The 60,948-nt window shown below is 47.5% G+C and overlaps 4 protein-coding genes across 6 annotated transcripts; 2 read left to right on the top strand and 2 right to left on the bottom strand.

Annotated features, from left to right (window-relative positions):
* Nucleotides 1–394: 394 nt before the first annotated feature.
* Nucleotides 395–1,729, bottom strand: LOC115253080 (cartilage intermediate layer protein 1-like). The gene is made up of 7 exons (XM_029850015.1): nucleotides 1,718–1,729; nucleotides 1,605–1,638; nucleotides 1,491–1,529; nucleotides 1,348–1,371; nucleotides 1,098–1,284; nucleotides 911–1,017; nucleotides 395–803 (listed from the first exon to the last, which is right to left on the bottom strand). Exons 1-7 carry the CDS (start codon nucleotides 1,727–1,729, stop codon nucleotides 625–627), a joined length of 582 nt encoding a protein of 193 aa, XP_029705875.1. The 3' UTR covers nucleotides 395–624.
* A 21,574-nt stretch (nucleotides 1,730–23,303) lies between these two features.
* Nucleotides 23,304–33,117, top strand: LOC101077956 (single-minded homolog 1-like). 3 transcript variants are annotated; one of them, XM_003971826.3, is made up of 12 exons: nucleotides 23,304–23,442; nucleotides 24,074–24,485; nucleotides 25,816–25,898; nucleotides 25,980–26,069; nucleotides 26,177–26,285; nucleotides 26,611–26,696; nucleotides 26,950–27,149; nucleotides 27,226–27,332; nucleotides 27,472–27,619; nucleotides 29,553–29,709; nucleotides 29,807–30,191; nucleotides 30,643–33,117. In XM_003971826.3, exons 2-12 carry the CDS (start codon nucleotides 24,311–24,313, stop codon nucleotides 31,383–31,385), a joined length of 2,283 nt encoding a protein of 760 aa, XP_003971875.1. In that variant the 5' UTR covers nucleotides 23,304–23,442; nucleotides 24,074–24,310; the 3' UTR covers nucleotides 31,386–33,117. The 3 variants fall into 3 exon arrangements, with proteins under 3 accessions (XP_003971875.1, XP_029705804.1, XP_029705805.1); XM_029849944.1 differs by having other exon boundaries at nucleotides 25,816–26,069; XM_029849945.1 differs by lacking the exon at nucleotides 23,304–23,442 and adding an exon at nucleotides 23,485–23,610 and having other exon boundaries at nucleotides 25,816–26,069.
* Nucleotides 33,118–48,853: 15,736 nt separating this feature from the next.
* ripply2 (ripply transcriptional repressor 2) lies at nucleotides 48,854–50,275 on the bottom strand. Its single transcript, XM_003971867.2, has 3 exons — nucleotides 49,439–50,275; nucleotides 49,284–49,354; nucleotides 48,854–49,204 (listed from the first exon to the last, which is right to left on the bottom strand). The coding sequence occupies exons 1-3, from the start codon at nucleotides 49,559–49,561 to the stop codon at nucleotides 49,042–49,044; spliced, it is 357 nt and encodes a 118-aa protein (XP_003971916.1). The 5' UTR covers nucleotides 49,562–50,275; the 3' UTR covers nucleotides 48,854–49,041.
* On the top strand, nucleotides 49,391–60,841 carry LOC101068178 (melanocortin-2 receptor accessory protein 2B-like). Its single transcript, XM_003971866.2, has 5 exons — nucleotides 49,391–49,530; nucleotides 53,432–53,515; nucleotides 57,389–57,786; nucleotides 58,132–58,231; nucleotides 58,589–60,841. Exons 3-5 carry the CDS (start codon nucleotides 57,669–57,671, stop codon nucleotides 59,055–59,057), a joined length of 687 nt encoding a protein of 228 aa, XP_003971915.1. The 5' UTR covers nucleotides 49,391–49,530; nucleotides 53,432–53,515; nucleotides 57,389–57,668; the 3' UTR covers nucleotides 59,058–60,841.
* Nucleotides 60,842–60,948: the final 107 nt, after the last annotated feature.

Genomic DNA, 60,948 nt, shown 5'->3' with positions numbered 1-60,948 from the left:
GACACCAACTAGAGTCGTTACATATGCGCCATATTTGCCCGTAACTTTACTTTGATGAATGTTATTTAGTCAAGTTGCTGGTTTTGCTCCAGGTCCGGCTCGACGCCGATGCCGCCGTACCCGTACACGCACGGGCATCCAAAGCGAACCTTGTAGTCGCGGCACACCCCGTCGCTCTGCTTGGAGTTGTCACAATGAAATCCCTCGGTGGGGTTGAAGCTGGAAAACAATTCAGAGCGGTTCGTTTACCGGCAGGCGACAGCGCGAGGAGAAGGAAGCGCGGCTCTTCAGGATCATTAACGACGGCTCACGTTCCCGCTCTGCTCACGAGACTATTTTGCGGGGAAATCACTTACTGGAATCTGGGGGGGGGGGGAGGGTCCTGCTGTGTGTTTTCTCAGCCTGAGCCAGGTTTGGAACCTTCAGACGGTGCGCGCCTACACGCGCTCCTCACGGGGCTCGTTAAAAATTTCCTATCATCTGAGGGGAATGTGCACCCACCAAGGTTCCGTCGTCACTGCAGTGGGGCCCCGGCGGGGCGGCGCTCTCCGGGAACGTGGAGTTAATATTTGCAGAACTGGATGATTGGCGACTCCATCGGCTTCCAATCGCAATGCAAGGAACTTACACATCGTAGATCTCCCCCGTGATGGCGGCCGAAGTCAGCGAGTCGACGGTGACGGCTTCGATGTACCGAGGGCTGTCGCAGATCCGGCCTGGGTATGATGACTTCAGCATGCTCAGAAGCTCCCAGTCTCCTGTCCCGGTGGGATCATCGCGGCTGAACCAGCTGGTCCAGCAGGCTGTAGGGGGCAACGACGGACAGGTGGAGTGACGGCTGCAACAAAGCACGCCAAGAGAACAAGACCCCAGTTTGAATCTGGAGGCCGGCATCAGGTGAGGACCTTACTCTCGGTGCAGTAGGGGGCGTAGCAGCTGAAGCGGACGCGGTAGTCGCTGCAGCTTCCGTCCGCCTGGTCTTCGTTCCTGCAGATGAAGCCCACGCTGACGTCGTTTCTGAAACGCAGAGAAAAACGCGTGAAACTCCCGCAGAGATCACCGGCACGGTAGAACCCAGTCAAACGGCGCCTGCTCACCTGTAGATGTTGTCTCCCGCCTCAGAGGGCGTCAGCCCGGACAGGGTCCTGGCCTCGATGTCCACCGGGTCTCTGCAGATTTTCGACGGGTGCCTGGAAATGATGTTGCTGAGGGTCTCATAGTCTCCAGACCTGAATTCATTGTCGACGTCAAACCAGCTGGTCCAGCAGCCTGGAGAGGAGCATCGACACAGTTAGCGTCTCGGAGAGCAACGAGTCGGCTGCGTGTGTGCGGCTAGCATCTGCTTACGAGTGACGTCGTGGTAGGAGCACACTGAGGGGGCGAAAACAGACAGAGACGGTTTAGCTGAAGCTCGGTCAATAATCTGCAGTTCAGAAATGAGCTGCGGCCACAGCAGAGCCCTCAAACTCATGAGAACCTTCCGCTCATACCTTTTGGATCTACGATTCCGTGCTCCTGGCCGTCGTGTGCTGGTAAAAGGAAAGCGAACAGAGGTGAATATCACCGCGGGACGGCGACGCTGGCCGTCGGTGACCTTCGCTTACCTGAAACGAAGCCGGCAAGAACGACGAGACTCAACTGCACGAGGAAAAGAAACGGAGGTTTAGAGAAGACGGCAGAGAGCAAATAAGAGACACAAGTGGCACTCTGGACGTACCAGTTGGATCATGATGGCAGATGAGGAAGAACTCTCAAGCCTGCAGAGGCAATAGTGAGCGTATGAATACAGTCTGGTACAGAAATGGTGAAAATACCTTTAAATGTGTCGGCACCAGCGGCTGATCGGTAGGAGACTCACCCACAGTTCAGAGGTACTGAGCCCTGGATGTGCACTGCATGTGTCTATCTGCCCCTTAAATACAAACCCGACTGCTGCAATTTCAACTAAACGGTGCTAATTGTGCAATCTGAGAGCAGGAAATATGCAAACCATGTGAATTACAAAGGGTGGGATTCAAAAAATAAATAAAAAGAGGCCGACAAAGTACGACTGTACCTGTTGGGAGCCATTAAAACAGGCAACAAAGAGCCACCGAGGTTTCATTTTAAGATGAAGCACTGAGGTGTCATAATGTAGCGCAGCTAGTTGGTCCAATTAGAGTGACAAAGTAAAGGTTTAGGCTAAATTAGCAGCACAGGCTAATGTTCATGATGAAGAAATCACCACATCAGCAACGAAGCAAACAAGAGAAAGACTCATTACCCGGTCCACTATAGCTCCTTTACTAATGTACACATCGCTGTGTGTGTGTGTGTGTGTGTGTGTGTGTGTGTGTGTGGGTGGGTGGGTGTGTGTGGGTGTAATAAAACTGGAGTGCTGTAAGTGACTCACAGAATCACACTAACAGCTGCTGAAAAAGAAATTGATTCTGTACATCGCTCCCCTCTGAATGTTGCGGCGTCTGTTCCATCTCCGGAGAACTCTGTTTTCTCTGCATATTTACGTCTTTTTTTTCTCAGTGTTGCACATCAAATAACAGCGACGCCGCCCTGCCACAATAACCAGGCGACTGCGCCGATTCCGCGTGTCCTTGATCAAAATAAGGAAGCTTGAATTGCTGCTGATGTCCTGCGAGCCGCTCGATGGCAGCTGATGCTCTCTCTCTCTCTCTCTCTCTCTCTCTCTCTCTCGCTCTCTCTCTCTCTCTCTCTCTCTCTCTCTCTCTCTCTCCCTATATGTTTTGGGCCTTGACACTTTCTCCCGTACGCCCGATCAGACAGATGATCGCGCCCATTCTGACGTTAAAACAGGAGCCCTGCCACCTTGTACCCGACGTGGGCCCGCCGCGGTGATGGTGTGCACGTGTATTAAGTGGCCTTTGAGCAGAATAGTTACCTCCCTCTGTTCGATAGCAGCTGGGGACACTTTCTGTCTATTCATACATCAGCATTAAACTTTGTCGTCTGGAGAGGCCGATGTAATATTTTACACTAAATTGTGCTTTGGACTGGATGCCAAAGTACAAATGACAGCAGGGTGTAGACTCATTTATCATCCCACCCAAACAACCCCTCCCCGCCAAACCCGCCGTCCCTTCGCCCTGAAACACTCTCACTCTCTCCTTGGTCTCCATGGAGATGGCTGGCGTCTGCATCCTCCCGCTGTGAAGGAGCTGACTGCAGACTCTCTGTTTACCATCAAGCCCATTTTCACAGATGGAGCCCCAACAGAAAGCACTCCTTTTTGTGTGTGTGTGTGTGTGTGTGTGTGTGTGTGTGTGTGTGTGTGTGTGTGTGTGTGTGTGTGTGTGTCGAGCACGCACATGTTCTTGTTTATCTACATCTAGGAGGACCTCCTGCTTAGTACCCCTGACTCAAGAAGGCACACTTCCTGCTTCTTCCTCGGATTATTTTTCACCTTCCAACTAATCAGAATTAGCTGTTAATGTTCATCGATGAGTCGGAGAAGCGCTCAATAAAAGAAGCAGAGTGATGGTTCCCAAGGGGGGGGGCAATCAATGCGCACGCTGTAAGTGCACAGACTTCATCTTCACGATCGGAAGGCGGGTAAGAAGAACAACAGAAGAGAAATGTAGACTTAGGTGTGTTCCTTGAAGGTTCACACACACCTGCGTGGTGGGTGTGGTGCCCAGCAAGGCGTAGCGGCTTCCACCATTACGAGGGCGTGGGGCAATCTTAGATATTGATCAAAGGCGCGCACGGCGTCGCTCACATGATTGCCGCGAAAGAATGGGGACATAATGACTTCACAATCTAATGTAATAGGCTCATTGGTGTTCAAAGGCTGTGTGACTTCCACGGAACAAAGGCGGAAAACAATCCTGACCTGATCTGGAGCGTTGTGTTCCAGCCCAGCTCACTCATCAGTCTGCTTTCATTGTGTAAGTTAACAAAGTCTTTAAATACGTGCGTTTTTCTTCATTACTCACAGATGGCCTCATCTCATCCGTGACCTGTCACCCCCGATCGGGTCGTAAAAATAAACCCGGCGTTTACGAGCCACTTATGCGATTGGCTAGTGCCGTTCCCACCGTTCGTTTTTAACAGTACAGATCTGAGACCATGGTGGGGCTGGGGGGGGGGGGGGGGGGCTCCCCAGGGTCACCACCGGTTCAATTTAAAAAGTTCATCTGACAGGACTCTTGGATTCGACCCTATGGAAGCTAAATGCCACAGAGCCTGTTATTTCACAGACAGTGCGATGGCTAATTGCCTGGAGGACAAAAGTTTGGTCGCTTTCTTTCGGCGGCGGCGATTAGCGTTAGCGTCAGCGGCCTCCCGCTGCAGCGCCACCCAGTGTGAGAGCAAGTATGACAGGTAAGACAACGGTGAATATAAACCGCTATCTTTATGTCCACCTCTGCCGCACACGCAGTCCCAAACATCTGCCGGGTTGTCCTATTTATACCGCCGCTGACGCATGAATTCATGAAGTAAAGGAAAAACCCTTCTGGATGTTAATTCACGTTGCTCCTACTCAGAAGTAGGTTGACTGCTCCTCGTCTGCTCCGTCTGCCACTTACTGTACAGCCTGTATACATCACCATCTGTCTTGCACCCTGACAGCCATTCAATCAAAAGCTGGCCGCCGGGATTCAAGGAGAGCCCACCACAGGGGCTTCTGTTTCCATGGTTACCGAGGAGGGTTGCAACCCACCAACAAGCCAAAGACTTCACTGTTGTCTGGTTGCTCTTGGTCTAAAACCACCAAGTTGCTGTTAGCCTATCGTCCTCTCGCCGTATGCTAGCACCTCCGCAAGCCGCTGACTGCTAAATCTCCACGTGCGACCTCCTTAATGTCGCTAATTAGCAACAAATACAACTGAGGCTAATGTGATTGTGTTTAGCTTCCCTGGCAAACAACCAGTTGGAGTTCAGCACAAATGGCTTCTTGAATCGATGATGACTTTGTCTCAAGGGCAGCGTGAACGTTAAGGGGGGGGGGAGCAACACAATCAGATGGATAATTATTTTGGGATGAGTCCTAATCTTAGCATCCCTGCATAATCTGCTCATTATTCCCCAAAGGGTCTGATGGATGGCGTGTCCCAGTGCTGTGGTCCAAACCCTCGCGGCCCCACAGCAGAACTCAGCCGGCGCGTCTCACGCGGACGCGCGCCTGCTATTTTCACTTGGCGTCCTCTTTTCTCAGCGAGTAATTAAAGAGAAGGTCCAGGCGCTCGCAAGTGACAGGAGGCCCGTGGAGAGAGCCAGTGGTCTAATTAGAACCCGTATCTCCTATCTCATCTATAAAAACGCTCCTCACCTCCGGGAGCAGCGGCAGACTTCAGCGCCCTGCGGCAGGACGGGCGCGAAGCCGCGTTGCCGCAGGAGTTTTAAGGCAAACAAGCAAACACCGGCACACTCGGGAGGATCCAGGAGGGCCGTTTCCTCCACTCGCGTTGCATCTGCAATGATGATTAATCACCTTGGAAGACGAGACTTATGGAAAACAAGCTGCGCGGCGCACTAATCTCACACAAGCTGAACAAGAAATATGGAGCAGCATATGGCGACCGATCAAATTGGTGCTGCTTCATCACTTTGCGGCGTTCTGCGCGGATGTAATTGATACAACGCCGGGCAGGAAGGATGTTCCTGCGTGTGTTTTCATTTATACCCAGAAGCAATCTGCTGTCAGAGCGCGCCCGACTGTTTCGCTGTGATGGGGGATCATGTTTGCGCAGCTCGCCCGTGTATTATTTCTCATTTCCCAACATCCTCGCGGCGTCTCGGCTCGTTCCTTCTCCGGCCAAGTGCAAATCTGAATCCTTGCGCCGGGGGGGGGGGGGGGGTTGATGGTTGGGGGTGCTCGCCTGCTGACAAATGGCTTCCAGGAGAAGTCCAAGGAGAGGCCTGTCAGAGCGCTGTTGCGTTGCGTTGCTTTGGAGATGGGGTGGGGGTGGGGGTGGGGAGTGCAGAGAACTCCAGGAATATCCAGAACTCCTCATGGTACCTCACACTCCGTCCAGTCGAACGGGTCTCCGCCCGCACGGCAACCTGATTTACAGTTTTAGTGGCTCATTCAGGTCAGAACAGCTGAGTCTGCGTTTTGGTTCACGGGGAGAGACACAAAGAGCTGAGACGCAAATTGCGGGGGGGGCACAGAGAGAATAAGGCTTGTAATAACCCCTTAATGTCAACGGGAATTGCGTTCCTGAATGCCTGATTTCAATCAGGTGAGAATTACCGGGAGTGTAAAAGGGTGCCTCATTTATCGACCTGGAGGTAGAAAAACGTCCGTCGTCCCAGTTTTAACAAACAAAACTCGCCTAAATGGAGTTTTACTTTTAAAGAGAAGAGTCTCCAGGTTCTTGAGAGCAAATGTGGGACGCGCTTGATTGTTCCAGAATCATCAGGCAGAAACCAGAAACCTGCTTCAAGTGTTCTCACTTTATTTCTTTACACTCACGATAAATAACTGCCTCTAATGGAGGTGCTAAATAAAGAACTCCTTTACCCCCCCCCCACCCCCCCATGCTTGACTGCAGCACTAGTGCTAAAACAAACAAGTCTTTTATCCAAGTTTCCCACTGCTGATGTGTCCTTGGGCAAGACGCACAACGCCCACGAGGCAAGGGATGGGGAACGGGAGGGGAGGGGGAGCTGCACAGTCACGCAGTAGCGATAACCCCCCCCCCCCCCCCCCCCCCCCCCCCCCCCCCCCCAACTCCCCCCTCTGTGGACGTGCAGAGAAAATGAGCAGGCTCGTTACGGGAGTGTTCCGGGTGAGCACGCGGCTCGGCGGGGCGGAGCTTCACCTTTAATCCCATAATGTGCTGAGTGAGGGGCCGCTACCTGAACGGGCCGTCGGGGATCACCCACCACCGGCACCGCAGCCTGGGGAGGCGTGTCTGCTGAAAACGCTGCATTTATTCAGCTGGTGGTGGTGGGGAAGGGGGGAACACACACGCACGCACGCACACGCACGCACGCACGCACGCGCCCTCTCGGATTGTGCAGCCGCTCGGTGATACGAGGACGTCTCACTCCGGGGCTCTAGTACAGCTCTGTCAGAGATGTGTGACAGATATTAATGTCATGGAAGAACATGATGGATGGAATTCCTTTCTGATGCTCCTTTCCCTCTCCGGCTCTGTCTCCCTGAGCCTGGCACGCGGCAGACAGGCCTTTAATGAGCGCTGGAAACAGCCGCATCCGCTGACAGCTCTTCCTTAGCGGCCTCTTCGCCTAAAAGCGGTCTGACGGGCACTGGCTCCCGGGGAAAAGGAGGAAGTATGCCAGAGAACACCCAGATGTCTTGTACCCAACAACAGGAAACACTGAATAGATGAAAGCATGTTTTGTTCTTTTAATTATGAATGAGAGCGGGGCTGTGGTAGTTTAGCACGTGCTGTATTTGAAGAACAAGAATGTGACTGGGTCACACACACAATGGCAGCGTTGGTTCTTTCCTTCTCCCTGATCCTTTTTTATGAAGTACATGTTTGCATGCACATGTTGCACGTGTGCGCGTAAATGTACACGCGTGCGTGCACGTGCTGCTTGAGCATCGATCGCTGTCCGCACGTTTGTAATAAGTGTTTTCTGTGAAACGCTGGTTAGGCCTGTTAGAAAGGGGGAAGCAATAAGCTTTTATTTGGTTCTTTGATTTGCGAGTTAATAATGATTCTAGCAGTTGGTCAAATATATGTTTTTTTGTTTTGAATTAACAGGTTTGCCGGGTCTTTTCCTGCGTGTCCGTCTCCAAATCTTTGGACCTTTGGAGGAAAAAGCTGCTGTTCTCATCACGCAATAGTATTAAATTACCGTCTTGTTCAGTACAGGACTGAAACACTTCTAAACCCACACCTGAAGTGAACAGCGAGCAGTAGAAGCTCGGATAGGTGACCGGAGCTTGATGACGATGCCAGAGAGCGTCGCCACACGCGCCGCCGTCCTCGCTCCGCGTCCACTGTCCGTCAAGGCTGAAGCAGTAAATCTGAGCCGAGCTCTTCTCCAGCATCGATGAGCTGACACCTAGTGGCGAAGGGAGCCACTCGCTCTTTCCCAGCACGACCCTGCGGAGAGCTCAGGAGCCCAGCAGGAAGCGTCCTCTCTTTCTGTCTTTCTCAGGGCTCAGGATTCATCGTGAAGCCACCTGCTAGGAAGTAAAAAGAACACCGAAGGACAATTTCTCTGCACCACTGGGACACCTTAGGTTGAAGGGCACATCCCATAAACACACCCCGTCGCCTCTGGAATCCAGCTGAGCCTGTTTTGTTTTTTTCTGATGCAGCAACAGAAGGAACATTACAAACTCTGCTGATAGCTACAGATGCAGGTTACTGACCCACAAGTTCTATTTAAACCAGATAATCAACCTTGTTCATTGCAATCAAAGGTTAAATGCAGCATTCATCTCACAAACACACACAGGTCAGAACAGGTGAGGTGGATTTTTCTACCATTTAACTGAGTTTTAAACAGACTTACTGGGACTATTTATTTTTATCATCGATGAAAATTAACTCTACAAATAAATGCTGAAAATTTCCGAACTGTCATACCCGGAGCAGCAGAGGGCGCTAGAGCCCCACTGGTGACCGCCTCGGTGCGGAACTAAGACAAAGGAGCGCTGCGTCAGAGCCACACGTCTTCCTTCTCCGTGCTCATTGCCTGTTAAACATTAGCTTCTGCTTGTTGTCTGGTCTTCCTGGAGCGTTTAGAATTCCGTGGCCAGGCTCGGCTTTCAACGGAGGTCGCTAAACCGTGCAGCTATTTCCTTTCCCCAATTAACGGCGCGTATCTCTCCATCCCACTCCTCACACCTCGGCCACTTCCTGTGAGCGCCCCCTCGCTCGGCCCTCCAGCTTTATTGTCCATCTCTGATGTGTGACGGCGTGTATCCGAAAACGTCTCTGTCCCAGAGCATGATTGGCAGAGCCCCCCTGCTGTGCCCGTCTCCTCCAGGAAGGAGGCATTTCTGCCCAGTTCCTGTCTCTCTGACCCTGCAGTTAAACATGTGCATATTGCAGGTGGGGGGAGCGACAGAGGGGGACACTATGAATTTGGGAGAGGCTGAGTCCAAGGCCTGCATGGGAAGATGCTGATATCTGCCTATTTGTGTATTTGTGTGTCTGGGAAGCCAAGGAGACAAGTGGAGACTGCAGCCGTGTGGCGGTTTGGTGGATACACATTTGCTTGTGTCCTGCCTGCTGATTACAGCCCTTAAAGATGAAACCGATGCCGAAATAATGACTCAAGCTCGGGGTCCCTCAAGCATCCTAGCTGGTATCAGCCACTATATTCCAGGACCCATAGCAGGTCACTGTCATGCCTGTTGATAAGCTGCATGTTTGATTACAGTTGTGTGTGTGGGGGGGGGGGGCTGGATCAGCTGATCCCTCACATTAGGGTCATTAGAAGTTAATGTTGGCCAACTGCTAATTACGCTAAAGCTACTGTATTTATAGCAGAACAAAACAAATATCATGTTCGATAAAGATCCCTTTAACTCACCTAGCTTCTTAATTTACACATTTGTTCAACTGACTGTAAATTTCATTGGAGAAAGTGGCGTTACCACCAATGTGCGTTCAGCAGAGGCGGCGCCGCTGGCTGGAGCTGACTGTGTGCACGTAAGTCACCCGACACTTATAAATAAAAGCGAGTCCATCCTCTTCTGTGCTCAAGAAGGAGCAGGAAGGCCCCGGAGGAGGGAGGCTAAATATTTGTTTTACGGGCTCCGCATTGAGCTCCGGACCTTTGTGTGGCGCTTAAGAAAACTTTCTCCCGCACGGGAGCAAGCAAAGCAAACAATCGCACGTCGCGCTGTCTGGCGCGCCGCGGACCCTCGTGTGTGTTTGTTTGCTCAAACAGTCGCCATGACAGATGGAGGAGCGGTGAGAAGGGAGAGATTTGGGTAATCGACGCCAATGTTTTCGGCGACGCTGGTGAATAAATAAAACCGCCTTTTTAAAAAAAGTGCCAATGCAAATATTTCTGGATTACTTCGGCAGCATATGTCGAGAATTAATATTCCAGCGAACAGACACAATGCGGCAAATGTGTCGGCATCAATATTCAATATTAGCGGCATCCCTGCGTCCCCCGTGAGAGGAGGAGGAGGTCGGTGATGAAGGACCACATCGCAGATGGTGCACTTGTCCTTCTCCCAACAGCTCTGCAAATTGCACAGCGTAACCGAGGAAAAGAGAGAGAGAGAGAGAGCGAACGGAGACGCCAGTTGGAGTTCCTTCATCACCAACTTTGGGAGAGTTTCAAGTGTTCAAGTCAGTGTGTGCGTCCCCCCCACCCCCCCACCCTACCCCCAAACCCACCCCCTTCGTGCCCTGAATCAAACTTTGACAAATAGAAACATTTGGGCTTTGAATTGTGTGATTGATCTGGACTCTGATGCTTTTCATGTCCATCTGTCTGTTCCTGGGTCTGCTCAGGCCTGTTTTGAATGTGTGTGTGTGTGTGTGTGTGTGTGTGTGTGTGTAAAGGGGCTTTTAAGGAGCAGATCAGAGGAGGGTGTAGCGGCTCAGTGAACATGGGCTGAGATTAGCTCCCTCACAGAGAATCAGCCTGACCTGGGAGGCATGCCATCAGAAGGACAGATGGATAAGAACTATTGACCTGCTGACCTGCATCAGATTCTCACTAACTCGGCTTAATTTGCATGCAAATCGCTACAAATACCCACGCTGGCTTCCCCCTGCTCTCACCGTATTACTTTTTCTCTCTTTTTTTCTAAATTATCTCACACACACGCACCAAAACTACTGCTACACACATACACACACGTATCCCCACCTTCCAAGGACATTCTCCCTTGTGGTGTGCCCTCATGGTGGTCGGCCGCACTTCTAAAGGCTTAATCTGTCGGTCCCACCTCCCTGATTAAGAGAACAAAGGAGCCTCTCCCCTGACACAAAGCAGCTCACACACACACGTCTGATTTCCACCGCAGACGGACCACCCATCCTTGAAGACCACAGCCTCACACAGGGAGACGCAGCCTCGCATCCATAGCAAAAGAAGCTCAACTCACACGTTTCCAGACGCACAAACCGTTCACAAAACGGTCAGTTCACACTCTCTTTGGGGGCTTTTTGTGTTGGTGGAGCCCAGTGTCTGGAATCCCAGGAATACCGGTAAACAACAACCCGGCTTTTCGTTTTCTTTCTGATAAGGAATCGGGCTTAAAGCCCACAGTTAAAGGTCAGGAGATGCTGAGCTGGGAAATGTTAGCAGGCTTAAAATGACACGTTAGCATCAGGCAGCCAGTCACACACAGGTGCGCCCCAGAGCGGTGTGACTGTAGGGCAGGTTGGTATCCAACGGCAACCACGCTTGTTGTGATCAAGGCAGCTGAAATGTCTCATCCATAAGAGAAACAGAGAGAAATTGTGAAATATGAGTATTTTGATATGAACACACTGATGTTAGCATCTCATCCCACCTTTGGCTGCTACTCAAATCTAAAATTCCATGAAGTAAAAAGGAACAATTCTTATTTTAAAAAATGGATTTATAAAGGAGACTTGGTTGAGAAGCATTGTTTTAATGACATTGGTTTAAAAAAATGGAGTTGTAGTTTAGTTAAATAAGCCTGTTCAGTCCTTGAGGACTGATTGGGTCATTTAAGGGACAATGAGTCCATTTACATGAGCATAAAGATCTGATTAGATTATCACAGTAAGCTGATCTGACTGGATCAACCCAGGATTACATGTTTCAGTCCAGTTATTGGATTTCATTTGGAGGTACGTATGTAAATCGTGACGTGAGATGCAAACTTCCAGCATGTGGTCTTGCCATGCTGGACATGGTAGCGCCTGCAGTCTTAGCATTAGCCATCCTGGTGTGGGAGCTAACAGGACAGTTGACACGTCCCAGAGGACAAACAACAGGATGCTCACACAGGATGATGGTGATAAGACATTTTTAGTTTCTATCTTTGCAAAATCTACATTCGTATATCAGAAAATAAAACACTTCTTCAGTTCTTAATCGGCCCGGCTGGCTGGTGTGTGACCATACGCTTCAAAATTGGTTTTTAGCTGTCAGGCTCTAGTCAGACTCCAGTTGCTTCCAGTTATGTGTCTTCATGATTGAACCAGTGTCCCCAGCAGAAGCTCTCCTGAGCCCATACTGGATTCGTCCCTGGGGATGGTGCCAACCCGCGCCGCGAGCCTTCTCCTGCCCGACAGGCCGGCCGAGTGCATTTGTTTGAGCTGAGCTTTCTTCCCATTTACTCACAGCCTCTGCCGAGACGCCAGACAGATCTCCATAATCCACAAACAATTATCATATTTGCCTCAGCGGATGATTCAGGTTTGTGTTTACTGATTCAAAATTAACAATTTACACAGCTGGCACGGAGGCACCTTTCCTGGCGCTGCGTCTGGACCTGGAAGCAGGAGCGTCGCTGTTGTCGGGAATACTGGAGACGATTGCGGATGGGCTTTTAGGACTGAACAAAATATTGTGATTTTTAGTTTGCATTGATGTTTTGGACAGGATTTGGACAAGGCCTGCTGTAATATTCCAACATCTGTAGAATGCAAATGGAAAATATGACCCTTTCACGGAGTGTGTGTGTGTGGGGGGGGGGGGGGGGGAAGGGGGGGAGTTGTCTACCTGTGCATCCTGGTCTAAATAATATGTCCTTACTGCATCAGCTGGTTGAGATGTGTAGGAAAAGGGATGTGAAGAGGCTGCTGCAGGTCCGGTCCTTGAACTCCTTCTGTATAAAGTGTTTGTGACAGGTCATCTCATCTCCACACATCCCATAATCCCGTGTTCCCCAGGTCGTGACCGAATGGTGGGTTTGTTGTTGCCGGCCTCCAAACTCGTCATTATACCTGCGATTAAGACGGCTTCTCTTCATTAAAGTTGATCAGTATTGAAGGTATGGAAGGGGGGGGGGGGGGGGGGGGGGGGGGGGGGGGGCTTTCTCGGTTCCTCTGGACATCAGCAAATGTCCCCATTTCCTGAGAATGGCGCTCATTTTCATTTTTGCACAGGCTGCGATTTGGGATTGAAACGATAAACAATTCTCGAGTTTGCGTTTGTCCTCTCGTCCACATCTCCATTTGCACAGTTGTTGACGGCGTCTTGGTGAACGTGCCCTCTTGTGCACAAGGATTCCAAAACTCCAGATATGAACGAAAACAATTGCGCTCGGCCACAGAGTCAAGAGGAAACTAAACTAGGGACAAACAGAAGTCACGCCGGGAATTGCAAATAAGCAGGACAGAAAGGAACGATAATGGATTTTCCAGGAAATCTGGCTTAAAATGAGTGTAAATGATCAAAACTAATGACCTGTTCGAGTGTAGTGTCGCCTGAACAATCCTCTTCAGTCGGAGTGGGATCAGCTTCCTGAGCACAGCAAATGATTACAACATCATTTAGATGCAAGCCTTCTTCCAGTTGCCTCTTCCTTTCCATCATTACCGTCATCTCACACTTGGTTTATGTCAAAAATGTTGATTTTCAAGAATCAGAGTTTGGAGGCACTTAAAGTCACTTTGGTGTAAAACACTGAGAATAACTCTGTCCCAGGGTGTCAGCTCTGCGGATGGAATCAGACTTGGTGTGCTGACACTTCAGCCCTGTTTAGCTGTAAAAAAAACCCATCGTCCGCTCTGTTTTAGCCATAAAAGTCTTTGTAAAGAGGTCTCGGTTAGTCTCTGGGCCCCTCGGCAGCTGGGACATAGAGAACCTTCCTGTTTCTGCCTCCTTATGGGTGGCCGCCGGGCACTGAGGGACATTTGTGAAACTTGATCCACGGGACAGTGGATAATTTATGAGGCGGAACGAAGCCGTTCCACAGGTCAATCATTTGGACGCACCGATAACGTGGCGAAAAGATAAAAGGGGGTTTCTTTGACCTTCGGTGGCTTAAAAATGGGAAAATCAAATATGTCATTAAACTTTGGTGAGGCTTGTACGTGTCCAAAAGTGTTTCTTGGCTGAAGGAAAACACTTCCCCGCTCACGGAAAACCCGAGTTCACTCCCCGTTTGCGCGGCACAAGTCCGGCTTTGTCAAGTCTTCAAGGTAATTTCTATAAAAATGGATCGAAAGCGGGCCGGAGGTGGGTTTTAACTGGGCTTTTCCTTCAGCGCCCCAAATTATGCCCCAAGCTGAGGCCTGTTGAGCGGCGTGGCTCAGCCAAACATGAACACGCATAAGCAGCTCCCGTATAAATGTGCAACAACGACCGAGCGCTGAATATTCCATTTATACCGGTGCCATCAACGGCCCACTCTCTCAACTCTTTAAGCTGACAGTTAGCCTCTATGGCATAAATAATCGTTCTTTCAGTCAAAGATATGTTGCCACTTTAGCTGCGGCGTGGATTTCGGTTCCGTCGGTTGCTCCTGGAGGCCGGTCGGGCTCGTGTGTGTTCCAGTGATTTATTCGCCTCCCCTGCTGAATGCCATGTAGTCGCCGGGCACCCCGCAGGCTGCAATGACAAGCTCCATAGCAATCTGCCAGACTCACAGCGGGAGAAGACAAGCTCCCAGCTTCTGTTCTGAGTCTGGAATGACGTATCCATCCCGCTGCTACGCTCCCGTCGCCTCTACGTCTCTCCTGCTCGCACACTCTCTGAACTCACTTTTAGCTTCTCGTTGGATGGAGTTTGACTCTCTGAATGCTGATTTATCAAATTATTGACCAGTGAGAGTTTCCATCTGTCCTTATTAGCAAATAACCTAGATGTACGGTGGTTTTATTGGCAGAATCCTCACTGGGTCATTATACATAGATTCAAGGGCGACTCTGCTTTTAATGTGGAAACGTAATCATCAAGATTGGAGGAACTTTGTAGTGGTAGCAGCAGGAAGGAAGCGGGTGACCTTAGCTATGCTGGATAGGGGGTGGGATCACAGAGTTAGCTTGCATGCGCCACCACAGCGCTGAGCTTAACTCGTGCACACAGAGCTGGTACACATGCATTAAATCAAAAATGCTGGCTGAACTATCAGATCTGCATGAAGACATAATTAATCTGTGATTAATAAGTCTCATTTCAGCACAGACGAGCGACAACACTGAGAACAAGGCTAACACGTTGCAGTTCTCCTGTGGAAAATATTACAGCCCAGAGCCTGTGCTCCCCCAATTCACCCCCCCCCCCCCCCCCTCCTCGGTCATCACTCTCTAATGACTGATCAATCACAGGGACCATATGTGGTGATGTCATGTTCCTTGAGAGTGAATGGGAGGGGCCTGCCGCTTCCATCTGTTTGGGTTTGTGGAACATTCCAGTGCTTCGGCATTTGCATGGTTGTCAGACTGACAATAAACCCTCCGCAGAAAAAAGGAGCATGAACCTGGTGCGAAGTCAGGGGCTTTATATTTCTATCTTGTTTTTGCCACCTCCAAAGATGTTAATGATTCTTTAACTTGAGACATTTTAAATGAAAACAGGAAATGAACAAATTCATGTATTAAAATCAGGGTGGTCTGCTGGGTCCAGTGGTTAACGCCGTTGGTTCCAGGGTGTAGTCATCCTCCAACCTTCCTATTTGAAGTGTAAATGTTCTCCTCAAGTTTTCCCGGGTACTCAACCTTCCTCTCATAAAAAGAATGAGTTCCCGAGCCCCTAATCCCAGGCCTAACCATCAAAACTAAAAACCTCACCCTAACCTAAATCCTCTTCTAACCTTCACACCAAGCCTGAACCTTCAAACAGTGCATTAAAAATCGGACCAGCCAAAATGTCCTCACTTTCCAAAAGGTCCTTCTTTCGTAAGTGAAACATGTACTCTGGTCCTCACTATATAGCATGTGCCAGAACACACACACACACACACACACACACCGGTATTCATGCATCCCCTGGGATGCATCATCACACAAGTGGGACAGCCCCTACAAACACATGTCTTACACCTCCTCTCCTGCAACACGCGCCTCACAGCAATTACCACCATTAAACTTCTCGCCACCTGTTAACTGCCATGTAAATATTCATTGGAACAGGGACAGAATTTCAGCCACCAGCCTGCATGGAAATGACTGGTCCAGTAAATCAGCCCAGTGACAAGTCCACGCCGCGGCGCAACAGCAGCGGCAACAACAACAAAAAAAAAAAGGTTAATGGGCTCATGAAATGTAAATGTTGTGTTTCCACAGGAAAACAAAGCATAAATGATGGCGTTACCGCCAGTAATTTATGTGGAAAAAAAAAAGAAAGGGAAAAAAACACACATAATATATGCCGTGAAAGCACAAGCCGCAAAACAAATCATGAATTTAACCTTAAGACCAACTTTGCTCTGGAAGTAAAGGCGCATGTGGAAGCGTTTATCAGTAGGTGAGTTCAAATGGAAATGGGAGCCATATTTTCTGTGGCACCTTGTAGGTTGTGCAGGCTGTGTGATTTGCCTGGTTTTCTCTTTTCTAAATCTAATGCTGCTGGCGGTAACACATAAATCAGCTAAACACACACAAAAAAAATGTTTAAAAAAAAATGTATAGATTGAACAACAACTGAGTCTTCTTGTAAAGTAGGTAGTGTAAAAATATTTCTCTATTTTAGCTCCGAGCTTGGATTTTTATATATTTACTCAAGTATACGGGCTTTCTGGTGCTTCAACAAAACAACCAAAAAATAACTGAATTTATATAAAACAGAAGCAAATCAGGTTTTCTATGAGGAGGAACAAATAATGATTTATAATTTATGCTATATTTTTGCTATATTGAGTTGGATGTAGAGGCTTTAGAAAATATCTCTGTTGCTGATTTATCACATATCACATCAGTATTCTGCTGTTCTGTGTTTTATTTCTTTGACTTGCTCATTGCAACTTAATATCAGCACATTTAAATCCTAGCAGGGCGCCAATAAACACTTCGCAATGCAACATTCTTCGCCCGGTCTGCAATCCTAACATAAAACAATAAAACATCCTGATATGAGAAGTTTTAATTCAACTTTTATCAAGATTGCCTGGATTTCCCGGCTTCAGTCGGGCTTCGACCTTCTGCTGCTACTGTCTAGACAGGACACTCTAAACCTGCAGGCTGGGATCCCGACTCGCCCGGTGCCTCATGCGCGCTGGCTCCAGTTTAGCGCCCAGTGCAATTCGTTAGGGTGTTGAAAGTAATGATCCGTGACTGGGAGGTGTTTTAACATGCCGTTTGTAAATCAATATTACATTAAAAGGAGCTGCTTTTATGTCTCTCTAAACTCTCCAGCTCGTGTTTTATAGGCTTTGTGGTGTTTAAAGCTGTGGCTAACCTCGTAGGTGAAGCCCTAATCTGTGCAGATGAGAAAGATCCTGTGAAGCATTCGCAGATTTGGTTTCGCTTTGTGCAACCAGATATTATCGTCCAGCAACGCCATGGGTTTGGGGGGGCGCCGGTGCCGTTTACAGGTTTTCTTTGGCTCCTTTTAAGTACAACACGGAAGTATGTCATCTTGAGAAATGTGCTGCTCGGGCCTGATCCCGAGGTCTTGTTGGAATAATTTTTTATCCTCGCGGCCTTTGAGGGATGAGACCACATCTGTCTCCGGTCACTATTTACACGCTGCTTCACCATAAAGTACTTCCAGTCACACATGCACACCTGGACAAACGCACACACATCCTACTCCTATCTCATGCCTAATTCAAACCTGCCTTATGAGTCCCCAGACAGAGCCGTGCCGAGCCGGTTCAACACATGCACACGGGCATTCAATCACTAGGAAGCAGCACAGGCCACGTATAAATCCATCTAGTAAAGCATCTTCCAGACCGTTCCCAATGTGAATGAGATGTCCCAAAGTCTTATGGCGCTATCTGGCCTGCGCAAACACAAGAATGTGATCTATGCCACCCTAATTGTTGCAGGGGGAGGTTTTCTAAGCACACCGAGGATGGCCTAAAAGGACAAATAAATCCCACGGCTTGTAGTTTGCATATAAATCCACACTTTCTCTGGTATTTTCCAGGATAGGGTGTCCCAGCTAGGAAAAAAAGAGATTAAATTATTCTTCACAGTGGCTTTATTTAGCATGAAATTTGTATGGAGGGACATAAAAATCACCACCAAATAATATTTATGTAGTACTAAAGAAACAATGAGAAGAGCTCTTTAAGTTCTTTGACCTACGTCTGGAAGATCGTTATTCATCTGGCTTGGATTTGTCTCTCTCTCTCTCCTAATGGCAAAAAAAGACAAGATCCTGTCCTACCCTCGAATCCAGCCTGTCAGGATTCATCGCCGTGCCTGCTCGCTACAATATCTGGTTAGCCACGTGTCCATTCTGAGGCTCCCCACTGTCAGGGTGCACGCCAGGCTGGCTAACTGCACCAGGGCGGCTCAGCTCAGGGAGCAGCATGCTGCTCTGCTCTGCCTCTTCTGGTTTCTGGTCCTGTGTCAAGGAAATTTGCCAAAGTAGAGCTTAAAAATGTAACCACGCGTTATCCCAAAAGCGTTCCTAATATTATTTCTTTTATTACTATTTAACTTGGCATTTGGCATCATTTATGTAGCTTGCTGGTTTGGAGAGTTCAATCTCACCATTTAAACAAATCTCTAAATATATTTTATAAACACAGATTTAAATGAGAGCGATTTTAGAATGTGCGTTTCCAATAACTTTAAATTGTGTTATTGTTAACATATGAATATGTCTGATCTTTCCAAGTGTAAAATCTCCTAAACAAGAGACTAAAAGACATCATTTTGACCTATAACAGCCTGAGCCATTAATCCTTCAGAGAGAATTCACAAAGCACCTGGAGTCGGAGTTCCTTCCACCGCCGATGCCGCGTCGGTGATGCCGTCGGCGTGGAAGAATTATCTCCGCCCTTCCCTCCACCACAGGCTGCTGACCCCTGGCTGACCCTCAGCCCATTGGCTGGGGTGTTAATGTTCACCCACAGCGGGGTCGCACCCAGCATGTTTGTTTTATGACACAGGAGAAGGGACCTTAGAGGGGAGTGTGGCCTCGGCACGTTGACCCCCCCCAACCCGTTAGTAAAAAGGGGCTACCGGGTTGTAAAATCCTGTTGTTACGCCTGAATCAGACGCACGCACACATCGGGGACGGCGTGACTGTCATCGACCCCCCCCACCCCACCCCATGTTGGATCAGAACGCCTCACACAGCCGGTGTTTTACATTGTGTTGTGGATATCCTACAGTTCGGATCCTTTAATACATCTCAAAGCAGAGCTTTGAAAAACTCCACCGGCAACAAGCCGACGCCATTTTAGACGCCGCTGGTCTGAATTTGTATGATGATCCTGTTGCAGCAACAACGCGAATTTCACCCAACTGTGATATTTGCTCAAATAGAGGAGCGCTTTTCATTCACACGAGCATCAACATGCCAAAAGAAATGCGTCTGTAGATGCACGCTCGCGCGCGTCTGTGTGTGTGTGTGTGTGTGTGTGTGTGTGTGTGTGTGTGTGCGGTGGAGGGGGGGGCTTGTATCGCTCTAGAGGGAATCCATCAGCCACATTTCCAATTCCGCTCAATTTCAGCAAGAATCTCTGTAATCCCGCTGAAGAGCCGCGGTTCTCCCACAGTGACATCCCATAATGGCGCTAACGCCGGAGTGGTGGGCACCCAGTTACGCCTCCCGGGCTCCATTCGGTTCACATTCCCAATCCCCCAACCTGTCTGTATGCAAACATAGCACCCCCCCGACCTCCCCCCGCTCCACAGTGAACGCTGATCTGGCGGCCCTTCCGCTGAGCCCTGTGTAGACATATTTAATGCCTCAATAACCACTGCTTAAGACTGGGTGAGGAACGCCACCGGGCTTTCAGAACCACAAGACGTTGGCGTGTGTGTGCGTGGGGGAGACGGTATGTACCTAAATAAGTGCCCTAGCTTGTATTCACAATGGGACCATCAAGCTGTTGCCGTGTGCGATGAAGAAATGTGGAGCACCTGCAGCGCACGTGGGTCCTGACTCGGAAGAGCTAAAGCTAATTTGGCCGCTAATCTGCCCTTTATCACATAAATAAGAGCGGCGGTAGAGGCCTGAGACGAAAGCGATTCACGTGGGTTTCTATGAAAAACTCTCAGTGGTTTTTTTTTGTCATCATTGGAATCTGGGAGGGGCGGGGGCAGCTGGAGAACAAGGTAAATATAGTCAAAACTGTGCCAGAGCAACAACAGAGCGGCAAATGTTCACAAATATATGCGAGTAAGGTAGTGAAAGGTTGCTTATTCTCTGGGAAATTCTGCAGACTTTTTAAGACCCAAGTCTCGTGTTCCTTTTTTGCGGTGATGAAGACAAGAACACCCGAGAGGGAGGCCTCTGACTCCCCAAATACTCGTCACAGAGAGAGAAAGCCGGCCCCTGGATCAATTTGCCTGCACGGGAAACTGTGTAATGTTAATCACAACTTTAATTTGGGCCGAATTAGCATTTTGATGAACTTGTGAGGTTGACTCGTGTTCTCTAAGCACCTCCAAACGCGGCACGCACGGAGGAGATGGCGGCGTGGTTAATTAACGCTGGAGCTGTAGCAGATGGGCTTGGTGAAAAGTCTGGCAGGAAGAGAGACGAGGAGCAAGAATTGATGGGAAGGAGTCAGCGTTAATGGATGGGAGAGGGAAATAGAACACAACATTAAATACCCAACTCAACAGCTAAAATGGCCGCCTCCAAACTAACAGCTACAGAAGGTGGGGGAGCACTAAACTAATATTTCTGTCTTTTAGAGAAATAAGACACACAAGGAGTCAGTAATAGCTTACAGGAAACAGGGCGGGCAAAGCTTGGTCAAACATTGCAGCCTGTTTACATATTCCCAACCGTTCCAATCTCAGAGCGCAGAGTGTAACCCGACATGGTGCCGCGGGCTCATTGCCTTTTCACACACGTTTCAGAATCGGCTTTTTCCCCTCCCCATCTCCCCTCTTCTTTCTTTCTAACGCGGCGTTGCTATTAAAAAAAATGTCTCCGCTGATCAGTGTCTATTTACGGCGTAGCTCGCGTCTAACAGAGCTATCTGAGTCTGCAGCAGGGTCCTACAATAGGCCCTGATGAAATTATCTGCAGCGCGTGGACCGAGGAGCGAGCCGAGCAGAAGATCCGTCCCACAGAGGGGGAAGCTCCTCGCCAGGAAGAGACAAATCAAAGAAGAGGAGCTGCCCGCTCGCCAAATATTCAAGTCAAAACCGCCGCGCGCATAAAAACGCACATATGAAAATGGTATTGAAATGTTATTTTGAAATTATTATAACCAAAGGAAGAGGGGTGGGTTGAAATCATCGAAGATATATTGTAAAAATTAAGTTATTTGCTTCTGTCCAAGCAGGCTTACGAGATCCATAAAGAAGATATCTGTGGAGACGTCTATATCCTCCGTTCCGCCCTTTGCTTGACTCCTTTCCCTAAATAACCTTCCACTAACCTGCCCCCCCCATTGCTGTTCTTCCACGCTGGAGAGATTTTCAGGCCTGGTTTCCCACAGAGAGGTGTGATTTGTGAAAAAAAGGGTGGGGGGGGGACAATAAAAATGGAAAGATGGGCAAGACTTCGGAGAAGGAGGGATGGGAGGGCCGGGCGAGCTCCCCCGCGGCGACAGCCCGTGGTTGTAGGCAAGGAAAATCTTCTCGGAGCTCATAACCTCAGAGGTCTTCCCGATTCCTGTCGGCCTGCGGAGGGCGGATCTGATGATTCCAGGCCGCCTCCAGCCTGACCCGAGGCTCCGTCGCAGATCCCTGCTGCATCTGTATGGAGGCATGTTTGCGTTCGCAAACTGGGCCACAGATATGGATTTTTCGGGAGGAAAATCGAGGCTGTGCCACAGATCATTTCCACAGAAAGGGACAATCAGTGGCATCTGACTGATGAGTGGCTCGTTAGGAAGAAGCGATCTGATAATGACGAGTTACCGGCTCACTCCTGCTTTAACTGCCACAATATAAGATTTTAAAAAGGCACCGTCTTATTTTGAGGCCACAGCAGAAGCAATTTAAACACCTCTCCCACAATACCCCCCACCGTCTCTCGCGCACGGCGCCCGCACACCAATAACGGGCAGAAGACGGGAATTGAGACATCCGCTCGCAGACAGCGGGAGAATCTCCAATTATGGCGAGATGCAGCATCAATTTAAGGGCTAATTATGTGCGTAATGAGCTCACCGTTCATGCGTCCGCGCCCCCGCGCCCGCCGTTCCTGCAGCAACCCCCCTCCAAACATACCCCGTCTTCCACCTCCATCACAACACCCGCCACCTAATTAAAAAACTACATGCGCCGCGGCGCTCTCATCTGATTCACAAACCGAAAATTAATCCCCACAAAAACGTGTCCGAGGGACAATCTGGGCTCTGGATAACAGGCTTTAATAATAATAATAATAATAATAATAATAATAATAATAATAATAATAATAATAATGATAATAATAATAATAATAATAAAATGAATAAAGAAATAGAATGATAAAAGAGAATGACCACAAAAGCTAAGAAGTAAAAATATCCAATGCAATATAAAGAGATTATTTATTTCAGAGGAATAGATAAAATATGTAACTGGGCCCACATCATTCATTTTGTGCCAAATCAAATACAAAGGCTTCTTCTCACACCTCGACCTGTACAATAAAGTATAAATAGCATAAATTGTAATTACTAATCAGTAATTTTGGTCACCTGCAGCTCAGTATAATTACAGCTAATTAAAGAGGAGAGCCGAACATAAAATAATAGAGAGACGAGAAGGTTTTGAGGCCTGTTTACAGCAAGCAGCTTCGGTTAATGAGTTCAGCAATAAGATCTTTATTTATTTTACACTGACACGCTTCCATGACTGCATTTATCACCACATGACACCGAAGCACTGTCAGCGAAATAAGAGAAAAGGATGAAAAGGATCATTCGTTCGAATTATTCAAACTTTTCACTTTTCAATTAACAGTACAAAAACCCTTCTCATTTACACAAATCCATCATAAATCACGCCTCAAACATATTTTTGGGACAGAGTTTGTGTTCTGAACGCATTGTTTGTGAGAGGGAATCGTGTCTTCCGCTTTGGATGCCTCTCTCAAAGGCGGGGTGATTGGAGCACTTTATTTAGTCTCACAACCTGGCTCCCCAATGCTGTTTTTATGGGGATTCATTCATTTATTTAAGCTTGATCCGTCATATCCACGCATATCGCCAAGACGCAACGGGCGCATGTCTGCGGGCAGACCTGCCATCAAGGTGACGCCCACCGCAACCCACCAATCACAGAGAGGCATTCGGGCCTCTCCTCCAACCAGAGCGAGGCGGGCACGCGGTGGGAGGTTCCCGAAGGGTTCCGAAGAGGGACATTGAGATTGTTGAGGAAAGGAGGCTTGTTGGGAACGAATGCCACTCGTTGCGCGTCCTTATAATTTGGAGAGGTGTATGCAGCGCACGACCCGTTCGCCTTCCAGGTGGAAATCCAGGAGGAGCCGAGACCAAACTTAACTGGGACGACTGGTGAACCCGTTTTAGGACAGGTGAAATTCCCAGCAGGCTGCCAGTAGGGCCACACGATCGATTGAGTTGCAAGAAAATAGATCGCATCTGGGCGCGGGCGATTTCCAAATGAGGTCTACCGTAACAAAACCCGTCAATTTCCGCAAGGCGTGAAATGATCTTATCATCCTATAAAAATGATCTTAGAGGTGAGATGATGTCAGAGATATTTGCGCCGGAAGCGGACGCGTCTCTGCGGCCGGAATGAGCGCGGCGCCCCCAGACAGAAAATGTTGGCAGAATATTTTGGTAATTTGCGGTGAATATTTCAGGTTGACGTGATTGCAATGTGGAATTTATTTTGATGATCACATGGAAAAAGGGAGGCCACGTCGAAGACCCTGCGCGCGCCCCCCCCCTCCTCCCTATTTACGCGTAATTAACGTGCTATTAAACAGTTACCATTGGTAAAGTTTTGATTTGTTCATTTTGCATATGTTTATAAAAAAAAAATGCTTCGAGTCTTTTTTTTATTCGTTTGTTTTTAGTAGCGTGCACGCCAACACGCCGCTCCAACGCGCGAAAGCAGACGGCATCGCTGTCATTTCACTGCAGGCCAGCCAATGTCAAACTACAACATGGCAGCATCTGTTTTTCCCTCATGTTTTCCAGGTCATGGATGAATCTCCTCAGCAGCACCGGGAACGCCTCGCAAGCTGAAGCCTGACTGCCTGCCACCAGGATATTAACGCTGTTTTGGGAGGATTCCAGCTTTTTCTGTGCAATCTTTCAGCGGCGATTGCGCGTTTACCATGAAAACGAGCCGCAGGAGCGAAGAAGCGACCCCGCTGCTGATGTGACAGCCCCACCGTCTCAGAGAGGAAGGATACAGTGTAAAACAGCGCCGACATGAAGGAGAAATCCAAAACGGCCGCAAGGACTAGACGGGAAAAGGAGAACAGTGAATTTTATGAACTGGCGAAAATGTTGCCTCTACCGTCGGCCATCACCTCCCAGCTGGATAAAGCCTCCATCATACGACTGACCACCAGTTACCTGAAGATGAGGATCGTTTTCCCTCAGGGTGAGCAACTAGTTCCTTTCATGCTTTTAGTGATTTTTTTATTTTTTTTATTTTTTAAGGTCGGATACGGCCCCGATTTTATGTTGGAGCGTGAGGCCAAAGTGTCATAACAGATCATTTAAAAATGCTAAAATGGAACAAAAACACTAAAGCAAAACACGATTTTAATTTTTTTTTTAAATCATTAAAATTGGAAAATTTAGGTGATGAGAGAAATAGCAGAAAACACATTTTTGTAATTTTTTAATTAACGTAATTCACTAATCTAAAAAATGAAATCAGAATTTCGTTTTACCTAATTTACTTACTCCGATTTGTCTTTCAAATGGAGGCTAAAAACCTTTGAAATAGATGATGGAAATATTAAAAAGAATCTAGCAGATTATTACGATTACCTGTTATCTCTCTTTGCCCACGTTAATGACCATCCTTTTAATTACTAAAATGCCTTTTACAGTGTGGAGGTTCACCTATGGAGGGTTCTGTCACCGATAACACGCACACCACTACTACTACTACTACTAATAATAATAATAATAATAATACATTGGAACCAAGGCACTCAGAGTACAGACCTCCACGAAGCAGCTAATTTCCTTAAACATATTGTGTGTTATTAACTTAACTAATACTTCATGACTGTCTGCTTCCGTTTATTGCTCGTGTATTTAGCCTCGGGCAACGGATCGCTGATCGAGGGGGCAAATTATGATTCCGATTAGAGAATCAAGTCACTTGGAGAGAGATCTGAGTTGTCTCACTTTATTGGAGGTTGTTCCACTTAAAAACAAGCCGATCGTTTCCCCACATCTTGTGATTTACACCCGTATATGTTGCATAGTCGTGATGCAACGTTACGTAACAATAGGTTGCTTTACGATCCAAGCGAGCTCTCCCTCGGTCCATTATCAACATTCCTTAAGATTTCAAGAAATCCGTTCATAACTTTGAGTTATTTTGCAGAAAGACAAAGGCCGGCTGTCACGTCACCTCCTCGGCGGAGGGAACAGTCACGGTTTGCTTCAGGTTCTGCTGTGATACGACTGAGATATGACTCTTAAAGTAAAATTCACGGCTTGAAAAATAAATCTACCGCTAATTATAACAATTACCGTCTTGTCCCCCTCATTATGGATATATTAATAACACCAATGATAGTGCAATTTATATCGAACTGTACGCGTGTAATTTGACTATAGTAAGGGCCGCTGATTATGATGAGAATAATAATAATAATAATATCAACAATAATAATAACATCAACAACAATAATAATAATAATAATAATGTGGAAGAAAGAAAGTTTCAGTTGGCTATATCATGATTTCAGGTCTGGGTGAGGCCTGGGGCCACACAAGTCGAACCAGACCTTTGGACAACATTGGGAGAGAGCTGGGGTCTCATTTACTGCAGGTATTCCATCCTCCTCCTCCTCTTCATCGCTCTGATGAAGCATTAATCATCGGAACTGCTGATCACTGTGTTTCTCTGCAGACGCTGGACGGATTCATCTTCGTTGTGGCCCCCGATGGAAAAATCATGTACATTTCAGAGACGGCGTCGGTGCATCTGGGACTGTCTCAGGTCCGCCTGCAGCGCTCGGACTGTTTTTATAATCCAACCAAATTGCAAATATAAAAAGTAGCAGCAGAATCCGTGTGTCTGTTCGTTACCTGAGCTATTCTCAACAGGTAGAGTTGACCGGGAACAGTATTTATGAATACGTCCATCCCGCCGACCATGACGAGATGACAGCTGTGCTCACGCCACACCAGCCCTACCACTCACACTTCGTCCAAGGTTGTTCCTTTTTTAAAGGCCGATATGTGCACTGCGTTTGCAATTAAATAATACGTCCGGGGTGCGCGTGAGCCAGGCCGTCGCAACAGATGCGCCGGTGTAATCAGATATGCGCAGCCTGAATTGTTCTTCTCCAACACAAGATTGCTTTTTTTTCCTCCTATTCATGCATTTGCTTATTTCTTCCTGATTAGCCTCGCAAACGCGTTTAACTGCAGAATGTGAAAGCGTTACCTCTCGTTAATTGCACCGTCTTTATGAAGCGACAGGATAATTTCTCTCTTATTTCGGAACAACCCGGTTACAGTCGTCTTGGTCTCTGCAGAATATGAGATGGAACGCTCCTTCTTTTTACGGATGAAATGCGTGCTGGCGAAAAGAAATGCAGGCCTCACCAGCGGCGGCTATAAGGTAATAAATAAATAAATAAATAAAACATATATTATTATTATTATCTATTAGTCAGAAATAATAGATGATTGCATTCTTTTTATACGTATTTTAAATACTATTAAAAATGAATTTGTATATTTGTGTCATATAAAATTGTGGTAATTTTATGCAGGCATGTGAGCAGCACGCCTATAAAATGCTGTTTCAGTTTGTTTTTAGACGTTAGGGTTTAATCCCCATCAGTCTCATGTCCACACCTGTTGCTTCACAGGTGATCCATTGCAGCGGCTACCTGAAGATCCGTCAGTACAGTCTGGACATGTCGCCCTTCGAGGGCTGCTACCAGAACGTGGGCCTGGTGGCCGTGGGTCACTCCCTGCCGCCGAGCGCCGTGACCGAGATCAAGCTGCACAGCAACATGTTCATGTTCCGAGCCAGCCTGGACATGAAGCTCATCTTCCTGGACTCCAGGTAATTTGTGCTCAGATGAGGAGCAAATCTGCCTTGTTTTCCACGAATGGCTGCACAAGTTTTAATTCCTCTGTAGGGTAGCGGAGCTCACGGGTTACGAGCCCCAGGACCTGATCGAGAAAACCCTGTACCACCACGTCCACGGCTGTGACATCTTCCACCTCCGCTGTGCACACCACCTCTGTGAGTCACACGCCTGCCCTCCATTACGCTTTAACCACAGGCCGGCCGACTTTCTTTTGTCAGACGGCGAAAGCTCGGCTGACCCGCTGCTGTTATGTTGTTAACAGCTTTAATCTCTCCCCCCTTTCATCCCCTCCAGTGCTGGTAAAAGGCCAAGTCACCACTAAGTATTACCGTTTCCTCGCGAAGCAAGGGGGCTGGGTCTGGGTCCAGAGTTACGCCACGATCGTCCACAACAGCCGCTCGTCCAGACCTCACTGCATCGTCAGTGTCAACTACGTCCTCACGTGAGTTCCAGCTAATAGCGACCTAGAAAATAGCAAAAAAAAACAAAAACCCACTCTTGTCAACGAAAAGTGCAGTTTTTATTCACACGGGTTGGTTCTTTTACAATTAGTCGACGCATTTTGACTGAGATTATGAAAGTAGCGGGACGGCTACATTTTAATGCTGTGTGCTGAAGGAATGACGTTGAATATTTGACTAGATTAAGGAAAATCATATCATACACTTTTATGATCCGGGCGTGAAGCTCGCTCTTGGCTACGATGGCTCTGTTGTCTCTCTGAGAAATCCCTCCCTTTATCCCACCGCAGCCTCTCCGCAAAATCCGGCAAATGCCGTGGCTACAGGGCGCTGGCGTTTGTGTGTTATGAGAGCACACCGAGGCCCTTTGAGACAGCAAGACAAACACCAGGGTTCAACCCCATCAAAAAACCCCAAAAACCCTCTACTGTCGCATCGATCCGCAGTCTGAGGAAAGCAAAATCAATCAAACGGTGAACTAGGAATCAATAGCTATCTCATAGCCGGGGCATATGTTGGATTTTCCTTGTTACGTTTGGTTGATCCACACGTCGTGCGTGTGTGTGTGTGTGGGGGGGTGTGTGTGTGTGTGTGTATGTGTGTGTCCTTCTCTTGAGTTTCCATTTGGCTGTGTATGCACATGGCTAAACTCCAGGTATCGATTCCTTCAATGCAGTAAGAAGAACACAAAGTAACTATATTAAAATGGGAGCGAATTTCCAAACGGATACTTAGCTGTTGTAAAATCAGTATCTCTAGCACATGGAGCAATAAAAGCCAACAAGTATTAAGAAAAACAAACAGGAATTCAATCACGTTTTAACCCAACAAGAAAACATTAATAAATCATGCCTGGAGGTTGTCTGGTGGCGTATTTCAGACGCGAGGTGCTCCGACATTGACCCTGAGGTGGAATTCGGATAACGCAGCTGAGTTTGCACAAAGGCCCAACATTATTGGCTCAGACATAAGTCAGCCAGAGCACAGATAGGATGCAGAACCGGCCCGGCGCAACTATACCTGCAAGAACAAACAAGGCTCACACTGTGTACCGACAGTCCAAACACAGCCTCTCCCCCAAGGTGTCGCACATAAAGAATGGGTCATGTTTAGAGTCATACTGGAGAGGCTGGCTGTGTGGGGTCAGGGATGGGCCACAAGGTTTAAAATGCCTGGCAGCTGCTATTACATACTGTTGATGTGATAAGTTAAGAATAGGCTCATATTTGCTGAACACTTGACACGGGAGCCTTTTCATTCCCTCGACAGTAGCGCTGGGTTTGAGTTCAGCGGCGGGACAGCGGGTTAAAATGTCAGAGACGGAGCACAAACTGCAGCAAGAAAAAAGACGGATGCTTGTTGTTATTGTTAGCATAGATCAGGCTTCAACACGGAGGTGTGCAGAGATCTTGCACAGGTGTGTGCGTGAGGTGTGCAGCTATTGCAGGACCCTGGCAACGGCACTACAGCAGAAAACAATCATTAACTTTCCCGTGGTGGCATTTTTCTGGCGAGTGCAGCGGTTAATCTCTTTACCTTAAATGTTTTCACCGCCTGCTGGACTCTCGTCGCAGACATTCAGCAATCTATTACGTGTTTTGGCCAATATGTCTGTGGAAGACCCAGCACTGATTACATGACCTGATGTACTGTCAACGGGCTGTTTATTTAAAAGACGGGTCCAGATTGGTTGAGGAAAACACAAACCTGAAGGTTTGAAGAGCTCTAAAATGAATACTTATATGCTGACTTCATCAGTAGTTCCGCAGTTTTGTTGGAATCTATGATTTTATAACAAACCCTGCAAAATGTTTTCTGGAGAATTTATTGAAGTAAAAAAAATGTCGGCCACACAAGGGAAACCTTGGTACGAGAGAGATGAAACCTGTGTGGATGTTGTGTTTCAATCAAAAGGGATACGGAGTATAAGGGAATGCAGCTCTCCTTGGACCAAATGAGCCCTACCAAGCCAGCTTTTCCATATGCTGACAGTCACGCGGAAGACCGAAAAAGCACCAAATCACGTCTGACCCCGGCCAAGGCTAAAGTCAGAGTGTCGCCCTACCCACAGGTAACAGGCAGCCTGTGTTTATGGAGCTAACTAAAGAAACAAGACTCACTCAAATGTATATGTCGGGCCGTGCTCAGAGCTTTCCGGTTATGTCCAGTTTTCAGCTTTCAATCCGGAGCGCTCAGAGTCGGACCAAGACAGCCAATGGGGAGGGAGTCCACTGACAGAATCTGCGTCTCCTCAGCTCATGGATCCCGTCGAGGCTCCGGAGACGTCTTGTGCCTATCGGGTGTATCCCGACTCGGGTTCTCTGTGCTACAGCCTGGGGCTGTCCGAGGACGAACTCTCCCATACGTCAACACATCCCCACACCACTACCTGTGACCGAGTGAGATGCCAAAGTAGCCGCTACTTCCTGGGAACCCCCCAGTCAGGAAGAGAGGTCTGGTGGGATGCCACACGATCTGTGCTTTCATTGCCAAAATCATCCATGGAGAGCAGTGGGGGCTACGAAATCACGTCCTACCACGGAGCCATTCATGGTGAGGCGTTGGGGTCGAGACCACGACCATCTGTCTCCTAAAATAGCTGTGGTCCAGCCTCTCCTGCTAGTTGTTTTCCAAACGTTATTATGTGACATGCTAAGTTGTTTACGCCATCTCGTGCCAGCGTGCCAATTGCAACCATCTGTTTCAAAATTGCCTGCAATTCAAAGCCAACTTATTTTACATTTCACGTCTTCAAACAAGAAAACAGCCCCCAACTGGGCTTCTGCCAAGCTGGTCAATCTAACAGACCGCAATTGTGTGTTTGTGTACTTTTAAAGCAAAATTCACAACTGACACTCGTGAGACATGTGATGCAAATCATGTTCAGAGTATTTGTCTATATTATAACTGTGATAGTTGACAGGGAAAACCAAATTACTTATTTACAAACTCTTGGCCACTGATTTCACTGTTTTCAAATGAGACCATTGAACTCTTCCCACAGGGCGGGGCCACTGGGATGAAGACAGTGTGGTGAGTTCCCCCGATGGCGGTGGCTCGACTAGCGATTCTGGTGACCGTTACCACGCAGACCACTTCCGGGCAACCCCTCGAGAGCCAAGCAAGATGGAGACCTTGATCCGAGCCACACAGCAGATGATCAAGGAGGAAGAGACCCGCCTGCAGCAGCACAAAGAGCCGGTGGGCATCTCGGGACTCTCTAAAGCACACAGCCCGTGCTTCGGCTCCTCGCTGGCCCACCAATCCCAGCTCATCATGCCGAGCGTGGTCTGCCGTGGCCCTGGCGCTCCGAGCATCGACATCCCCTCCGAACGCCTGCATCATCGGGACGTCATCAAAGTGCTCGGTTCACACGACAACGACGAGAACACAAATAGCCCGGCGTCTCTGTCCCGCCTCAGCAGCCCCAGCTCGGACGGGATTCCCAGGTCAAGCCATTCCCTCACCAAAGACTACATGCAAACGGATCTGTCGCCCCATCCTCCGCAGCCTCAGGGGAGCCCGCTGATCTACCCACCCCAGGAGAGGCAGCACCTGGACAGACAGGCAGCTTACGCTTTGACTGGCTACTCCCTGGAACACCTGTACGACGCAGAGAGCCTGCGGAGTTACTCGGGCCTGGCTTGTGGGGGGGTACAGTACGACGTGGCGTCCCACGTGAGGCTGCAGACAGAGCAGATGCAGGGACACAAGGCCACCTCAGTCATCATAACCAACGGGAGTTGACACTATCTGGTGCAAACTGGTCCTGGTCTCCGGAACGGTGGCGTTTTACACACACGCAAACGCTGACTGTTGCACCCCGACAGGACTGATTGGTCCTTGGGGGCTATTCGGCAGAACAGTGGACCTATTCCTCCGTCACTGACACTAGACGACGCGGACTACCGTTTAAAAACTGATTTCTTTTCTCACTTCGCCCCGAATATGCCGTTGTCCCACTGGCGGGGGCCTGAGTCACTCGTCCATAGAGGCGAAGTAGAAGAGTGTGGTTAAACATCAAGCCGTGCTGTTCCAACGCCCCCACGCATCAGTGGCCACGTGGGTTAATCTGTCTCGGACAGGGTTTCCAAAAGGAGGAAAAAACTTTTTTTCCACTGTCCCTTTACCTAAAAACTAGCACACAAGGTGCAGCTAGGGAAAGAAACATTTCATTATTGTAAGATGTCAGTGTTTCCTGGTATTTATTTGTCAGTGGGCTGTTTTTCTGTAGGTGTCTATTTTTAATATGATGTTTTTGCCGGCCCCCTCCGTTTTTGATCCATATGAAGGGCACACATTTTAACAGACAGAGGGAAAAATGGAGGGGAAGAAATGCCTCTAAGTCACAGTGTAATATATGCAGGTCAGCTGTTTTAACGTGAGCCGAATTCAGGAAACAATCCAGCGCATTTGCATTTTCTTTACACACATTAGCATCGCATGCATCAACCTGCAGCTGCTTAACGATACCTTTTCATATCAAGGCATTGCTTTTTTTGGTTTTTACCTCACTCAACTGACTTATTAGCATATGTAGGCTATGCTCTGAGATCTGTAACTTCTGCTGCACATGCAGCTGTTGCCACATCTGTTTCTGTGTGCGTGTGTGTGTGTGGGTGGGTGTGAGTGTGTGTCCTGGCAGTCTAACGGTTTAAAATAATTGAAACAAATTTTCTATCTTAAAAAAAAAAAATTTGGAGGAAGTCTGTTTTAGTATTTAATTTATGATGTAAATGTAATCGAGCAATGACCTTTTTGAACAGCAAATGATTATTTATCAATTGGTTTTGAAAACAAACAAAAATTACAGCCTTACAGTAAATCTCAATACCATTGCAAACAAGCTGTGTCTCTACTGATTTCATCAACTGGGGAAATCCTTGTCCTCTGCAGCCTGCCGATCGTCCCCCGAGACAGGCCAAAGCGACTGGAAGTTAATGATTTTTTTTTAAACATAATAATAATAAATTTTTGAACTTGTGTCATTCATAAAAAGAAGATCATTTGAGATAAAGCATCAAGTTTTAGTGTTAATTAAAGGCGAATCCATTAAAATGCCTATAGTTGGGTAAATTAGGCCTCCATGTTTAACAGATCATGTTGTAAGTGCGTACATTTAGACCTGAGTAGGACAGCGAATGGCCGCACGTTTCCACCGTTCGGAGCAGTTGAGCCGACACGTTCAGCCTATCTGACCTCTGCTCGGCGGTAATTTCCCTGCCATGTATTTTAATGTATTCGCATGTATCGCTGAGCCGACCTGCCTGTCTCCCTGCCTGCCTGCCTTGTTCTGGTTGTCTGTGCTGGGAGCAACCTGGAAACAGTCCGGGGCCTGGATACAGAGCTCCCCCATCAGTCACGGCTGACACCTCCATGTGATGGCGTGCCAGATATCTGCGCCGCTGTCATTTCGGAAGGCGGAGGAGCTGCGCTGCTGACATCAGCCTGCCTTAAGTAAAGCTGCATGTGTGAAGGAGTGTGTTTACTGTTGGGATACTTTCATAATCACATTTTCTTTTCCACTTCCACACATGGGGGGATTTTGCGTGATGTGCCCAGAAGGCTTTCACATGCAGCGCTGGATACGAATGTGGACAAATACTGGGCCTGCTGCCCAGATTTACACTCACGTCCACCCAGGCCGAGATCCTCTCTGCCCCCCCCCCAGAGCTTATAGAAAATCACATCCATGCATCCATCCATCCGTCTGTCCGTCCATCCATCCATGGGTTGAGAAATAATAGGAATTCTAGAAAGCTTAGAAATAACGTTGGAACGTTTCGGGAAGTTCTTCAGTTATTAAAATCGATGGAACTTAACAAGTGACTCCAATTCAGTGTGAAATCCAACACCAGGTAAATACCTGCATGTTTTTGTTGCCGCTATGGGATTTCTTTTTATTCTGGTTTAAACAAAAGCTCCAACTGTGTGACAATGAAATCGGACTGAGTGATGAAACTCCAACCAGCTCCAGATATCTACCTTTGTGCCAAAAGTGAAAATCCAGCTGCACCCGGATCACGTTTGTCTTTTCTTTTATGGTGCAGTAAATCAGACCTGTCCATTATATGTACAGCTATCCAGTACTGTGTTTATTTAAAGCAGCTATGAATCAAAGGCAGCTTTCAGTAGTTTAAGAAACAAAAAGGTGAAAATATATATCACCAACTTTGCTTTTTAAAAAAACCCACAGATGTCCTGTTGAAGGGCCCCCGGTAACGAAACTCACGGCATAAAATCAACACACTCGCTGCTTTATTCTCCTTGTGAGACATTTGCAGAAGCTCCAGAGGGTCCCTGTCGTGTGGTCGACGCGAGGTGGAGGTACACTCCAGAACTGCGGGGGCCCGATTCCTGTCTTTCGCAGGGAAGGAGAAACAGATCCTAGTGGCGCAAACAACCACAGAATGCGAGAGTGCAGGTGGCGAAGGCTGAGAATAGCCCCTGAACGTCTACTTGATTGATTTCAGGCCCTGGAATGAGGCACAATTGCATATTCATACATCAATTAAAGTGTTCCCCCACTAGTGCCTCCATAATTCAACCTGGCATATAGTAAAGAGTCATCCTTATGGAGCCGCTTCAGAGCGGCGCGGGGGAAAACGTTTCAACATGTTCCCTGTTCCTGCTCGCTTTACGGCCCCTGAGAGAGACCTGGCATCTTATAATCGTTTTAATTCGAGATGAACGGGAAACACCCCCTCCAATGCACAGCAACAGTGTAACAACAGATTCTTCACCGTGCACCGAACGTCTCACGCAGCAATAAAACCGTGCATTTCCACTGGTGAGCTGTCTGCTAATGAGTCAGCCAAGGACAAACAGCGCCGGACCTGGGAAAATCGTTGAACCGGGGCATTTAGTGACACGTCTGCACCAGACCTCATTATTGCACCAGAACACATTTAGATGTTCTGATCGGCTGGACCAGGATATTGAGGTCAGCCGGTCGATCTGATTGGCTGAGCTGGGAGACTGAGGTCATTTTGCAGAGAGGAGAGGAAATAAGGTCTCTCTTTGTGTCGTGGCACTCGGGCGGAGAATGCTGCTTCGAAAACAGGCAGCTAATTGCCGGAAATTTATAAATCGGTATTGCAATTTCTGCTTGGATATAAACTCTTACCGTGTTTTTTTTCCCACTTTCAAAAACTTCAGAAAAAATTCAAGTGGTGTTGTTGAAAAAAAAAGTATTTAGAGCAGCGAGGTAACAGTAAAAATATTGATGATGTCAAGATTTACGTGCTCATCAAAAATGGTTTCTATTTGCATAATTCAATAAAGCATTAAATGAATACAAAAACACAGTAACTACATTTAAAATTTATACAATTTATTTTTTTAATTAAAATTATCTCTGTAGGTTTACACCACAAGACTGTCTCTCGATAAAGCTGGCCTCCTAAACCTGGAAATACATTTGTGATCATTCCTTTGCTGATAACATGTTATTAGGAAGAAAAGTGAAACTAAAGAAGCTCAAACGTGAGGATGAAGGGACACCGCACAAAGAAAAACTTGGCAAACGGCAAAAGACGCAGGGTATCCACGACAACCGACAAGAGAAAATTGTGATCAGCTTTAATCGATGATTAAAGAATAAAGGCGAACTAGAACCCCACAAGCACAAGGCATTATAAATGACACTGGGCTAGAAAATAACTTTTAATCATCCACCTGGACAGCAGGAGCCAGTATGCTAACTTCCAATCTATTAAAGAATAAATTGTATAAAAATTGTATATAAATAAGCCATTTTGAAATATCATTCAATGTAACAGCACTTAAATCAATCCTGAATGGACGTTTAATTAGGTGGATACAATGTGAGATGTACAAACAAAAAGAATAACCTGATGGGGTGGGTGTGACCCTGTTTATTGATTAATGTTTCAGTTTTAAATGGGTGGAAAACAAGTCTGGTCATGTGGAGAATTCATCTGTCTGTTGAAAAATTTAAAAATGCCCATTTTAACTGCAGTACCAGTAAATGAGCCCATCAAGACATTCAAAAACGATTTACCAAAACATAATTAGAGTATAGTTCATGAAGATCCTGAGGACGTCTATTTCTAATTAAATTCAACTCACTGTAAAATTGCCAAATGAAATATTCCAGGAAGAAACTTGCAGCGTGATAAATAAGTGTTTACTGGAAGTGGGTAGAAAGAAAAATCCCTGATGTGAAGAATTTACGAGGCTGAGAATCACAGAAGCTGAAATCAAAAATGAAACACATGAAAATGAAATGGAAAAGGGAATATTATAAACAGTGATTGGAGATTATTAGAAAATATATATTAAAGGTTTGTGAAATGTACTAAAAAAGCATCAGTAAAAATTTGATTTTGACGTTGAATGTGGCTAAAAATCCTGGCCTACAGGGGAAAATTCCACAATATAAATCCAGGTTTTGACAGCATGTTCTTCATTATAGACTTGTTTCGCCACTTCCTCGACTCTCCAAGATTCTGGAAACATTCTCGATGTAAAGACGAGATTCATTCTGAGAAATTCTCTGCGAGCCAGGAGGGATTCAGAACAACCCTCAACCTCTCTGCCAGGGTTAACAGGAGAATTATAGATGTATAGATAAAAGAACTTTAGCCTTTATTGACCCTAAAAATAATCCTTCGATTCAATACCATCACGCACAATTAATTAAGTTAGAAAGTTGTGGTCATTGAAAGACAACTTGTTAATCCTGCTTGGAAATCACCTGTGGAGCACCCCAAAGACCTGTTCTAGGTACTAAAGGTATTCGATTATTATTGGCATTGCAGGTGACAGGAGTGTTTTTGCAATAGGGAGGACCTCAGCATAACATTTGAAAAATATCAAAACTCAAAGTTCCTTTTTTTAGGAAACTATCTTTGAATTTGAACAAAACGGAACTCACGTTTGCTCACAAAAATACAAATGAAGACTAAAGGAAATCAAATTTCTAGGTGTGGTATCGGTACGACTAGAATCCCCATATTAAATATATGAGCAAAGCTAGCGTGTAGCCTTGCTGTTGGACCATGGATCCTTTCAAACTCTGCATTATTCCCTTTGTTTGGTCATATTTGGAGATCTGGGGTAATACTGAAGCAACGTACAGCGGCTATACATACTTCAGGAGAGAGTCATCAGAATAATAAATGTGTTGTAGATTATGACCACATCGACGATTAGAAGTCAGGCGCGTCTGCCGACATGAATGATGAAAGTGGCCGATAGGACTGTTGTTTCGTGGGTGGGGAGGCTTTTATGTTTGTTTGTTGTTGAGATCGTAAGTTTTTATCTAAAGTTGTGAGCGAGGTAAGAGCACATCCTGTAGCGGCGTCGTTAGATTTGGTTTTTATTGTGTCATTCACCTTCTTTCCCGGGTTTTTCAGCCGTTTTAGTTTTTGCTTGTTGGAAATAAAGATTCATTCAACTTCTTCTACTCCTACTAATCCCTCAGTAATAAGGCTTTTATAAAAAGACTTGTACAATATCCTAAGCTGTGTTGTACAAACACACCACACACGTGCGCGCACACCACCAGGGTTCAGACGGTGTGAGTCTAATGCCCTCCAATCCCGTGAATCCCTTTGTTCCTGATTTCACGCTTGATTTGGCCACAGCTTGAGTCTGGCTGGTATCAGCGCTGTCCTGGCTGCTTTCATTCCTGCCAAAAGCACAGAGCCGTGCAGGAACCACGCCGCCTCTCTCTCCTACCTCTTTGTTCCTCCCAAAGTGTCGTCCTCCTCCTCAGGCCCATGCCAAGGACTCGTGTTTGTTTGCAACTCGCTGCTCCTGTGCTGTAAACACGCCAGAGATCTGCCAAGGCCAGACCGGACTCGCGTTTCACACCGTTTATCGTGACGCTTTAATAATTTCATTAAACCCATACGCAAGTCCAACAAGTCAATTGAATGTGTGTCTTTATTAAATGATTTGCTGGAAGTGAAATCCCCGCGTGCACGGGCAAACGCACTATAGGCACGCCTCGCACCGCTCGCAAATCTTCAGGTACCTTCAGCCGCTCTCAGGAGAGGGCTTTCAGGCGTCCTGTTTTGAAATCTTCTACTTCTAAAGTGGCAGATCAGCCCCGCTCTTCCACTCCTACGATCCCCGCAGCACTCGTGGCGAGCAGATATTTGTGACAGCTGTGTGTGTGTGTGTGTGTGTGTGTGTGTGTGTGTGTGTGTGTGTTGGGGGGGGTGAGCGCGGCAGACAAGGAGAGAGAAGGAGAAAGGCGAGAGCGAGGAGCAGGTCCCCTGGGAGAGGGTGCCAGTGCTCCACAGCACAGAGTCGCCTCCTGCATGCCAATGAGAAGATTCCCCTGCAGCAGCGGCGGCGGCGGCGGAGCCGGAGGTGGCGGCGCCGGGCGCAACAGAGGCGGCGCCGCCACTGCACCGCCGTAATTCACCTTATCCTTCCCCAGGAGAGCTCAAGACAGATTCTTTTTAGAATACTGAAATGTTTAAATGTTAATCTAAACAACAATCGTCAGTGTGTGGAGAATTTTAACGCGGTCGTCCTCGGTCTATCGAGGACGCTGCAGCTCAACGTTTCCGGGGGACAAATTTTCATGCAGCTTCCCACCGTGATGCTGCCAGTATCCCGTATGTGCCCAGTACACAACATGCCTGGCCAGCGCACAAGGATCCGCTGGATCCGCACAAGGTTCTCCTTCGCCATCTGAAACTGCGGTCTTCAGCAGCTGTACAAGTGTTAGGCGTGTATAATTACCCCCCCCCCCAAACCCCACGCTCACCCCTCCCTCCTTTCCTCCCTCCTCCAGAAGAATTAATAACTAATTATGTCAGGTCACTCGTCCAGATGGTCCTATCAGATGGGCCCGCTGTCTGAACCTCACCTCCAACAAGCACCCCTGACCTCAGCGGCCACGTCACCCGTGGCAACAATGGGCCCGGAGCCTGTGGCTGCTGGGAGGAGAAAATCAGTGGGTATGCAACGGCAAAGAGGGGCAGTGGAGGGGGGTACGAGCTGGGCGTGTCTGAGCAGCGTTGGATGACTGCCTCTAAAGCTCCATGAATACAAGACTCCCTGCTGGGGCCCTGATCTCCACGGTCATGATTCTGTTATTACGCGGCGTGTTCCTGTGATGGGCAGATGGCTCAGAGCGCTGGCACATGCATTCACACGCATGCCACGCACGCCGGTCCTGCCGCATCAATGGACACAACCCGATACTCCCCTCTCTCCTCTCATTAGAAGGCTATAGAACCGTAAGAACACAATAGGATGGGAATTAAGTGCCCGTGTAGATGTCAGAGCAGGACATGGTGGTAGATTGGGACGATGGCTAATAAGCACATGGAGCGCCGCCTCCGCTTTGTGAGCTGATTAGCGCTTTGGATGGGGCTGATGGGTAAAAACGGGAGCCCCCCCCTGGGACAGAGCAGCTTTTAAACGGACACTTAAACAACCAGAAAAGTGACAGGAGTGAGGAACAGAAGGGTTTAGCGCAGAGATGGGGATGAGGTCACAGTCAGTTATATCAGGATAATACCTGGGATTCTATTTATTACAAAATTAGCTGACAACTAGTCGAGTTTTAGGAAACCTACAACAAAACTAAAGTAGAAAACATGAAAATAGGCCACCGTCGCGCCGTTTCTATTGCCTTTCTACATCCCATGATGGTTCTCTTACAATTTGTCACACAAAAACCTCCTAAACTCTTGAGCAAACACAGTCTTTGCTGCAGGCGCCCCCCCCACCCCCCTTGCGAGACCAGATGATGTCTCTGCCTCGTATTTGAGCAGGGGAGACGGGACAAAGCAGCTAAGAAGAAACCAAACAAAGGCACCTTACAAAGGATTTAAAGCGTTAAATCACGTCTCATTCATTTGACTTTCTCTCCTCTTTAGGGAGGTAAAAAAAATGGCTGCTGAAGTGAGAGAGGGCCGGTTTCAGAGACTTTGAAAGCAGAAAGAAATAGCAAAGGTCAGTGGGGAGATTTCCTGCTATCAGTCATTTAATTACAGTAAATGACTTGACGCGTGTTGCTAAACACACGTAATTAGTTTTGAAAAGGTTCATCGCTGTCATTACATCATTACTTTTCGACATTAACAGGATTAGTCTGCCAGTCACGTTCCCCCTCTGTCACGCAGACAATGGGCAACTTTACACGCTGGCTCCCTTTTTTTTTTTCTTCTTTTCTACATTCCAATTCCTCTCAGACTTTGAAGAATTGACAGATATAAAGGATTTGTCTCTTGCTGACATTATAGCATTTAACTGCTAAAGACAGCACTTTTAATAATGAACCACAATCCAAAAATCAACCCGAGAGTCTTTTGATACCGAAAGTAAACACTCTTGTACAGATAAGAAATTTAAATGCATCTCGAGGTTTATTTAACGCGACAGACGGGCTAAAGGCCGTGAGGGGATCAGCTCCGTCTCCACACGTTGCCATAGTGAACACAGATCAGGGCGCACGGTCACTCCTGATGACAGTGATGATGAGGTTGATGATGATGATGATGATGGCCTCCTCTGAGCGAGCTTGTGCGCGCATCTGGAAGTGCTGTTCCTCAGCACTGAGGAATCAACCCATCAACCTCCACCAAAGCGTCGGTCTGCACTCACGTGTTCGCACGTGAAAACCACCTGCGTGCGCGTCGCTGCGTCTGGGCCACACTTGCCTAAGGCGCCCTCCCCCGTCCTCCAGCAAGAGTGTGATGTCATTACGGCCCTCTAAGGCCTCCTATTAGCCAGTGCTCTGTAATCACTGGAGATATATTAGTACGATGCATTGATTACTCCATAATCCAATCACCCGCCTGTTATTGATCTTTTATAGAGCGCCTAGCGACAATAAAGCTTTAGCCACAGACTGCGGGTCAATAGGCACACAGGGGAAGGAGTCTCCTTGCAGATAATTGGCTTATGAAATAATACAAACATTTTGCTTTCTCCACAGCAGCAGAAATCAATGGCGAGCTCGGCCCCTGCATTCAAATCAATTGTCCTGGACCGCATGCCGCGCTTTGCTTCTGCGGCTGTTGCTAATTCCACGCAGTTTAACCTCTTTCCCTCTTTCCTGCGCTCACATGTTCTCGTCCGCTCCTTCTCTTTCTGCTGGCTACTCCATCTTTGTCCTCGCTGCTCTACCCCCCCCCGCCTCCCTGTCCGGCCCTCCACTGATGTTGGGCTGCCGATATGTTTCTCCTTACAGGGAGACCACATCTGACACCCAGCTGTGAGGGTCATGAGCTGCACAAGCAGCTGCTGGTCATAAATCACCCGGGCTGGAGCAGCTCTGGCACTTCTTCTGTCAGCCGTGAAATAAAGACATAGAGGTAGCGGGAGGTCAGAGGTAGCTAACCTGGGCAGCAACAGGAGACCTGGGCGTCACCGCGGCAATGCCGCGCTCAATGGCATACTCGATTACCGGTGTGGTACTGTAAACCAGAGGGCTACTCGCAGCCCCAGCCGCATATAAGGGAGTGAAGAAGCATGGTGTCACATGGTATGTAAGCAATTATGGGTAAAGAGGCGATGCAGCTTGTGAGTTGTGGGGTCAAAGGGCAGACAACCCCTTGCTGAGGTACTGTAGCTGAATAAATGCAAATCAATTCTCTTTTGAGAAGACAACCTTATTTATACTTTCAAAAAAGGAAGCAATCCCCACCCGAATAAAGGTGGCCGCGTTTTTTTGATCAAGCTTTAAAGTTTCCGTTTCTCTCTCTCTCTCGATGGGACGACATTATTTTTGATGAGTATGGAAATGCGTTGCAGCCATAGTATTGCGCAATATCCTATTTCAGTACCTCCCAAACTGTTGCGTTAGGGTCCAAGTCCAAAGTCTCTCCCTTTGTTCAGAGCAAAAGCACGCACCGTATTGATTTGTAAAACGAATAAAAACTTAGGCGCAGTGACGTTCTACCCTCTTTCCTTTCTTCGAAACAATTACCCTTGCAGCGTCGACCGCTAAATTTCTCCAGTTTTGTGTTTTGCTGCTAGCACATGTGCAATTACCGTGCACAAACATCTGAACGGGTGCGTCCATCCCGCGGTGCTTCCTGAGCGCATTTTCAGACACGCTGAAAATCACACCGCTTTTTTTTTTTTTTTAAACAACAGACAAATCAGGGCGCGCTGGCTCGATAAGGGTCTCAACTCTTCTTAACATGAAAAATAAAAAAGAGAAGGAACGAAATCAACAAAGGAAAATGAAGGAAAGAAAGAAATGACAGCAGATTGTAGAGGCCTATAAGAGGGGGAAAAGATTGACAAGCAACAAGGGGAGGAGAGCACTTGGTCCTTTGGTGCGAAGCGAGGGCCGATCGATAGCGCTGTAATGAGCCTGGTATTAGCTGGGGTGCACAGGGACCGGGGCAGGGCAGAAAGAGGGCAGGGGGGGGGGGGGGGGGAGCTGAGATGTGATTCCCAACAGCAAACAACACCAGTGCGACAGGCTTCAGACCCAACCTGGGTACGCCTTAAAGACGCACAGCACCGTGCACGGCTACCGGAGACCCCAACCAGGAACATTGTTGCCAAAGCCGTCGCAGAGCTGTTCTCTCTCTCTGCCAGGCAAGGACTAAAAAAAAAAGAGAGCAAACAGGAAAAATACAAGCTTAATCCTGATGGAGAAAAGAGCCAGACTCAACATCACTTCTCTTTTTTGCTACAGATTACCAAACAATGGCCCCCGCCACTCTCTCAAATCCACTAGACACAGGCAATTTGATTGGAAATGTGAAGATGGCCTTTGTTTGTTTGAAACACAGGAGGAGGAGAGAGGAAAGGGGGGGTCCGGGGGAGGTGTGGGGGCTGTGGTGGGGTGGGATAACCATCAGGTACACTCAAAGCCAATCTGTTGCCTCGTCAATGGGCTCATTCTGCTGGAGTGCAAAGCAGCGGCTACGCTAACGCTCAGCCGACGGTGGAGGGGGAACCCAGTGGCTGGTTCCCCTTAAAGGAGGGGATCAACGTGGGGATTGAGGAACGGGCCCCTTCTCTTTGTGCTCTTGTGTCTCCTAAAACAAACGCATCCTCCTTTCTGATGGAAGCCTCGTGAAGGTGGTCCACCCTGAGGAACAGATGGTAATGGGGACGACCGCTGGGGGGCTCCTGCATCCAACACACGCGGTTGGTCAGTGACATCGAAGCTGCCAAGCTAGCCCAACTAAAACTGAAGTGCTGGTAAATTCTCTCACCGTTGATTCCATCATGGACAGCAACATTTGAGTTAGAGCTGCGAGCGCCATCAAGCAAACATACATATTCACGATCCACTAATCCCTTCTAAAAATAGCGCCCAACAAATGGACGGCCTCTTGCTGAGCAACATCAGCTAAAAACCGTCTCTTGGCGTGAGACGTCGTCTCTAAACTGGGTAAAACCCACCCGTCACGGGAAAACTACCCCTTTTTGATTTCTTCTTGAGCAGACGCATCACATTTCAGCTGTGTCACAAATTAAAATTGTTCAAATGAACCTTCAACAATACGATATTTTTGTTTAGGGGGAAACAATCAAAACTGTTCATTTTGATTTACTGACATTATTCCCTCACACCGCCAAGAGTCACAGTCTCATTTTCGTGCCAGCAAGAGGAGAGATTTTCATGAGCAGAAGCTTTCAGTCGACAAAACCCTCGCTATGGTAATCGCATGCTAATCACAGTTAACACCAGCGCAGGGTCCTATACTCTAGATTAATGCTGCCGTCGCATATTCACGTTTCCATTAGCATAAATCAGGTTCACCCTGCCTGCGTAATTAATGTTTTCATGTAAAAGATAATAAGATATGGTGATAAGTTCAGGGTACTAGAGCTGAAATTAGTTGTCCACCGAGTTGGCCGGGAATTGTTCGGCACACAACAAATACGATCAATACGGCCGCTTTCAGGATGCGATCAATCGTGTCGAAAGATATCTGGACTTGGACGGTGTGATCATCGCATCTCTCAAAGAGGTCTGAAGATGCTCAAAATAAAGTTCGAATGTTAAATTTCACATTTTGGGTCATCAAAATGACATTTCTCCTCATTTTGTGCTGCTTTTAAGGTCTGGTTTGAGTTTGTGGGTTAAAATATTACTAAATTATTAACAAGTTAAATTTGCATCGGTGTGAAAAATTCTTGTGCTTCTACTTACAAGGCTCCTATTACTTTAACCGGGATAAAATATGCAACGAGAGCAGGTTATAATGAGCGCGCTCTCTTCTGATTGGTGGAAAAGTCAAAACAAATCCATAACAAACATGGGCGCTACTGACACTTGGCGGAAAAAATAAATGAATTCTGTTTCCAGTAACATGCTTTTGCTTTTAAATTATGGATGGAAAATAGTATTTTATTAATATTTCTGACACTTGCAGGTGCAAAATGAACCTGGAACAAACATGTTTACTGGTGAAAGCTGATGAGGGTTAAAATGGCAACGTTCCATTTTCAGCGTCAAAATGGCGAATCCCTTCCCTCCGAGGGACGGCCGCTTTGTGCACGACCACGTTATAATGAAATGCTGCAAACAGGTGTTTTATTTTCAGCCTTTTTCCCACGTGCCCCCCCCCCCCCCGAACCCTCCTGACAGTGACGCCCTGCCGTCACCTGTGCCATCAGCCCCCCCCTCGCCTCTGTTCCCAAACATCCAGGAAACTGGTTCTGCATGTGACCAGTCAACTTTAAGTTAGAGGTGATGGGAAGGAATCGGGAATTTTGCATTATTTATGAGCGTGTCCGTGTGGGTCATGTGATGCAGAACCACTAACAAGGACGCTACACAGGTGTGCTACACACCTGTGTACTTTACTCAAGCAGGATTTACGGGGAGGTGCTGTTCCGTATTTGTGGGTTTGGCCCCCCCTGGGACCCCCGTCCTTCCTCCCTAATGTGGAGCATTCCTCTTAGACTGGTGACCTCGCGTGACGGACGGCGTCCTCATGCTCGTAATCAGCCGACGCGACTGGCCGCGGCCCCCGCGAGGCCCGAGAAGGCGCGTTTGGGGATCAGGAATGTAAAAAATGAGAGGGGGGAGGGAAAAGAACCTCAAGATGGGAACGAAAGACAGAGCAGAAGGATCAAAGGGGTGACGTTAAGAGCGCGTGATATTTAAAACAAAGCCGGAACGATCAAAGGGGAGACAAGTCGGAACTCTTTCCACAAACTCACGCCAGCGTTGCTGAATGTGAACGCTGTTTCCATGGCGATGCGTGAACCTGACCCGTGGTTCCCAACGCCACCTTCCGCAGCCTCCTTCCCCATGGGTGTCGAGGACCCGTGTTGCATCACTTTGGGTCTCTGGACGCGCGGGCCGAGCGAGAGAATCTCAGACAAGGGCAGTAATTTGCAGAGTGTGTTTCAAAGTTATTCCAGCTCCCTGCAGCTCAGCAGTGTCTGACCCCTCTCCCCATCTGTCTGCTAAGAGGGCTACAGGGAGGAATCAGCCCAAATTACCTTTATTGATCCGGAGAGACAGGTGAATACCAAACAGGCCGCTCTGCTCTTAGTTCCTCTTGTTTTTCCGTCCCTCCACCACCCCCCCCCCCCCCCCTCCCCCCTTCGGTACCGCGAGGAGAGAAAACACACAGGTGCATTTATGTGTGTGTGTGTGGGGGGGGGGGGGATCACTTTAACCGCCACCACACGTTACTGTATCAGCTGCTGCAGTGATTTACTGTTCACATTCAGGTTGCTGTGATTAAAGCTGCCTTCTTGTTGCTCATCTCTCAACAGCCACCGGGAGAAAGCGAGCGGCTGTTTTTCTGCCTCCAATCCGCCGTTGTCCTTTCGCCCCAGCATACAAATCACTGTGGCGGCGGGAAAGATACTCCATTAGGTCCAACTCTGAGTTAAATCAATGCGTGACTTATCAAATGAAATAGGGGATTATGAGGTAATCACCTGGCAAACGTTGCTGAAATTGTAATTATCTCCACTGCACATGTCTCGGAGAGAGGAGCCCAAACGAACTACTTAAGTGGAGGTTGTGATCGGGCGGTGGAGAAAAGCACAACAGCTATATCTCTTAGGCAGCAGCGTGAGGGAGAATGTTTATGCGTCAACAACGCCGCGGTGTCTGCAGCCCAACAGTCGCACACGTATGCCGAATTTATGCCGCCTTTTTGCTGCAGGACGGCTGCGTCGTTGCCTCGTGGCATTTTTGTTTGTGTCAAAATGATGCAGAGATCATTTTTCCCCTAAGTGGTTTACAGAGATGATTAGAACAAGATAGTTCAAATGTACATTAAACAGTCAATTTATAAAATAAAAAAAGGGAAAATACATTAAATAACTGTTGTTTTTTAAATATTATTTTAGGGTGTATTTACTTTATCTTTAATACAACACTATGCTTTATAGTGTAAAGAACTAGCAAGATAAAAAGTTTTAAGAGAGATGTGTTATGTGTCATCCCTTATGTCTTCATTTACTTAATCTCTCTACATTTATGCAACTTTTCCTCCATTTGAGATTACAAAAATCTAGTTAACCATCTCATTTTAAGTCTTCACGGTTAACTCGTGTAAACAACCCATTTGTTCATGGGTTTCGGGCTCCGTCATTGGTTTTCCTGCAGTCACTCCGACCTGGGAAAATTGTCCAAGCGCAACACTGCCACCTGCTGGAGACGGTCCCGAACGACCTAATCATTTCCTGCAAAGGCGACTTGGCTGAAAACACCAGTTGGGGCCTGAACCAGCACGACTGCAGTGTTTTGCATCGTCAAGTTAAATAAAATATGGGGCCGTGGTTAAATGACTTGAGGATATGTCTTCTTAAAGCACCGTTGGTTCTGATTGGTCCACAGTTCAAACAGCACCAAAACTCGTGTGTTTTGAACACCATCTACAATAACATCTCCCAATGGGTAATATTATTAAAGTTAAGGAACATAGCAGTATACTTGCTGTGTTTGTGTCCAGAGTCAGGAACCAATAAAAATAATGTGTTGCTTAATGACGCAGACCAGCAACACAGTGCACCCAATTAACTGTATATCTTCCACGTTTTCAGGTGCCTCTTTCTTCTTCTTCGTTTGATTTGATTGGCGGCTTGCAACAGACTTCTGGGTGTACTACCGCCACCTATCCAGGTGCCCCCTCCACAGAACCGTCAACAGAAGCGATCGCACAGTGCCCCCTGCTGGCTCAGATATGAACGACCTTCTCCAGTCCATCAGGTCATCTCCAATCTTAGTCGACCAGTGACAGCTGGAAGTGTGACTGTGGGAAGAGAGCGGAGTTTGCTCTGACGAGTCACACTCCGTCACCTCTGCTGGTGTGTGTGATCACACCACAGCACACACTTGCCCACAACCACAGATAACTGGCAAAAATCACACAAGGCCACAAAATCAGTGGTGTGAAAAGTGCAATGTCAGCAGACTGGCTTAAATCATATTAGGGCAATAGTTTGGGAACCTGACAGCAAACTTGTTATTTTTTTGCACATAGATAAATGTGAGGACACATGAAACCTGTTGAGAAGTGATGTCACCAGTTCCCCGCGGCAGAGGCTGAGGGAGGGCTTTTGAATGGTTTTCACCCCTTTAGGTGTGTCTTCACACTCCCATTCACACCAGCCCCTGGGAAAGTTCAGCACATGTCTGGAAAATGTGCAAAAGTTCATCAAAGTTCAAAATACTCATCAACACTGTTCATGTCAACCACCAGATTAATCAAAATCTCTCATTACCTCTCATTTGTAGTTGCACGTCTCCACTCTGATAGAAGCATTTCTTCACGTGTGACTGTCTTTCTGCTCATTTCTCAGCTTCATCTGCGTCATTTTCTATGGAAGCGAAAAAGAAAACCTTCACATTCGTCTACATACACACTGTTTAATCAACTTCCTCCTCCCAGAAACAGCAAAAAAGATGATTTATTGCTCCAGTTTATGTCATGAAAGTGCTTCAACCGGCTTAAACATTCAGGAAAAGGTCAGAGGTTCATCAGACAAGGCTTCGGGTGCTGGTTTTATATTAACGCCTGGGGTGAACAGATTTCACACCTGAATAAGTGACGCTCCTGAACGCAGCAGCTCTGACACCCGGGCCTGGGAAAGTCTGCAGCAGCACGAAGTTGAAGAGGTTATCGGGCCAACACCGCCGTCGCTGCCTTGCATACGCTTATCCAGCAACATGAAACATTCATTACACCACTCTGTGTGTGTGCATGCGTGCCTGCTCTTGTAATGTCTACATATTGAATAGCAAAATCCTCATTCTATTAAAAGTGAGGGCGTTTTTATGAAATGAGGACATTTTGGCTGGTCCTCACACTGAGAGTTAAGATGTGGCTTTAAGGCTGTGTTCACAATTTGGTTTCTATTATGTGTTATGCCTATAAAGGTCCTCACAAGGATGTAAATAAATGAGTGTGTGTGTGTGTGTGTTCTATTATGTATTATGCCTATAAAAGTCCTTACAAAGATGTAAATAAAGGAGTGTGTGTTTCCTTTGGACTTCTTGATTATTGAAGGTGTCATCGGGGTTTTGGGATTATGGTGATGATTAGCTTCACGCTAAAGCTGTTGTGGAATCTAATCTAATCCAGGTTCTGAAGCGTGTGTTAGAAACAAAATGGACTGACTCCAAGGTGACGAGCCCACCATGCGTCAGGGCAACGTGTGCAAACGTTGCACCCCATAAAACACCCGAAGGCTGCTGCAAAGGTTCCCACGGATGTTTGGTCAAGAATGGCGATGAAGTTCATCAGAACAGGAATGTTTGGACTGAATCCTGTGGATTAAATGAATAAAAACAACAAGGATTCTTCTTTAATACACTGGACTAAAAACCAAAAATGCATCATTGCAGCCAAGATGAGCTGCAGCTAATTAGAGCCTGTCTGCTGGTACTTAAATCGATGTTTGCTTATTTTCCCAGGTGGACAAAATCCGCGTTTTGGTTCAGACAGGGTCAGCTTTTATTTGGGTTTTTATAATTCTTTAATTCTGTCAAACGCCTCTCGTCCCCCCATCCAGCCACGACCTTCTGCAGATCTCGACACCTCTCACGTGTCACGCTGCCCCCGCGCGTCCGCAGGCGCAGAAAATGACGCGCTGGTTTCCGGGACTGTTTCCGTGGGAACAGCAGGCGGATGTGTCTTCAAATACACCCCAGAAATCTCAAGATTGTGTCAATAATATGGATTATTGAGATGCGAAGCACAGAGAACTTTCCAGCTCTGTTTTTAAGTATAAAGGGTCAATGTTTGATTCTCAATTATTAAAACCCCACTAACATCGTTTTCGGTGATTTTATTGAGAATTTCAGCACATTTGATACAGTAAACGCATAAAACGAATAATTTAGAATTAACATTTTTTGTTTCGTTCGCGGGTAAAAAAGTCTATTTACAGATATTTACAGTAAATAAGTTAAGAGGAATATATTATAACGTTACGCCGCAGAGACTTTAAAGGCTCTGGGCAGAAACGGTTAATTCAGTTCTTTTTCCATCTCCTCTTCCTCCTCGTCGCTGTCTTCATCACTGCTGGAGTCTTCATACACACAGATGGTCGCTTGGACCGGATAGTTGCGCAGCAGCGTCTCTGCGTCCCGGTACAGGTAGTCGAAGCACTTGGACTTGGGCCAGAACAACCTTAACGAAGCAGATCAGCATTAACTCAAGATCCCCGATCGCCAACGAGCAGAGCCTGGTTCCAAATGCTGCCGCTTACCTGACGGGATGCACAAAGGGCGGGGTTTTGGGCTGCTTCGCCAAAGGTTGGTCACCGTGAGAAGAAAGAGCCTGAGGGTTAAAAGTCAGAAAGACCTTTTTAGGCTTCTGTGAACCACAAACGGACACCAGGGCGGAAACCTTCCCAAAACTCACTCTGTCCACACCGGGACTGTCCTCTCCCCCCGTCCACGGTCTCCACAAACCACCGGGCTGCCGGGTCCCGCCGCTTCCATTAAACGCTGAAGGTAATCCACTGTTGCCTGTGAATGTCGCCATAGTTCCTTGCAGCCGTCAGCCTCTGAACGTCCTGAGAGAATGCTTGTGCGATGGCAGGAGCCTGGTATTTATCAGGGCCCTGCGCGCCGGTGCCAAATTGCGCCTGTGACGCCCCTCAACGCGGCACAGTGTCGAGGTGCGAGATCACACTTGAGCAAACCCGAGCCACATGTTCGCTCCCCATCTCCGTGAGTCCCCTGGGACCTTCGATTTGTGAGACGGTATATTTTCATCACAACACAACATACATTTCAATCAGCAGCGCCTGTGGGTGCGTCACTAAGTATATTGGGTTTTGAAAGACGATGACGTGCATGAGCAGCCTCTCGTGGCTCCTGTGCAGACACGTGATGCGTTTACGTGCCCAGACATTTGTGTATATTTGTGTATTAACAGATCTGAAACGTGTGCTGAACTCTTCAACCTTTCGGCGTCTCCATGCGGCGCCATTTGTGTGAGAGGTGTGAACAAACACGTGGCCCACTGTCGTGACCCGCGGCGGGGGTCGTCGCAGAAGGCTCGTGTGCGTGTGCGGAGCGGGCTGGCCACGCGTCAGTCATGTGCACGGGTCAACAGCGGGGGCTGCGCCTCAGCAGATGACGGGAAACGTGAACGCATCGTTCACGCGCTCGGGAATGAGGAATTATATCAGCAATTTGCGGCTTTCATACAAGTGGCTGCACGAAGTGTGAATTTAATCAGTCCCGTCCTACCTCCCAGTGCGCGCCAGTAGGGAGCAGTGCTGGTCTGGTCTTTTATAATGGATTTATAATTGTGGAGTTTTTTCTCTCCAGCTCATAGGTTCTGTTTTATTTATTTAATTAGTTAAAGTAGCACTTTAAAATCGGCAGGATCTGAACAGTGTGAGGTGCTAATTTGCGTAGAAAAATAGGGGTTTGTATTAGGACCAATTTCGTGTCTTCATCCTCTGCCTGTTCCTCCATTAGAACGACATCTTTTGTGTCATAAATGGCGCGTTTTGGTTTCGTTTTTTCCCCCCCCATAATAGGTATTTGGAGGGATCTCGGAGGGAATGAAAGAACACAAAAGGACAGAAAAGAGCACATGTCCGCTCTCTGAATGCAGCAGAAATTCAGGTTTCATGTCAGCAGCACGTCCCCATGCAAATGGACAAAACACTGAGGACTCCGGCAGTGAAAAAGTCCCCTAGTGAGAAACTAAAGCCTGAGCAAACGGACGTGTTCTGAGGAAGAGAAGTGAGCTGACGAAGGCATCGTGATCAACCTATTCCCAAGATGTCCGTCCTCTGGAAAGTTCGAATCGGGCCCAGAACCCCTCCGATGAGCACATCATATTTTAAAATACCTCCAATTTTAGATGCCACTCACTCACATTTGCAGCTTAAAAAAACAGAAACGTGGGCAAATCTGCTAATAATTGATGATTCAGCTTATTCCCACAGCCAATAGACCTGGAAATTTTCCTTCCGGTGCTTCTCTTCAGAATTGGGAATAAACACATGAAGGCAGCAGGGAAGCGTCGCCTCAAGCGGAAACGGAGGAAGTTTTGGGCCAAAATGGTGGGTGCGAGGGCGGTTGTGTCATCTGTCGTCACCGGGAAAAGAGCCGAGCCAATCCAGACGTGGCGTCCTTTAAACTAGCTTAAACACCCAAAGCTAAAGAGCCAAGACATGAAACACGTGGAGGTCGTGCCTCTGGCGCTCGTGACACGACTCAGGATATTACATCTATGATGAGCCTGTTGTTGTTGTTGATGATGATGATGATGATGATGATGATGATGATGATGATATAAACATGGTGATTTTCAGCTGCACTTGAAAACTTGTTCTGCTACTGCTGCTACTACTGCGCTGCTGCTACTGTGCTGCTGCTGCTACCGTGCTACTGCTGCTGCTACTGCGCTGCTGCTACTGTGCTGCTGCTGCTACTGTGCTGCTGCTGTGCTACTGCTGCTGCTACTACCGTGCTACTGCTGCTACTACTGTGCTACTGCTGCTACTACTGCTGCTGCTACTACCGTGCTACTGCTGCTACTACTGTGCTGCTGCTGCTGCTGCTACTGCGCTGCTGCTACTGTGCTACTGCTGCTACTGCTGCTGCTACTGTGCTGCTGCTGCTGTGCTACTGCTGCTACTGCTGCTACTGCTGCTGCTACTGTGCTACTGCTGCTACTACTGCTGCTGCTACTACCGTGCTACTGCTGCTACTACTGCGCTGCTGCTGCTGTGCTACTGCTGCTACTGCTGCTGCTACTGTGCTACTGCTGCTACTACTGCTGCTGCTACTACCGTGCTACTGCTGCTACTACTGTGCTGCTGCTGCTGTGCTACTGCTGCTGCTACTGTGCTACTGCTGCTACTACTGTGCTGCTGCTGCTGTGCTACTGCTGCTGCTACTGTGCTGCTACTACTGTGCTACTGCTGCTGCTACTGTGCTACTGCTGCTGCTACTACTGTGCTACTGCTGCTACTACTGTGCTACTGCTGCTACTACTGTGCTGCTGCTGTGCTGCTACTGTTCTGCTGCTACTGAAACCCTCTGGCCGTCCTTTTCTGCAACAGAGACGCACGGCGTTACGGTTTGAAAAAAAGGACGTGGAGCCGCTGACGCAGACAGGCTCCATGGACACACACACATAAACACACACATAGACAAACACACACACACATAAACACACACACACACATACTCCAGCTGTTTTGTCTAAACACAGAGCAGTTTGGGAACCCTGCGGCTTCACTACAGCAACAAATGGACTTGATCTCTCCTCCATTTGCCTAATTTAATCCTTCATTAACAGAACGCGTTGGCTGAACTCACATGGGGGCAGTCTGGGGGGGGCAAAGCTGAATTCCAGATATGGAGGTGCCGACTGCTTGATTTGAAAACGTGAGCCTTCTATTAGTGCCGATTAAAGGTGATTACAGCAGCAAATTTGATCAAAAAGCAGTCTGACAGCAGCCCCCCCAGTCCTCCACTTCATCCTCACCGGGCCGAATCTGCATGTGAGTCGTGAGCTTGAACCCGTCCTGCTGGTCCTCATGTGAGGCCATGATAAACTCATTACTCTGAGCATGTTTACTGTAGCCTCTGTGTACTGAGCTATGTTCTCAGAACGGCTGCAGGAAAGGTCAGACTGATCTTGGATCGGGTTTAATTGAAGTCCTGCGTGTTTCCCTGGTTACGATGATGCATGGCGGTAGTCTTCATGATGAGCAGAAGAGTTCAGAGACTGATATTATTAACAGGGCAACTCTTAAGTTCAATGACAATAAAATACATGAAGCAACACCAACTTCGGTGCAGCAAATGGGGTATATAAATCATTTCCTACTTGTGGAATCGTGTCACGGACCAGACGAGAACCCAGATTTAGGCTGAACGCGGCTTTATTGTCAGACACCGACAACAGACAGAATTTACCGGGGAGCAGGGAGAACAGAATGGTCAGGAACAGGCAAGGTCGGAACCGGGCAGGCAGGCAAACAGGAAAACGCTGGAAAGTCATCGGAACACGATTAACGCTCTGGCCGGGAGCTGGTGTGCCTCCGGGGATTAAGAAAGGGGCACACCTGGGCCACAACAGCCGCGACAGAATCGCGGATTATATTTTTTTCCTGCTGTCAGTGACTGATCCAAATCTGACAGTGTTGTGCAAATATATTTGTGAGTCTCATCCATCCCAGCCGAGAAAAAAAAACCCCAGCAAAAACCCTCCCGCAAGCGTCGCTTTGGATGACAAAGACATGAGAGCTGCTGGGACTGATGTTGCAAGACGTCTGAGATGAAATAAAATCCCACAGACTCTGAAACCACAACCAGACACACAAAGGGAACTTAATCCTCATTTCCTCTCTTCTTTTCTTTTCTTTGTGAGAAAATGTAGATAACAGGCGTTAGCACACCGATGTCCTGAGAGCAACAAGGTGGGAGATCTCCCTCCTGGTGATGCACAGAGCCACCCTGTCAGGTGAGTAGGGTGTCTAACAGCCCTGAATGTTGCAGGAGTCCTTCAGACAGAGAGAGGGAGAGAAGCACGTGGAAAAGAAAAGCTCTGATGAAAACAACATGGGGGGGGGGGGGGGCTACATCACTGAGTTATAAAAAAAATACTATAATTGGCAACAGTATTACCTAAAAATGCAGATATTTTGCTATAGTTGTCCAGCAGAATCCTGTTTTTAAACGAACCGGGGGGATGAATTTGAATGTGGACACTTCTCAAACAGCCTCAAAATATGACATTAAAGTTACTTGGGAATGTTCACATTGTGTGGATTATTCCAGAAATGTGTCTGAAATCAAGACACCTGCTTTTTAAATTCCCTTCCCACCAGATTAAAGGAAAATGTCAGCATTTCCGGCATGTGTGTTTAGAGCAGTACGGAAGAAAGCATCTGATCAATATGAGAGACACTTTGTGGGATGAGATTTATATCATGGTTGATGGCAGAACTAACCACTTACAGGCTCCGCCCCCTCTGTTCTGGGGTAAGGACCATCAGAACATCATTATTTGAACTTGCTGCTTCCTCTAAAGTGGAAAATTCTGCATTTGTTGACAAAAGCAAAGGTGCCTTGAGTGAGGTTCCTTGGGAACCAAGGCAGCATCGGCCCCCCTTGAAAAGGTGCTTTGATGAGTTAAGATGTGGACAAGCAGTCTCCATGGCAACGTGCACTGTTAAATCCTCCTGAGTTTACAAATCCTTGTCTTTATCCTGACTGATTGCTCTTTTTTTGCACTCTTTCAAGATTCAAGATTCAAGATGTACTTTATTCATCCCGTAGGGAAATTGAATTGTAGTAGCAGCCTAACGTGGATTAATATAACTGTAGTCTAGGTTTTGTATTTACAAAGTATAGAAATAGAATAAATAAATACAAATAAGATTAGAACGTTATAAGCATATATACAGCATATATTATAAGAATATATATAATATATACACAATATAATATATACATATTATAAGCATTATAAGCATATATACATAAATATAGAATAAAATAGAAATAAAATTACAACATAAACATTAGACAATTATTGTTATTGAGTGGGTTTGGATGAATTATAGAGTTTAATGGTGGACGGCAGGAAGGACTTCCTGTCCCGTTCCTTAGAGCAGCGAGGCTGCAGGAGTCTGCTGCTGAAGCTGCTTCTCAGTTTGTCCACTGTGTTATGGAGGGGGGGGGGGGATTGTCCATGATTGTCCGCAGTTTCAACACCATCCTGTCCCTCACCACCTCGTCCAAAGTTTGCAAGATTACAGCCAACAACAGACCCTGCCTTTTTGATGAGTTTGTTAAGTCTGTTGGCATCCAACCTCTTAAGACCCAAGCTCTTGTTTGATATGCAATTTTTATTTCTCTTTGCTATTTGGACTTATTGGAACCCGATAAGTATAAAAACTAAGCATCATCTTTTGACATGATGTAGTTTTAGAGAAAAATGATGGCCACATATGTGTACACTCGGTCTGAATTACCATAAAGCACAATAAAATCAATAATAAAGTTTTTGTGTAATAGAATGAAAAACTCTTTATTTGAATCCTGAATACAGGTTAGACTGTAATGACAATAATAACACATTATTAATAACACATACAAACATAGTTTTGAACATGTTTTAAACATCACAGCCCAAAAAACAAAACAAAATAACATGTCATATGTCTGTCACATCTATATATGAAATTCTACGTAACAGTTGCGCTCGGTTTGAACACCTTGCAGGTCACACAACGCACTCGGGTTCTCCCTGTGCAGCCTGCTGCTCTGCATCGTGCTGCATTCTTCATGCTGATCATCTCTGGGAGATGTGCATTAGCCCTCCTGCGGACAGACACATGGGGCACTGCCATCACTGGACGTTTTTTCCCTTGTAAGGAGTCATCTTCTCCCTCTGACAGCTCTGGAAAGTCTGCATCATCTTCTTGACTGTGATGCTGGACCAAGAAGGTCCTGGCCACTTCCATGCGAAACTCCAGGAACTGCATGATGCTCTTCCTTGATGCACCACACGTTGTCAGATCTTTGCGATAGAGTAGCCAGCTGTTGGCTAAAGCCAGATCTGTGAAGTGCATGAGCATCCTCATTGTCCACTTCTTAGTACGGCTGCTCATGCGATAATAACTGATCATTCTGTCGGTCAAGTCAACTCCACCCATCTTGAGGTTGTACTCCCGGACAATGCTTGGTCGGGAGACAGACACATATTTTTTCTGTTTCCTGTCCCAGCGCCGGCAGGTGTCTTCAGGTTGTGTACCATGAACAGCAGATATCATGAGAACTGGTTTGTTGTCAAACCACTTCACGACACACAACTGTCCATCTTCAGTAGAAACTTCTTTTGAAGTACCTCTTCCTGCATTTTGCATGATTTTATCAGCAGGTAACTTCTGCACTGCTGCAGTGACCCGGTTCTTCATTACTGTACCAGTCATGTACAGCTCCTTCTTCAGCATTTGCTCCGCACCTTGGATTCTTGTGAAGAGCCGGTCACAATACACTTTTGTGCCACGATGCAGAGTTTGACACAGACGAGCCATGACTAAACTTCCCAAACCCAGACCCTCTGGTTCTTCGACCTGCTCACGCAATGCAGCTGAACCTTGATACAGATCAAAGTCCAGCACAATGCCATCTGTTGTGGCACAAACAAAGTTCTTTATGCCAACAGGGTTCGGCTTCATTGGCAAATACTGCCTACATGGACAGGCTCCTGTGAAAGGAATCATCTGTTCATCGATCGATACGCATTCAGGCCGAGTCTGAGACCTGCAGCCTTGCAAAATCCTATCCAGAAAAGGTCGCCCCTCCTGTGTTGCTCATCAGGGGGTCGGACACACAGCTCCGCAGTCTCACAAACTGTGGCCGACCTGTCAGGTAGTCCTCGATCCAAGAAACAAGGGGAGCATCCATCTGCATCTTCTCCAACTTAGCCCTCAGCAGTCTTGGCTGGATGGTGTTGAAGGCAGAAGAGAAGTCGAAGAACATGACCCGCACTGTGGTGTTTAGTCTGTCCAAGGAGGAGTAAGCCCTCTGCAGCAGGTATATCACTGCGTCATTAACCCCCACCTTGGGCTGATAGGCAAACTGCAGAGGGTCCTGAAAGGGGCTCACCAGAGGTCTGAGGTGTGTCAGCACCAGCCGCTCCATGACCTTCATAATGTGGGAGGTCAGTGCTATTGGCCTGTAGTCACTCGGTGCCACAGGATGGGTCTTCTTCGGCACCGGGACCAGGCAGGATGTCTTCCAAAGCACTGGGATCCTCTGAAGAACAGGTGCTGCAGTGTTCCACACAGCTGCCTGGAGCAGTTCTTCAGCACTCGTGGGCTGATGCCGTCCGGTCCGGTTCAACAAGTTCTTCACTGGAATAATTAAAGTACACTCCCACGAGTGTGTGTGGGTAACCAGCCAAGTCATTGTGGCCATTTTTAATGTGCTATAAAAGAATTAACCAGCTCTTTATACTTGAAACGTCATTTTTAATCAGATCCTCGACCGACCAGTGCAGTCTATTGTCACTGGCCACCAGGTGGCGCTGCGAGAAAGAGGAAGGTCCTTGTTTTCAACCACTTCACGCCAAAACGTTGAAATAAACTGTGGTCACACGATGCCTGAGGTCTGTTATTAAGTAGGTTCGGGCAGTAAAACATGTAAATAAGCTAAATCCAGATGTTTTCTTTACACTCGGGGCATCGGATCATTAATGATCATTAAAATGCAAAACGCATCTGATAAAAAAATGTCAAAATTGTTTTTATAGAACCTATTTCGGTGTGTGTGTGTGTGTGTGTGTGTGTGTGTGTGTGTGTGTGTGTGTGTGTGTGTGTGCCAGAGAGAGAGAGAGAGACAGAGGCGGCGTCGCGCACCGAGGAGCTCGAACGCGTGAACGGGGGCGATACAAACACGGATGCTTACATTCTACCAAAGGCGCACAGCATCTGACCTTTCCAGGGAAACCCCGAAGCCGCTTCAGCATCGCGCAGAGGCTTCCCAGCGCGGGAAATCGGGGCGAGTGTGTCCAAATTTCCTGGTCCGTGACCGCCCAGGACGCACCGCGCCGCTTCGGGACCAGCTTAAGGGGCTTCTGCCGGGACAGGAGAAGGTGCGGGATCATGTCCGCCCGCGGTAACCGCAGCCAGAGCAGCGCACGTCGCGGAGACTACATCTGGCAGTATGAGTACTATGACTACGATGAGCCGGTGTCGTTCGAAGGACTCAGAGCGCACAGATGTGAGGAGAACCGATGTTGATAGATTTAACGTTCGTTTGAGTCTGGTCCAGGTTACACACCTGCTTCTGCTTTACTATTATATTAGCTCAATCAGTCTTTTTAGGATTCCTCAGCTCAGTTCTGATGCCTCTCCTGCCCTGTCTGTGCTGCTGACTAGTGAAAAGTCTTTTTCAACCAGGGAAAAGATGATAAATGACCTTTTTGGAACACAGAAAGCTCCATAACTGGACACTTGGTCATTTCATTACACTAAATAAAGGCTCTGTAATCACAGCAACAGAGGGGAAGCAGAGCATCCATCTATGAGGCGTTAAACATCAAAGAATTCTCCTCTTTCATTTCAGACTCCATCGTCATCGGATTCTGGGTTGGACTGGCTGTGTTTGTTATTTTCATGTTCTTCGTGCTCGCGCTGCTCTCAAAGACCAGAGCGCCGCGTCAGGAGTGAGTACATTAGGCACCTACAGCCCTGCGGTCGCTTCCTTTCATTTCTGTCTGTTGCGTAGGGACGCTTTTCAGTTCCAAAGAGAGTGCTCGTGAGTCAGCTCCCACACTTCCTGTGACAGAGGGGTTCTCAGCGCCAAGGCTGCACAGAGATGCAGTCGTGGTAATGCTTCGTGGGGTCAAAGGGTCACTGTCTTATCCAACGCAGCTATCAATTAAGATTATCTGACAAACTAACAAGCATCTTTTGGTCTGTGGGAGGAAATCAAAGTACCTGAAGCTGTCATCCGAACACCTGAAGCTCTCTGCTATAGTCCTCCAACTGTAGTTCTTCATCCTTGTGTTGTTTCTCGACAGGAACCCAGAATCTGCTGACAAGCACCACCGACCTGACGGCTACCCGGTCGACATCGATTCTCTGCAGGACGAAAAGGCCCCGTCATTCACCCATCCTTTATTATCGGAGTCCCGGGCGTATTCCCATTTCTGTATTCAGAACAGTCAGGATTCTGGGAAGAAGACGTCTGAGGACAGCAGGTTTGGAGAGCAAAACCTGGCCCCACAGGTGTCCTGTCACCACCTCGGAGGCGGGAGTTCACCCAGGAGGGACACTGTGGAAGTAGATCTGGAGGGGGTCGTCAGCAAACAGCCTCTCCACGGACGTGCGGGGGACGTTACGGCAGAGGACGACTACGTCTTCTTTACTCAGTTCAACATCCCCAACTTTGTGAGCCTGGAGCAGAGCTCAGAACTGGGAGAGGAAGAGCTGCTGTACGAGCCTTCGGCGGTGCTGGAGCGGCGGGAGGCTCACTGCGACATCCACTAACAGCAACCGGGACACAGCTGGATAAATCTGCACCATAACAAGGTTCTTCTTTTCTTTCATAGGAACAAGCAGGGGAGGCCAGAAGAGACCAGCAATTTCCTTGAAAAGGAGCCAAACTCATGAGCCATACGTGTTCCATGGCCTGTCTCTGTGAGCTGAATGATGCGTTCCGCTTCCTTCTCACAGATTCCGGACTTGTTCTGCGTCCTTAAGGACAGTTAAACAAATATGCTGCGGCCTCAAATGGAGGCTTCTACTGCAGTGAGCTGAATATCAGAGACAATGTTTGCCGGAACCTCATATGAACTCATTCAAAACTGATTTCTTTTCCCACTAACTTCACCTTTAAAAACAATTTGAAGCCATGCAAATGTAAGCTTTGTGCTTTGCTCCCAAAAGAACCGCGTCATCGTTTTGTAGCACAGGTTTGTGTGATACGCTTACATGTAATTACAGGCCGATGTTGCTCGGGTATCCGTGATTAAAAAGCTGCTTGTGAAGGCATTTGTCATCAACAGACATCAATTGCGGCCTCAGACGTGTTCATAAGTGGCCAATCATAATTATTGTTAACAGACAAGCTTACCTTAGATTCAGTGGAAGTCAAGTCTTTAATTGGCCCTGTTGCCACAGATGCAGCATTTGGTGTTGGGAATGCAACAGAAAATGATTCATTTGTGACCTTTAATTATCGCTACTGCTGGCGGCTGTTGCTCCTTCGCATGATAATTAGAAAACTAGTAGATGGCAACATTAATGACGATGATCTTGGGATAAAATATCAGCCGCTCAGTCAGGAAGAACCTCTCTGCAGGACAGCTTTGGCTAAAATTGCTCATTCTTTAGCAAGCAAGTCTGGGGTTTCATTTGATGTTTAATGTGCTAACAGGCAGTGGAGGCACCAATTCCTTCATCTCCTATAAACCTACTTTTTGCTGCATCTTTAGCATGACATAAACGACAAAGACGAGTGGTAATAACCTGTCCTTTGTTCGGGATGGCTAGCCTGCGTCCTCCTATCCCTGGGAGAGGATAAGCGTGGGAAACACCCAACAGACACGCGTCTGTATGTAATGCCAACAGGAACAAAGCTTCAAGTCACTCTTGTCAGCCTCAGACACGCCAAACGCTCTGATGACAGACAGGCGGCATCAGTCGTTTCAGTCAAAGAAATAAAGAGCAGCCAAAATGGCCAAAAGCCTGGAAAAGGTCAGAATTATCTGTGTCTGTCAAATTTGAAAGCAGATTTAGAGTTCATGGTGGCTGCAGATCTCCAGAGGGTTAAATGGTCAGTCAAGGGGTGTAGTGAGGGGCCACATCCAGTGGGTGGGGTTGTAGAGTTACTACCGTGCAGAAGAGACGTTTGCTCCTTAGTCTGAACAGGTCCAAGAAGGTTCTACAAAGTCTCCAGCAAGCATGTTTTCGGTTGGCAATGACACCACCGAACATGGAGAGAGGGGGGAGTGGGAGGGGAAACATCCAGAGGTGGGTGGACCTGTAGGGACCAGCTGGAGAAATGCTCCCCGAGTGGTTTTTGTCATTAGAAAATGAATGCAATGTAAATTTTTCATGGGTTTCGGCTACAGCGGTGAATAAATTAGTCATGAAACGGCCGCCAGAATGAGAGCCGGTGTTTTCTGAGCATTCTCATATAGCTGCTGGGCCACGCACCATTTTATTTTCATTTTACCTGCACTGCAGTTGTAGAAACGTGCAGAAGTTTTAAAAAGCTAAAGCAACTGAAGGCTTTCTATAAGATCTTCCCTCGGTGTTGCGCAACCCAACCTTACCTATAGTTCCTGGCTGCTGCGTCACCGCGGTGAAATTCTCGGGTGTGTTACCTGGCCCGGGCAGATTCCTCAAGCGTCACAGCACTCATTGCCATGACGGG

This window comes from Takifugu rubripes, chromosome 16 (assembly GCF_901000725.2).
Source record: "Takifugu rubripes chromosome 16, fTakRub1.2, whole genome shotgun sequence".
In the NCBI taxonomy this organism is placed as follows: Eukaryota; Metazoa; Chordata; class Actinopteri; order Tetraodontiformes; family Tetraodontidae; genus Takifugu; species Takifugu rubripes.
This window is presented reverse-complemented; position numbering and strand designations above follow the sequence as displayed.

Coding starts and splice junctions, on each gene's coding strand:
- LOC101077956 (XM_029849944.1), top strand. CDS start 24,311: ATGAAGGAGAAATCCAAAACGGCCGCAAGGACTAGACGGGAAAAGGAG. Junction 26,070..26,176: donor TGCATCTGGGACTGTCTCAG/GTCCGCCTGCAG, acceptor TATTCTCAACAG/GTAGAGTTGACCGGGAACAG. Junction 29,710..29,806: donor GAGTGTCGCCCTACCCACAG/GTAACAGGCAGC, acceptor GGTTATGTCCAG/TTTTCAGCTTTCAATCCGGA.
- ripply2 (XM_003971867.2), bottom strand. CDS start 49,561: ATGGCGACATTCACAGGCAACAGTGGATTACCTTCAGCGTTTAATGGA. Junction 49,355..49,438: donor ACAGTCCCGGTGTGGACAGA/GTGAGTTTTGGG, acceptor TTTAACCCTCAG/GCTCTTTCTTCTCACGGTGA. Junction 49,205..49,283: donor CCCTTTGTGCATCCCGTCAG/GTAAGCGGCAGC, acceptor TGCTTCGTTAAG/GTTGTTCTGGCCCAAGTCCA.
- LOC115253080 (XM_029850015.1), bottom strand. Junction 1,285..1,347: donor CTCCTACCACGACGTCACTC/GTAAGCAGATGC, acceptor GCTAACTGTGTC/GATGCTCCTCTCCAGGCTGC. Junction 1,018..1,097: donor GCGGGAGACAACATCTACAG/GTGAGCAGGCGC, acceptor TCTGCGTTTCAG/AAACGACGTCAGCGTGGGCT.
- LOC101068178 (XM_003971866.2), top strand. CDS start 57,669: ATGTCCGCCCGCGGTAACCGCAGCCAGAGCAGCGCACGTCGCGGAGAC. Junction 57,787..58,131: donor AGGACTCAGAGCGCACAGAT/GTGAGGAGAACC, acceptor CTTTCATTTCAG/ACTCCATCGTCATCGGATTC. Junction 58,232..58,588: donor ACCAGAGCGCCGCGTCAGGA/GTGAGTACATTA, acceptor GTTTCTCGACAG/GAACCCAGAATCTGCTGACA.